Genomic DNA, 72,089 nt, shown 5'->3' with positions numbered 1-72,089 from the left:
ACCGCGCCCTTCACGAAACACCTTCCACGGGCACTTTCTGGTTTTCTCCCCTCTCTACATGCTCACTCTCGAATATATACGCACATACAATTGGCAGTTAGGATCTTACAAATAGAGTGTGCAGCATCTGTCCTTCTGAGCCTGGCTCACCTCACTCAGGACGATGCTTTCCAGCTCCATTGTTTTCTTTCGAATCTCACAGCTTCATTTTTTTTTAATGACTAAATTATGTTGTGTATGATCTGTACCACATATGAACATCCACTCTTTTGTTGATGGATACCTAGGCTGTTTTCCTTTCCTTGCTGTTATGAAAAGAATGGCAATACACACATGTGTGTGGATATCTCTGTGGTGGAGACAGAGTCCTTTCAGTAGATGCTCCTGGAGTGGTATATCTTTGTCTACGGAATTTTTAGTTTTAGTTTTTAAGAAAAGTCAGCACTGACTCTCACAGTGGCTGTAAAAGTTGTTTTATTTTTTTTATAATTGATTTAACTTTTATTTTATGTCCATTAGTGTGAAGGTGTCAGAAGTTGTGAGCTGCCATGTGGGTGCTGGGAACTGAACCTGGGTCCTTTGGAACAGCAGACAGTGCTCTTAACCACTGAGCCATCTCTCCAGCCCCCAGCTGTGAAAGTTTACATCCCCTTTCTCACATCCTTGCCAGGATTTTTCTATCATTTGTTTTTTTTTTGGTGACAGCCATTTTAACTGGGATGGAAGCAGTTTAATTTTCAGTTTTCTGGTCAGCCTCACTTCTTAAGGAGCCACTGCAGAAATCTCACATAATGCTGGTTAGTGATGGGACACCAAATGGAACTTGATTCCCATAAGGGAAGTTGGGCCATGTCCTCTTTTAGCGATGCCCATGATTGTATCAAGAGACTGGGATCTTCTTACTAATGCTAAAAAATGAGATATTCAGTTAGCAGACTCTGTCACAGGTATATTCAAACTATTTGAGGTCAAACAATCTTTTTTTTCTCATTCCCCCCCAAAATCCTCCTTGTAAATCCATGCATCTCCAATGCTTTGTTTCAACACTCCTCCTCTATCCCCATCCCCACTCTACCTTCCTCTCCATCCCAAGGTGCTAGGGAATGTGATTAGAATCCTAGGGGTTCCCAGAGTTTGAAAACCATTGGCTAGATAATCCCCAAGGGTCCTCACATTCAAAAAAGTGATTCTTTAAGTTTTCTGAGTGGCCAATAATAGCTAAAAGATCATATTTCCCAGTGGTTATAATATAATACTTTTTAAAATTATGAACCAAAATTGAAATGATGCCTCTGTGGAATTGTATCAATCTGAGATTCCATTCATGGGACAATGCATCAACTTCCTTCCTGGAGTTACCAAGGTCCAAACCAGTAAAGGTGGCCTAAACTGGGGCTGAATATATAGTTGAAATTTACTTGTTTTGTTTTGTTCCATTTTTTCTTCTCTAAACGTATGAAGCAAGTAGTACTGGGCAAAGCTAATTGTTCTAAATTTATTCAGTTGTTTTGATTCTGTTGTGTTTTCTGAGTGACTTGTAAGTACGTATTGTTCCTCACACAGCTCAGTTCAAAAATAAAAACAAAATCCCACATCCTCACTCTAACTTTAGAATTTAGAGAAAGAACATGGGTGTTTGGGAATGCACATCCTTGTCCTTAAATATCATTTCTGATACTTAGCTGTGAAAATGAAAGAAAATCAGGTCCTCCCTCCCCTTTAAAAACGTCTTTATTAACCTGCAAGGATATCTGTGTTGTTGACTTTTAGAGTGGAAAGAAATGGTGGAGTAGAGAAACTCCACAAATGGTAGTTTCCTTGGAGGAAGAATACAAGCTAGTCTTGTCAACAGGAAGTCGTTGATGGTGCAGGGTCAGAGAGAGGTAGATGTGTGGAAGGACTCAGGACACCAAGATGGCGGGTATGGTTGAGAAATCCATACAGAGGAAACATGGAGGCAGCCATCATGGGATACAGGGTAGAATTTTCAGCCTCCCTCTTAAGTACCTTCCATCTCTGTGTGTTCATGACTGTGTGCATGTACATACACCATGGTTAATACAAAACACAAAGAAACATCAGCAGAGATGTAAGAGCAAAAGAGAATTGGTGTTTTCCAGAACTGTACTGAGGTTGGCAGTCTAAAGTCCTTTCTTTTTTAAAAATTATATTTATTTTTATTTTTATTTTTTAAATTTACTCACTTTATATCCCAATTGCAGCCCCCTCCTTCATCCCCTCCAGGCCCACCCTCTCTTCCTCCCTCCCCCACTCCCCTTCCCTAGCCCACTGAAAGAGGGATTCCTCCTCCACTACCATCTGACCCTAGCCTATTAAGTCTCATCAGGACTGCCTGGGTCCTCTCTCTCTCTCTCTCTCTCTCTCTCTCTCTCTCTCTCTCTTTCTCGCCTGCTATTAAAAACAAGGAAATAATGATATTTGCAGGCAAATGGATGGAACTAGAAAAAATCATCCTGAGTCTAAATTTCTTGGCTTAGGGAAGTAGGATTTGTCTGATTCGGGGTTGTTCTTGGCTCTTACATGAAAACATGGGCTTAGCCAAAGGCTAATTTATGAAGCTTTCAAGTTTGACTCTGGCAAGCATCCTCCTTTCAGCACCTTCCTTACCCCAGAATGGTGAGGAGAAGGGGGAAAACATAGAGGTAATGACCAAAAAGTTGGAGTGCAAAGCTCTTGCTTTGAGAAATACCTCCTTGAGAAGAAGTGGCTACCTACGCTCTCCTCAGGAGCCTGCAGCTGATGGAAGCTGACGGTCAGTTGGCTGCCCAGACCCAACCCAGTCAGAGCCCACAACCAGTGTAGGAAATGTCAAGAGTGCTCTAGTGAGGAAGTCATAAGATGCACTTCCTGTCGGGGACAATGGATGACCTCACCCTCCAGCCTTGTCCGTTGTGGGCAGTCAGCTCTCCACGTGGTTCAGCCTGCTCCAATCTCCAGCTCAGCATCAGAGACTGGAAACCCTGGTTCCTGGTGCCTGGTATTTCGTGCTTGGTTTGATAACTCCGCCGTGCTTGGGTAACTGCCGTGGTCTCACAGTCTGCTTTGTAGTTCCCCTCAAGCATTGTCAGGAGCCTCAGGGAGTTGTGCCGGGGCATTGTCTCTGGGGACCAAGGAAGGATCCTTTTTCCTAGGGACATTTTCATCTTTCCCTCACCTGGGTATTTTACATTGCTTGTTTATTCCTTTACTTTTGTACACGTACACATATTTGTGGGTGTGCATTATGATGAATACATGTGGAGGTCAGAAGAGAGAGTTGGTTCTGTCTATTCTGCGAGTTCTGGGGATTGAACTCTAGGGTCAAGTTTGGTGCCAATTGCCTCACCCTTGGAGCCACCCCCTTGGCGTCTCCTCTGAGGATTCTAGCTGAATTTTACCTCAGATGCTTTCTTTTATTGGTAGCTTGTAGCTTTTGAGCACCTAATCAATCAGCTGTATGAGGTTCTTGTGCATATTAAGGTTGCTGTGGTCAGGAATGATGTGGGTGAGCCTTCTGAGCTCAGTTATATACATGCTGCTATAGTTTGGATGCACATGTTTTGCTAAAACCCATATATTGGAACTTAACTCAAGAGGGATGATACTAAGAAATGAAAGCTTCCGGGAAACAATTGTGTTAGGCTCCTTCATGGCCAGATTGGAGCTCTTACAAAGGGAGGTTACAGTGGTTTCTGCTGGGACATACATTTGTCCCTCTGGAGGAGGCAAAGATCAGGTATTATTTTGGAAGCAGGGATAAAGCCTCCATCAGACACCAAGGTGATGCCTCCTTTGAATTGTTTCAGGCTGAGATTCCAATCATGAGACAATAGAACAGCTTCCATCCCAGAGTCACCAAGATCTAAACCAATAAAGATGGCTTAAATCAGGGCCCAACTGTTTATTCTATTTGATACAGTGTCACTTGTGGCTTGATCTTGGAAAAACATATTTCTGTTATTTACAGATTGTATTTTGTTAGATTAGTAGCAGTGGATTGCCGCTTTGAAGACCAAGTATACAGAGGAACTCAGACTTTCTCAGATCAGCCAAGTCCACCATCCCAGGCCAATGGGAGCCTATTCCAGGGTGGAGCCCCTGAAGACCAGCACTGAGTGCATCTGGGCCAAATGACTGTGTGTTGAGAGGTTGACAAGAGGAATGTCAGAGAGCACTTCCTGTATTTTATCGTGTTTTGTAGAATCTCATTACATAGCCTCTTGCCTCTGCTCCTGAGTTCTGGAATCGTAGACAACCCCAGGGTGCTAATTTAAATCCCATCTCACACTCATAGTGGGCTAGCTCCACTATTTTCAAATTTTTCTTTATTTAATTGACCTTCAATACATCTTCCTCCTCTTCCTTCACCTTCTCTTCTTCCTCCTCCTCTTCTTTGGCTGTAACTTTCTATATAGATCAGTCTGGCCTGTGACTCCTGGGTGGTCTTCCTGCCCCTGGACTGCTGGGATTACAGGCCCCACACCTCTACTCCTGGATCCGTGAACCCTTTTCACACTATTACAATTATTGGGATTTTAAATATATGTTTGTGTGTATGATAAAGTAGCTTTCTGTTGCCTTTTTTCTTGATTGAGTAAATGGATTTAGTCTAGTTTAATTAACTTAGGAAATACCTTTAAAATCACTTTTACAGTTGTGGTATTGTTCTCTGCATACACGGAAAATCTCTCAAGCTGTATTGTTTATTCTATTTGATACAGTGTCAGTTGTGCCACGCTGGGTGTCTAACACTGTTTGAAAAGGAAGCATCCAGGATGTGAGAACATCCACGATGGAATAAAGAGAGATGGGAAAAAAACCCATCTTGCTATAAACAGATGAAAGGTCTCAGCGAGTAGGTTGGCAGGCTCCACTGTGAGAGAGTGGAGTCCGTGGGATTGTGATGAAAAGAGCTGTCGATAAGACTTTTCGCGTTGATAAGCTTGCTTAATATGAAAGTACAGGCGGTGAACACTTGTCCGCTGTACACACTGTAAATGAACAGTTGTGTACGTGGCATACGGTGGTAGCTGCGTTTCTCCTGTTGGGAATTGTAGATTCCGAAAGGAAGGATGACAGAATAATCCATGTGGTAATTGATTGGTTTTGTAAACACGGCACTGCCTTGTGACTTCCAGGGAGACATGGGCACAAGTGTCTAGCCGCCCCCGCAGAAACCACCTATGAAAGAGCAAAAGTGCAATCTTACCCAAGTGCAGCCTTGTCAACTGATGAGTTTAGTAGGGGCTACATGCAGGAGTATGGGTAAAGGGTCACTCACAGGAACACGGGTGACTCAAAGGCAGCTGCTTTGCCAAAAAGCTCACTCCGGCAGAGGTGACAATGCGCACCCAGGCAGGGCTGGCAGGCAGCACGACAAGAGATTCACTGCCCCCAGCATCTGTTTCCCACTGAAGTCACCTTGGGGAGGAGCCTGGGTGTCTTGTAACTTTCCTGAGCTTCCTGGGTCTAGTGAACTCCCTCCCTCCCTCTCTCACATCTTCCTTCCTTCCCTCCCTCCAGGAAGTGTTTCAACATTAAGGAATCAGCTATAGCCCAAGTGTTGACTCATGTTTAGCTTACTGCAGACACAGAAGAGCAGATACAGATTATAGACACACGTTACGTGCAAACCCAGTTTAGTATAGACACGTATCTTCTTGCAGGGTCAGCTGTGGGGACAAGAAACAATGGTACCCCTCTAAAAGTGAGCTCACCTTGCACCCACGTCTTTGTTTCAGTTCTTCAACCAAAGGAACAGAGGCTCTTTGGAGAAACAGTCACATTTTGTTTGTTTAAGATCTGCAACAATGGATATATGCCAAAAGAACGGAAAAATCTAGAACAATTTGAGAAACAAGACAAAACAAAATACAAAAGAAACAGGGCTAGACTTTAACCCAAAGATCAAAATAATATCCCTGAGTCCTGCTGGCCTAAATAGAGAATTGAAGTAAACAATTGAGTGTGTGGAAGGATATTCAAATTGCTCATGCAGAAATTCAAATAATGTGCATAGATAATCTGTTCTCTAAGGAGTGAGAACATAGCTCCTTCTCGTTAAGTGTGGGCTCTCCATCGTAAATTCCTTTTAAGGTGAGTATATGGTGTATGGATAGTGAAGAAAAGTTACTTTGCAGTAGAAACATCTATAACCACCACCTCCATGAATTTTGAGATCGTTAGTTATAAATCAAATTAACACTACAGTCTCCTGAACGAATGTGACCAAGCCTGAGTTTTGGTCTGTTCTTTAGAAGGGCTAACTAGCATTAATTAAAACTACCAAGGCCTTTAGAAGCAAGGAAGGTCATAGGAACTCAAAGTCAAGGACAGTCTAAGTCAGTGGTCCTCAACCTTCCTAATGTTCTCATGTTGTGGTGACCCCCCCACCAAAAAAATTACTTCTTTGTTACTTCATAACTAATTTTGCTACTGTTATGAATCATAATGCAAGTTTCTGATATGCAGGGTATCTGATATGTGGCCCCTGTGAAAGGGTTTGAGAACCACTGGTCTCAGGGTACAGGGCAGCTGAAACTCTTACATGATGCTGTGGCTGTGGGGATCCTGGAAAAGAAATTGGACTAGGTAAACCCTTAGCAGAAAGTGTGGGTATTAGTTAGGAAACCCTAAGCACAGGGGCACAGACTGTAGCAAATGCACCTCACTCTCACTAAATGCCAAAAAAAAATGGAAGCTGGGGGGGGGGTGGAGCAGCTGGAACATTCCACAACATCTTAGCATGTTCCTGTATATCTAGTCACTTCTCAAAAAGTTCATTTAGGATTTTCACATGTTATGTTCAACATCATTAGCTCTATCATCATTTGCCTCACTTTTTTTTTTGTTTTTCTTTCTTTGAACCAAGAATATTGTTTTATTTAATTTCTTTCTGAAAGGTACCAGATGATATTTAAAATTTTGTTCCATGTACTCTGTATTTTTTCAAGCATTTTATCCAGTGTCCACTTGGGGTCAAAAGGAGGGAACAGAAATTGAATGTGCCCTTCTGCTTGGGGAAAAAAAAAAAGTTCTCAAGACGGGAAAGGAAATTTATACCCAGCGATAGTTTCTAAGCGGGTGGACCTCAGGACAGTGGTTTCTAAGACATGGGAAACAACTGAGTATGCCTGTAGTGGCTGGAGCTCACTGCCCTGTGTGAGATTAGCTACCCAAAGACTAAGGTGATCGGCCAGGTTAAAACAAAACAAAACAACAACAAAAAAACAAAACAAAAAAACAGAAGAACAACCAGGGAGAGTCTGTAGGGCAAAGACAAGAAGAGAAATTAAAACAGATCTCTGGGGACTTCTAAAGCACCCCCACCCCACCCCAGCCCCTCACACTAGGATTCAGCTCTGTAATGAAAAGGGAAATATTTGACCTTGGAAGGAGAAAATTCAAAGAATTGGGGAAAGTGCGTGGTGCCCGCACTGGTCTGAACATTTGCCCATTGCCCAGGTCACAAGGGAGAACTTTGTAATAAGTAGGCAGAGAGGTGGAAGACCCACAAGGGTCTTGGTTCAGTAGTGACAACTTGGTGGCTCTCATTCGACAAGGTGCTTCTCTGAGAATCACGTTCAGTGTGGCAACCATCGGAGAAGACTGAACTGTGAGCTGGGGACTGTGTTCCAGAATAAAGCTCAAAAATCTTCCCAGGAACAGGGGTGAATTGAGCACACTCCAAGGTTAAGAGTCCCAGTGCCTGTCATCTGCACACAGAGGCAGGGAAGCACAACCTCTAAGAAGAAGGGAAATAGCTCCTCACAGCCAACTGGGAGCCGGACCCTACTCACGTTCACATGGTAGAACAGCAGGGACATCAAAACAAGCAACACCATTGAACGCTATGTGGCTAAAATATCAGAGGCCCAATGGTTACTCCGACAATCCTGTCAGAATTGTCACAGCTAAGTTCAGTCAGCTCTGGGATCTGTTTTACCTATTACATCCATTTTAAGTGTGTTTGCTTGTGGTGGGGTGGTGGGGAGTGGCCTGGGTGTGGGGGTGAGAGGACAACTTTAAGGAGCCCGTTCTCTCCTTCCACCTTTGTGGAGGCAAAGTTCCTCTTGTTTATGCCATGCTGCTGCCAGGCTAGCTGGTCCTAGAACTCCTGGGTAATTCTCTTGACTCTGTCTCCCATTCCCAGTGGGGATGCTCAGTGATCTAAACCCACAGAGAAGGGTCCTGAACGACAAGGTCTTGACGAGGAAGACCAGGGATGAGAAATAAAGAAGGCAGATAGTTCGAACAGGGAGGTCTTGCATAAGCTGATGACTTATGCCAAGTAGTTTTTAAAGAAGTACAGCATCCTATATACTATTTGAAGAGAGAGAGAGAGAGGCCCAAGGTCAGCGGAGAGCTAAGCCAGAAAATATTGGCTAAGAGAAAAAGAGATACTGCAGACACAGCTGCCTTAGGAATGATTAACCACAGTCCTTCAGGGAAGAAAGCTGGGTTCCTGGAAACAGGAGCCTTAACTTCAAGGCCTAGGCCCCAGCCCCAGACCAGACCTTACCAAGTCTGCCCCTGGGCAAGGACACAGATCTAGGTTCCCTTTGTCCTTTCCTCAAATCCCTGAAAAAGCCTTAGATCAGCCCGGCTCTCACCTGGGATTACAGATGTGCACCATTACATCTGGCTTTTTTTGATGTTGGATACAAAGGTGAAACTCAGGTCAACAGGTTTGTGTGGAAAGTGCTTTTGCCCCCTGAGCCATCTCCAAGGCCCCTCACATCCATTTGAAATGGACGCTTTTAGTATTCATCGATACCTATGCATCCATTAATAACCTTATTTCACTTTTAAAGAAACCCCTTTCCTCGTATTTCCTTCAGCCATATATTTCCCACATGCGTGGAAGCTGCCTTGTCTGCAAGTTTGTCTCCCTCCCATCACTGCCCTTTGGCTTCTCTTGGTTTTAGATACACAAATGAACGTGCTAAATGTTCGTTATTACCCTCATTTGTGTCTTGATCCTCTATTGTGTCTTGGTAGGTCAGAGCCCCAGTTCTGATAGATCTGCTTGTAATCTGGTAGCATAGCTTGTAATTACTTTCTCTAAGGACTTATGGGTAATATTTTACTCAGTGGGGACACTGGAAGATGACACAGGTTGTGGGAAGTAAGAGCTAACCACTTTCGTGTGTCTGGAACTTTGAGTCCATAAGTAATAAGTCAAAGTCTAACTTAAGTGTATATATATCTTATACACACATATGGATATGCTGCGGAGGGTAGCTGGCCCAGCAAGTAAGATCACTTGGAGCTCTTGCAGAGAACCTGGGCTTAGTTCTCAGCACCCATGTCTGGCAGCTCACAATCACATGTAACTCCAGTTTTAGGGGATATGGCACTCTCTTCTGGCCCTTCTGGATACTCATATGCATGTGAGCATTCATACACACATACATACATACATACATATATACATACATACATATAACATATACATATAAGAATATGTAACAAATAGTTGGGTTTCAGCCAATCACCAAGAACCACACATATGTCAACCACAGACAGCACTGATGAAACTATAAGGCAGATGCCTGAATGCAGCCAATCCCATGACCTCTGCCTCACTTCTCTTGGTAGCCTGTGGGAGTTCACTGCTTCAGCTGCAGGCCTGAGCTCTCACATTTACTCCTGTTCTCAGTCTGCCTGACTCATAAGTCATTCTTTGCTCAAACAAGCACCATTCAATTTAATTTGTCTGACACGGTTTTCTTTTAACCAGCTGTCTTAGGCCCTGCCTTAGTCAGTTTTCTGTCACCCTGACTAACACCCAAGAAAAACAAGTTGAAAGGAAGAAAAGACTTATCCTGTCATAGCATCAAAGAGTTCACGCTGTGGGTGGTGGACTCCATTGTTGAAGGCCTGGAATGAGACAGGGTGTCAGAGAGTGGAGTGCATAGCAGACCCACGCTGCTCACTTCATGGCAGCCGGGAAGTGAAGAGAGAGCACGCCATCACCCCAATATCTGTTTCAAAGGCACATTCCAAACAACCTACCTTTCTTCTACGAGACCCCACTTTATAGAGGTTCTACCACCTACCAACAGCGCTATGTGCTGTGGCCAACTGTTGAATACTTGAGCATTGGGAGGCATTTAAAGTCTAAGCCATAATAATCTGTGTTGTGTTGCTGTTAATCTTGGGTCACTAATATTGAACAGAAAAGTACTGGCTCATGAGTCTGAAGTCTAAGATCGAGGATTGGCATCTGACGAAGGCTTTCTTGCTTTATCATCCTATGGTAGAAGGTGAAAGGACAAACGAAGGCGAGAGGGACAAAGGATGAGATTCTCTTCTCTCTTTGTAGAAAACAGTCTCACAATGAACCCACGTCTGGGGTCATGGTATTTATCTGGTTAGGAGGGCAGAGCCCTCAGGGCTATTCCTTTCCTATGAGTCCCCATTTTCAACACTGTTGCACTGGGGACTATATATTTCCCGCATGTGTTATGGGGACTACCGATCACATTCCTTCCTGAAAGGCTTAGAAGTCTTAGTGAAAGGGAGAGCAGAAAGACTGTAAGAACCAGGATGGGGCATGACTTCAAGGAGACAGGATTTGCTGGATACAACAGGGCAAGTTGCACACAGCAGTTGCAACAGCATGCACGAGACCTGCACGGTCTCCAGCTAGACACAGGGATTGTCGCTGACATGAGCTCAGTGGCTGGCTCTTTGATCACCTCCCCCTGAGTGGGGTACAGCCTTACTAGGCCACAGAGGAAGACAATGTAGCAAGTCCTGATGAGAACTGATTAGACTAGAGTCAGATGGAAGGGGAGGAGGACCTCCCTTATCAGTGGACTTTGAGAAGGGGCATGGGAGGAGATGAAGGAGGGAAGGTGGGATTGGGAGGGGATGAGGAAAGGGGCTACAGCTGGGATACAAAGTGAATAAACTGCAATTAATAAAATAAATAAATAAAATTTTAAAAAAATCCCAGTATAAATGGTGGGGGAAGGTCCCACAGCTAGCTGAGGAGCTATTGGTATTTGATAATTCCTGGGGGAAGGGGAGTTGGTTATCTTTAATGATGCGTCCCCTGGTAAGCACACACACACTGAGGCAGGTCCCTCTCTGAAAACCAGCTGGGCAACACAAAGTGGACTCCATTGGGGGAAAAAAGGAGAAATATCAAAGTTGAGTAGGAAGGGAGAGAGGGTGGAAAAGGCAGTTATGGGAGAAACAAAGAGGTGGAGGTGAATGCGTTCAAAATCCATTGTATGAAACTCTCAAAGAACTAGTAAAATCCATTGTTAAAAACTCCAAACGTACACATTGCACCTTCTTTTCTGTCATCTTTTCAACCACTTTCTGTGTACTCTTTTTTTCCCTTTTGTCTTACTTTCAGCCCTTGTGTTTTTATTTTTTCTATATTATATTTTATTTGACTGCATTCCATTGAAAACTCTGACTTATGTCTATTTCTGAGTCAATGTGTTGCTTTTCCTTTCATCTGTGTTCTGATTTTGATTAGCTCTTGTTCCACATTTTTATTTTTGAGTCTTGGACATCTGTACTCTTAATTTTTGACTATAATGGCAAGGACTTAAAAATAATCTCTCTCAGTTATTTGATGGAGGCTATTCGTTCTTTCTGGGGTGATGTTTGACCTCTCTTCCCTATATTTGCTGTAATCTGATGGGGGAGTTTCATCTACTTTCTTCTCTCGCTCTCTGTACACAGGTAGGTCCTATCCCAGGCAGTGTGGAAGTTGTCATTCATGGAGGATGCCAGTGAAGTTGAAGAAAAGGGAAAGCAGTGGCTCTTTGTCTCTCTGGGATGGTCAAGCCCCTGGCCTCCCATCCTGCCCTCTACCTTGTCTTTCTTACCTTTCATTATCACACCTCTCCTGAAAGCCTTCTCTGGGGCCTTCTTTCCTGGGAGCAATGCTTCTCTGCCCTTATCTCGACTGCTAGTTCCCGTCGCTTGTTATCTGTGCATTTCTGTGTTGGGTTGGAGAGGGAGGTTTTGACTGTGTTCTTCCTTATCCTCCTGGCATGCTCTCCTAAGCTCTCTCCCCTTGCTCTGCTTGGGGCAGCTGCTACAGCTCCAGATCTCTGGAAGTTTGGGGTCTCCTAGCTGAGTTGTCCTTGATGGCAGCAACATCTGCTTGAGTGATGCTGAAGGCATGGGTTGCTTGTGGCATTTGTTTTCCAGTCCCCACTGATTTTAGGTATTTGAGGAATGTTGGGTGCAGAGATGCCTGGCTTCTAAGCCTTTGCATCTACTTTAGAAAACCAAGTTGCTAGTACTTCCCCCTCTGGTTCATTCACATCCCCACTTCCTCCTCCTTTCACTTAGCATCTGTGAGAGGACTCTGGTGGTCCTGGACTTTGTCTGTGGTCACATCAGGTCATTTCCTCAAGAGGAACATCTGCAGACAGGTCTTTACTCCTTCCCTACGTCACATTTCATATGCACCATATCTGTAATCAGCTCCTCAAAGCCTGGGCTGACTGGGCAACCCAGCTGAAGATCCGGCTTCCAGGCAGCTTCTGCTGGGCACTTACTGCCTCTCACTGTGAGGGAGAATTGGAAGGACTGTCTCTGCTGTCTGTTTCCAGAGCCTAAGCCAGTTGTCTGTGTGGCATGGTGGGGGTGGAGTTAATTGCCCACAGGTCTCCCAAGCACTTCTGTAGGCACTCTGAATGTCAGATCATTTAATACCCTAAACCACTCTGATACCACTCAGGAGCGTACTGCCGAGAGAAGGGCACGTCGCACCAAACCTGGCTTTGTTTATTCCAAATGCATCTTTCCCACCTGCACTTGATGATGAATGACCCTTTCAACACAGTGAAGGGTATTTTCTTTGGGTCTGAAAACTGACTGATCCTTTTGATACAGTATGTCCAAACACAAGCATGCTTTAGCCAATGATGGACCATGTGCACAACACTAGTCCTTTAAGATTATAGTCCCCACTGACATTGCAGCCATTTCAGAGGGTCAGCTTCCATTGTGTTTGTACAATGGTGAGATTTCTCAGGACATATCCCTATTATTAGGCAATATATAGATCTGTCTGTCTGTCTCTGTCTCTCTCTGTGTTTGTGTTTGTGTGTGTGTGTGTACTGACTTAAATGGACTGTATTTTCTAGAAATCTTTACCTCTTTCTTTTCTGGTCTATGTAGAGATAAAGAATTCATTTATATGATTTTTTTCTCTTCTGAACAAACAAACAAACAAACAAACAAAGAAGAAGCACAACCAAACCTCTTGTAAAACCCCAAGGGCTGAATTCTTTGCTTTCTTCATTGTGCTTGCAATCAGTTGAATTGGGAGAAAGCTGGCTTTTGGGGAAGAAGACAGCTTAGGTATTCTGAGTGAGCCAAGTGCTTCTGGAAGGACACTGAATGCTAGCTCACTGAATCCTGGGATTTATCTACGTACAGGTAGTGATGCTGTCTATCACAGTCACCTCGGGGCCACCTACAGTATGGACAGCGTCACCTCTATGTACATCCTTGTTTGCCACCATATTCAGCTCTGTGCTGATGAGTGTGAGCCTGTGTTTTGGATTCTATATGATGGAATACTTGGAATGAAGACGAATCTAAACCTTCATGAATCTGGATTGCAAGAAGATGCTGATGGGATTTCCTTGACAAGTATAACGATGCTAATTATCCATTGGTACAACTTGCCACCTAATGAGATGACAGTGGCCTGATGCAGCGGGCTTGGGAGACATTGTTAACCTCGGGCTCCTAAGATTTAGTTTTGCCTCCTGCTGAGTCACGTCCTCTTAATGGTATGATTCAGCTCTCATTGGAGCTCCTCTGCACTTTTCCTTACCTAATTTCCTTGCCGATTACTTCCTTTCTGCAACTTAAAGACTAAAGATTGGAGATTTTTTTAACTGGAGACTTGCTGAGTGACTCGGCAATTAATTGTTAAAGGGTGTGCCAAGAGGCATTGAAAATACAATTTCCCTCAGATTTGCGGGAAGGGACTCAGTGACACAGAGTGTCCTCTGCCGTGACTCTGGAGCTTATGTTTGCTAGATCTTTAAATAGGCACCCTATCTTCAAAACCTTGACTCAAAATCCAGGAGTCTGAACTTTATTGTATTAGGCCTGCCTTGAAATCCAGTTTCAGTTTGGTTGATTTATTGCCCAATTAAAAATATTGAAAACTGGCCACTTCTCCTTTCCTGTTTTATAGGAATCATGTTAGTGATGGCCGCAGACAGATAATATGCTCTAAATATTATTGCACTTCTGTATTTTAGAAGCATTGGCCATCTATCCTCTTGATATTAGAGTTGTCAGAAAAGAAAGCCAATGTTCCCTTCCAAAGCAAACAATTTTAGAGATAATAAAGCCTTAGAGATGTTAGCATCCCATCATGCTGATAAGGAAACGACCGTTGACTATATCAGTATTCAGGTCACAGATATTTTCAGTAACTTTTCCTAGTGTATCTTACATTGAAAATCAGATAATCTGTAAGAAGTGATAATTTTGTCTCTCTCCCCCCTCTATTTTTACTTTTAGTTGTCTTACACCCAGATGATATTTTAGGATCATGGTCCATGCATTATTCTCGATTTTTACTAGATAGATTCTCCATACTAAATAGGAGATTGGCCAAAGTTACAGTTTGAAAACTTCCTTCCTATGTATATACTGAAAATGTAATCCCAGATTGAACAGGGTTGATAGGTACCAGTAAAAGGTAAATGTTCCATGAGAGTAGAGACCTTCTGAATGGGCTGATGTTATATCATGGGAGATGGCTTGTTATAAAAGCAGTTCATTCTTGCGTTTCTCTCCTCCTTTCACCCCTCCCCCCCAGGACATGATATGGCAAGAAGTTGCCTGCTGAGCACCATGCTTACTCTTAGACTCCTCAGCCTCCAGAAATAGGAGCCACCTAAATTACAGTTAATAAATTCTCCAGGCTTGAGTATTCTTTTACAGCAATGCAAGACAGAAGATGGCAGCCGTCAATGCAAACTATTCTTTATCATGTTAAAAAAGAAATTTTATTCCAGTTTTATGAAGGACTTAGAAATGAGACTAGATACTGAATTTGTCCAGTGAGATTTTTTTAAATTTTTTCTTCACAATTTATTCATTATTTATACCAATTGAAGCCTCTTACCTCAACTCCTCCCAGTCCCACTCTCCCTCCTTCTTCCCCCATCCCCTTCCCCTAGTCCCCTGAAAGGGAGAGTTCTCCACCATTGCCATCTGCCCATAGCTTGTTAAATCTCATCAGGACTGCCTGGATCCTCTTCCTCCATGGCCTGACAAGGACACATCACCAGGGGCGAGTGATCAGAGAGCAGGCAACTGAGTTCATGACAGAGACAGCTCCTGCTCCCCTCACTCGGAGACTGGGCAGCTTTGTTCATAATAGCCAGAATTTGGAAACAATCTAGATGTCCCTCAGTGGAGGAATGGATACAGAAATTGTGGTACATCAATACAGTGGAATACTACTCAGCTATTATAAACAAGGAAATCATGAAGTTTGCAGGCAAATAGATGGAACTAGAAGACATCATTTTGAGTGAGGCAACCCAGAAAACAGAAAGATAGGCATGGTGTATACTCACTTATAAGAGAATATTAGCAGTATAACATAGGACAGCCATCTACAGACCTAAAGAAACTAACCATTAAGAAGGATCCTAGGGAGGATGCTTAAATCTCATTCAGAATGACAAACAGGATAGACACCCAGAGGCAGTGGAACTGAGGAAACAGGATGGGAGCCTATGACAGAGAGTCCTCTGAAAGGATCCACCCAACAGGGGATCTAAGCAGATGCTGAGACTCACAGCTGAACTTTGGGCAGAGGGCAGGGAGGCTTATGGAAAAAGAGAAGGGTAGGGATAGATGGACATGGAGGGGACAGGAGCCCCACAAGGAGACCAACAAAGCTAAAGGATCTGAGACTAGGGGATCCTGGAGAGACTGATGTACCAACAGAGGACCATGCTTGGAGAGGACCTAACTCAGTGATATTTTCTATAGCAGTAGAGGCTGTGGTTGGAATGGCTTATCCTCCAAAGGTTCATGCTCTGAGAGCTGTGAGGACACAGTGAGATTTTTAAGTGGCAGGATCTGTTGAAGGTAACTGGGTCATGGGGCCTTACTTTAATGATTAGGTTAAAGTTATGTAGGATCTAGGAATGGAATAGTACTCATGAGAATGGGTTGTTTTGAAAGGGGGAACATGGCACCTTTCTTACTCTTTGCCTTCTCTCTTTGCAAATGTTTCCCGTCTGCGCAGACTCTGTTTCTGCTTCCCAGATGTATTGTCAGGAATCCAAGATCCCTCACTAGGACACCAGCACTTTGCTCTTTGTACTTTCTGACTACAGAGAAGTAAGTCAGATAATCCCCTTTTATTTATAATTTATTCACTGTCAATACTTTTGTTATAACAACACAAAACAACGGATAAAACTTTTGTTTTCCGTTCTACTCCTTGACCAATGCTCAATAACTTAATCCATTATTTCATAGATCCTCGATAAATGTTATAGGCAATGGCAGGTGCTTGGCAGACTTTAGGCAGCTATTGTCAGACAATTGATATTCTACGGGTGTTCAGAGATTTAGAGAAACAGTTGTTGGTATTTTATGTTTGGCATTCAGAGGTTCAGTGGCTAATTTCGTGTAGGTGGGTTTTGAGGGAGGATGTGATCAGCCTTTTTTAGGGGCAGACTATACTTTGTCTCCTTCAGTCAGTTTGTACAGGGAGTGGGGTTTCCTGACCTACCATACCTGAACCAAGTGCACCTCTCTGAGGCCACAGGAAGGGGAGGTATTGGTAGTTTTGCTCCCCTCACCTCTGTCTTTTGTTTTCTAGGGTGAATTGTATTTTTACATTTTTCTTTACAGTTTGGGAAAAATGTTTCAATTTTATTCCACTAGAGAAGACATTTAGCTTTTTACTTGTTTGATCTACTTCCCCCTGTCTTACCAATGTTATAATTGATACATAGCTGTTATTTGACTCTTCCCATTAAGATGTAAGAATTCTTCTTACATTTCTTGTTGTTTTGAGAGAAAGATATGGTCTTGGATTTTAGATTCTGGATTATTACAATAAAAACATATAAAAATGTATTATTTTTTAAAATAGTATGCTCAACAACAATAAAAACCTAATTCAAATTCAGAAATGGGCAAGAGCATTGAATAAATGTTCTCTGAAGACATTATGTAAGTTGACAATAAACACGAAAATATGCTTGCGACATTACCCAGTAGGGAAATGCTAAACAAAACTGCAATGAGGTGTTTCACAAGCATTAAGATGGCTATTACAAAAAAAAAAAAGAACAAGAGGAGAATAGCAAGTGTTAGCAAGGGTGTGAAGAGATTGGTGCATTGCTGGTGGCGATCTAAAGTTGTGAGGCACATTTGAATATGATTAGGCAGTTCCCAAAAATGTTAAACATAGAATCAAGTAACTCAGAAACTCTGCTGAAGGTCTAATCTCAAAAGAGCTGAGAATGAGCACTCAGATACTCGTAGACTATGTTAGTAACAGTAGTATCTCTGAGGGTCCAAAGAGAAGCAGCCCAAGTGTCTACCACATGGATGGACAGCCAGCGGGGGAAAACTGCCTTTCTTCCAGTCAAGAAGAGAGACTCCGGAAGAAATCAGCACCAGCAAGATCTTGGCCTCTGACCCTTGGACTGACAAGAAAACTAATTTCTGTTGCTTTAGCCACACCGTGGTCACTTGGTTAGGGTAGCCCCCAGTGACTGATTCCCTTATACAAATCAGTCAGTGCCTCAGATGGTCACATTCTCCTGCACAAATGACCCCGTGTCTCTGTCACCAGTTAAGATGAGACCCCAATAACAGATGGAGTTGGATAACTAGAAACAGGAGAATGACCCTGAACTCCATACTCTCCCACTATTTGTAAACACAAAGTCCTCCATTTTTGTTTTGTTCTGTTTTAATGTACCAACATGAAGACCTAGAATCAGGAAGCTGAGAAGCTCTGGGCTTAGTCATGTTGCATTTCTGCCAGGCAGTGAATGAGGCATGAGGACCCACTGGAAGCTGAAAGACCCAGATCCTGCGAGTCTTGTTTTAGAACCGCTGTCAGAAGCTAGAGCTGTCCAAGCAGTTAGCTGATGTCTTAGATTTTGGTTTGAGAGTCTCCATTGGGATAACGACTCAGGCTCCAGGAGTAGCTCAGCGAAAGAGCGTGCTCCCAGCATGTGCAAAGCCCCGAGACTGTCCCACAGGACCTCGGAATTAAATCAGAATAAAGTGGCCTGAATACTTGTTGCAAGAAGTTTGATTCGGAGCAGACGAAGAATATTTCTTTTTCCTTTTTTATCTTTCATCAATTCTCCTCCCATCACACCCTCTAATTCTTTTTGTCGGCCATGTTAACTGTGGATGGGATAGAGTCAGAGAGGGATGGGGGAGCAGCAGAATGCTCACTTAGAGAGAGAGGAAAATGGCTGCAGGACGGAGCTCTGTGGAGCTCTGAGTTAGAGCACCCACTATGCTAGCCTGCCTCTGCACTAGAGCGCCCCTGCCCTGGAGCACCTGTCTTCATGAGAGCACCCCTGCTCTGGAGCACCCCTCTGCGTTAGAGTGCCCCTCTTGGCCAAGCAGGGACTGAAAAACGTTTCCTCTATTAGTTTGTCTATTGCAGTCCATGGTGAGACTGTTCTTAATTGAAAATGATTTTCAGGAAGGAAAACCAGGACTGGGGCCAGTGTGGGGATCCCTGAGATAATGGGAAGGTCGTGGGACTGTCTCTGGCCTCCTCACTGACCCCTGGCCTACCCAGTCATTTATGTCTTTTGTGTTGTCCCTGATGAGTATAGACAGTTCTTTAATAAGGCAGCATTTTCTTCCTGTCATATGCTAATCCTTTCCCTCTTATAGCCCTCTTTGCTGGTTCCTGGCTTCCTCCTTGCAAGCAAGGGGGTGTCTCAGGGAAGGCAGAGAGACCTTGCTTTTATTACAAGGAAAGCTCACCTTTCAGGGCCCAGCAGAAATGGTGGCCAGCACCACGCCTACAACTGCTATGACTTGGCGGTGTGAGATCCAGGAGGAATCTGAGGTCTGCAGGAAGGCTGAGACCCACCTTGTTTTTTTTTTTTTTTTCAGCATCTGAAGCAACAGAACAGGAAGGTTTTGCAGTCACGCCCAGGTCACATGGGGGCCGCAGCATCATCTGAGCTACTCAGTAGTGACCCTCAGACTCAAGACAGTTTCTTTGTTGTCCCTGTGTAAGGGTTTAGGGGACAGTGGAACATTTTAACGAAGGTGAAACATGGCATCATTTAACTGATTTGTGAATGAATTGGGAAGAAAACAGAGAAGAATCTTGAAAGAAAATAAAACGACAATTCATTTTCACCTAACAACATGGACAGACCCTCCTCGTTTCTTGGCCATTTTCCACGTCTGCGTAAGTCGCCAGTGTCAATGGTGTTTTTAATATTAGAGCTTATAGATGTGGTATGATTTTGTCAATTCAAAATTGTCAGGTATTCAGCTTGTTTCTAGTTTGGGGGCATTGTAAACAGCACTGCTATTAACATTTTTATAATGAACACGAGGTACCTTCCACGAGCATTCTTTTCATAATAAAACCTTAGTGGGACGAGGGTGCTGCTTGATGGAAGAGTACCTGCCAGGAGCACACACCACTCATCCTCTTGGCCAAGACAGACAGCTTTCCCACTGGCTACAAGAAAGAGCCAAAGGACAGAGGTGGTGCCCATCAGCATGCCCTCCCTTGAAGCAGACTGCCCTTGACTTTGTCAGAGGACTTGCATGCCGTTATTTGAATGGTTATGTTTAGAATTTTCTCCTCCCAGTGAAGGAGAGAAAGCATTTCTCTTCTCTGATAGGCTTAGGGATGCACAGCCTAATGATCTCGGGAAGGCGATGGGTATCTGACCCCAAGTGGGGATTTTATGTGGCCGCATCCAGAATGAAAGCTCTGACAGCTCCACAGCCCGAAGCAGGGATCTATCTACAGAAAGTGCTTTCTCATGCTAATTGTAAATTCAGGAGTCATACTCCCAAAATACAGAAGAGAGGAAAGACCTGCTTTTCAGGTTGCGTGAGTGCCGCCAGAGCCTCTATGCTGGGCACACAGGGTACCACCCTGGGAGTAAGACAAAACAAAACAAAAACAACATCCAAAACCTGTTTCTTTCTTCCTTTGAGTCACCTGGATGCTGAGTGTCCCTGAACGGATGAGAACCGATTGATTTTCTCTGTAACTGGAGAATTCACCGCTGTTCTGACTCCCAGGCTGGCTGCTTTTCAGCACTGTGGAAAACTCATCTGTCCATTTCACTATTCATGGAGGTCTTTAAGTCATAATGCACCTGCTCAGAGCTGAGGGAGATGGGAACTGGATGTTGCAAGCTGAGGGTAACCTTGCTAGAGGAAAAATAATGATGGGGAGCTGAGAGAAAAACACATTAGCTGTTTGGAGCCCAAGACAGAGGCTAAGGGGCAGGACTGCAGACAAAAGGGGCTGGGTTATCTACACAGGTGGCAAGGAGGTTGGCTCTTTTCATGTGGGCATATATATATATATTTTGTTTACATTTTCTCCAATCCTCTGCAGTGAGACTCCTAATTGAAGCATGTATTGAGGGGTGAGTATTGAGGGGTGAGGGGAAGAGGTTCCTAGCTGTCTCCCAGAACTGTAGGCAGAGGACAGTGGAAAGCTCACGTCTCCAGATAAGGCATCAGTTCACGGGGGCTGCAGAGCAAAGATTGGCTGAAGTTAGGTACCAGGTACCATTTGTCATTGCTCCCTTCTTAGAGACCCACAATGCACCTCTTCATGCTAGAGCTGACAAGCTCTAGCAGTGAGGGACAGCACTCCTCTTGGTTCACCCGCCGTTTCCATGAACTGGTAAGGAATTGGTATTCAGTGAGATTCCCGTCAGGAAGCACTGTTCTTTGGTTACTCTGCTTTGCTGAGCAGAAGACTGGAGCTCTCCTTAGCATCTCCTTGGCCAGGCCCACTGCAAAACTGCTGCCGTGAGCGCCTTCACGCTGAAATCTGAAACTACCACGGAAAACATTCCCTCTATTTTGACCCATTTTGTTGATTTTATGCCTGTAAGGCAGTCTCATCACAATTTTTTTTCTATATATTTTTACAGCCTGATCACAGCCCCCTCCCTCTTCTCCTAGTCCTATCCTCACGCCTCACTCCCCCAAACCCTCTCCTCTTCTCCTCACAGAGGGGAAGTCCCCCACATGGGTACCACCCACCCACCCTGATGCAGCAAGTCTCAGTGGGTCCAAGCACATCCTCTCCCACTGAGGCCAGACATGGCACCCAGTTAAAGGAGAGGGATCCAACAGCAGAGAACAGTGTCAGAGGCAGCCCCTAATCTCCTTGTTAGAGGACCATGCTTCACATCTGCTACATATGTGGAGGGGGTCGACGTCTGGACCATGCATGGCCTTTGGTTGGTGGTTCAGTCTCCGTGAGGCCCCATGAACTCAGGCCTGTAGGTCTTCTTGTGGTGTCCTCTCAAACCTTCCTCCCACTCTTCTACAAATCTCTCTGAACTCGGCCTATTGTTTGGCTGTGGGTCTGTCTCTGCATCTGTTTCTACCAACTGCTGGATGAAGCCTCTCAGAAGACAGTTATGCTAGTCTCCTGTCTACAAGCGGAGCAGGGTATCACTAAGGCTAATGTCCATTTGTAAGTGAGTAAATGCTGTGCTTGTCTCTCTGGGTCTCTTATCACAATTCTTAAACTCCTACCACACACCCGACATGCTTTCCTGCCTTGGTGGATTTTGTTAATGCTGGGACCTGCTCTTGGAAAAGAATATTTGGGGATTCACAGCCTTTAAGTGAATTCAGGATATGGAATCTGTTTTCAGGAGAGGATAAAAATACTTTCCAACCCAGTGTGAGACCACAGACCTTTGCATCATGTCCTCAGTGTGGTCTGGTGATCTCAGGGCCAGGGCTTTGGGAGGCCACCTATTCCTAATGATGGTGGGGTCCTCAGGCCTGTTCAAATCTCACCTCACTCATGCTTCTCCTATCTGTAGGTTTAGTCTTGTGCCACGAGACACCCCCCATCTGTGCTGCTCATCTGAACTCCTTGAGAAATGAAAACAAAATAAAGTTAAAATCAAGCAAAGTGGTGACAAAGCCAGAGAGCACTATCTAGCTGCTACTCTCTAAACTACCCCCTCTCGGAGGTGGGGGATTAATATTATATTTTTAAATTTGAAAGTTCTCTCGGTGGTTTTCATGGGAGGGTGACTTTTTAGCGCAGAGGGCCACTGACTGAGAAGATGCTGCTGCCATCTTTCCAGCAGATAACTAACAGGCTCCTGAGAGTGAGGTGGATGTTTGTTCTGCATTGAGATTCTTGGACCTTAAGCTCTACAGACTGCCCATAGCACAGCTGGTGAGACAGAACACACACACACACACACACACACACACACACACAGAAAGAGAGAGCGCGCACAAGTTGAGGGAAGCAACTGTACTTTTCACAGATGGGTGTAAAGGGATATTAGAAGCCTGGGACACTGGATGGCCTGGGCCTTGAAGGCTCAGGTGCACAATGATTTCTGTGTATTTCTTGCACTGTTTCACTTGGGATACAGCTGGTGCCCCTGGGTTCACAGTGGGTTATGCCTGGTAGGCGACTGAATTCATTGGGGTAGGCATGGCAGGGCACCATGCTTTTGGGGAAAATGTTGCTCTGCTCCGCTCTGCTCTACTGTGCTCCGGCTTGCCTTAGAATGCTACATCAGCAGCAGGCTCCATGGTTGTTTTGAGAAACACAAGCAAGAAAAAGGAAATGAGCTGAGTCACCAAGGCCACCTGGGGACAGTGCTAGTGGACAGTGACTTACGGAATCAATATCCAGTCCATCTACCTTTGCCCTATTCTTATGTTCAGATCTATCGCTCTTCTGCCCTTTAACCATTCAGCTTGCCCTCTCTATCCCTCAACTCAATAACCCTTGATACCTCCTTACAAAGACAGTCTCCCCAGTCATGACCTCTCCTCACCTGGGTTATTGTCTTGTTCCTCAGTTTCCCTGGGTAGCAGATGTGTGTGCAGTATTAGTGCTGTGAGTTGGATGTGGATTAGAAATTCTCTACACCGTGTTGGGAGCGAGGTCCCAGTGAGAGCATGTTGGGAGGTGGTACCTTTAAGGAGTGTGGTCTCGTTGTTGGGAAGGGCAGACACTTAGGTCAAGGGAGTAACTGGCAGGGGTTGTAGAGCCTGTATCTCTTCCTGTCTTCCTGTCTGAAGGTGTGATCTCTTCCACCTCACACAAGTTCCCATCATCCACCCCGGGGCCATTGACAGACATGTGCCCTGCTGATTGGTCTTTCAAGCTACAGAACTATGCAGCAAATAAAGCTCCTTAACAAATAAAGTCAGTCTATCTTAGTTGTTCTGTTATGATCAGGTAAAAATGAACTAACTAACATGATTCATTCGACATGCCCTGCTTCTCCTGCAGAGAGCCCTGCTGATGTGGGAAGGAAAGGGGGTCTTCCTTAGGTTTTCTACTGAGCTGGGCCTACTCAGTATGTGCCAAGTCACTGTCACATTAGTGTCCCCTCAGTAACTGCGACACTTGCACATTTCTGATCATTACAAATGGGTCCGAATGACCTTGAATGAACAAGGGATTTGAGATCATCCTGCATTTAAGAGGGAGCTGCAAAATAAATGAAAAAAAAATGCTACTAAAATTAAGGACAGAGGACCAGGAGGCTAATTCTGACATCACAACTAGCTAAGATCTCTGAAAATGGATTACCTTGAGCTCTGTGCTAAATGAGCTAGCTGTTGTTGAAAACTGCGAATACCCTGGGTGTGGGAGGGGATTTTTCTCAGCATTATCTTTGTCCCTCCATGTGCCTTTGCCTCTTATGTGAGTCGCAAGCTGTCATAGCATCAAAATCTCTAAATCCAGAGAAAGGATGGTGGCCACCATGTGGAAGCTGCAGACATGACAGCTCCAGATGAAGCTCTGAAGGAGAACTACTCTGCCACCTTTCTGCATTAGCTCTACTAATGTCCAGTGTCCTTTTCCACGAACCAATCAGACTTCACTCTCTCAAGAGGAGGTCATGTGAAAATTTTACTTAAAGCAAGTTCCAAGAGACCTGATACTATGAGGAGTACCAGAGTCAGCTGGAACCATCACAGGGGACATTTCAGCTGTCAGTAAGATCTTGATGAGGACTGGGAAAACTGCCAGTTCTGGACGTAGACATCTCTTTTTAAGCAGAGGCGCGCTGAGGTTTGGATTGACACCTACACTTTATAGGTGAAGGAATAAGTTCACTGACGAGGATTCAGTGATTCAACGATTATAAATCCAAAGGACTCAGGTTTGACACCTTTGTGACTCAGAATTTATTCTCTTTTCCTCTATCTCATATCATCTCACAACTCAGACAGTAAAAGAAGCAAATGAACTTCCAATTCTTCCTTCTTTCATGGGATTTGAGTTGTTAAGAAATTGGGTCATACTAGAGCCATAAAAGTTCCAATAAAGACTTTTGGAAGGCATTGGGATAGAGCAGAGTGAGTGAGTGATTATGAGCCAGGGATCTGGAAGGGCTTGCTTCTAATGTAGTTTTCCTTTTTTTTTTTTTTTGACACTAACCTTTGTCTTTAGAGAGTTAGCCCAACTTCCATGAGTCTATTTCCTCATCTACAAAATGGAGATCAACATAGTACATAGGATCTTTCAACTCTGTGTCAGAATTATGAATTCCAAGCTTTAACATGGTACCAATTAATTATCATAATTGCCTTGCAAATGGGTATTTGACTTAACGTTATTGATATATTAGGAGATGATCTGAGCATCCATTGAATTCTGCATTGACTTTTGCATAATTGGGTCTATGAGAAATGCTGTATGAACAGGAAACTACATTTATCTGGATGGAATTAGATGCTCTCTCTTTCTCTCTCTCTCTCTCTCTCTTTCTCACACGCATACACACAAACTGTGAAATAGCTTCTGTCTCCTGCAGTCCATCTTGTGTCAAAGAAGATCTTTAATGTTGGAATTCCCCTTCTTATTTCAGATAACTCTCTCTCCACCTCTTTATAAACTGCTGCCTTCTGAAACCTGAAAGCTTCAGGGCATGTTAAAAGTGAAGGGGCAGGTCATTTTATTACCCACCTAATGCGTGTGTGTTACTGGGCTTATTAGTTTCCTGTTTGTTGTTGATGTCTTCTTGCTGATGAAGCTTTTGAATACTGTGTCCTAATACTATGTTTTCCATTAAGGTTTTAATTTCATGGCTTTGCAAAGTGAAAGTTTTTTTTTTTTAAACTATACAAATATCATGAGCTAACAGAACTGGCTGTACTGTGAGGACTGTGCTGTGTGTGCAATAAAACTCTCAATCAATTATAGCTATTATTGTGCTTACCAGAATCCTTTGAGGCAGGTATTTCATCTCTTGCCTTTCCTGTGGAAGTAGGAAGAATGTCAGTATAATGTAGAACACAAAGAATTTGATTGTTTAATCCTCATCAAACCTTTATTACTGGATGTCCTTGTTCATTTTTATTGTCGGCTTGACCCAGCCCCAACTTACCCGAGAAGAGGGAACTTTAATTGTGAAGTTGTCTCATCCAGGTAGACTTGCCGACATATCTGTGAGAAAGTGCCTTGATTGATGATTGATATGGGAACGCTTGGCCTGCTGGGAAGGTGAGCCTGTATTAAGAAAGCTGGCTGGCCATGTGCCACTGAGCAAGACAGTAATTTGCATTTCTCCACGATTCTGCACCAGTTTGACTTCCCTCAATGATAGAGAACAAATTAGAAGTAGAAGTCAAATAAACCCTTTCCTTCCCCAAGCTGTTCTTGGTCGTGAATTTTATCACAGTAATGGAAAGCAAACTGAGGTGTCTGGCATTGGATTAGCTGGACACAAAATTAGGTGAGAGGGCACAGGTCGTGTCCTTAGAGAACTGAAGGTCCACGTAAGTGGACAGCATTAAAGACAGTGGCTGACTTGGCATTTGCTGGTGTGCTCCGGAGCCAGGGCACTGCAGTGATAACCCAGCATGGAAAGTTTCCTGGAGCGCATGGTATCAAGTCTAAGTTCTAAAGGGTGAGGGGTTTTACCAGAGAAAATTTGGTGTTGAGACACATTACAAAGAGTGGGAGCTGCTGAAGCAAAGGCAGAGGACAGAACTCTCACTGGAGCTCCTGCCCTTGCTTAGGGTGAGAGAGAACGCTGAAGCCAGCTGGGAAGCACCAGGCCACAGCTGCTCAGGACTTGCTTTTTGTTCGGAAGACATTTGCGGGTGTTCGGGAGCTTCTGGGATGGAGAGTCAAGTGGCCACCATTCCTTTAAAAGCTCCTTCTGACTTGAAGTAAATGGGAAGGAAGGAAGAGGCCAACAGCTTTCAGGAGGTCACTGTACTTGTGAGGACAAGAAATGAGGCTGCACAGGCCGAGAGAAGGATAGTGTGAAAAGGATGTCTGGAGAGCGGAATGAACAGAATGCTAGCAGGTTGGGGAATGTAAAGGAGAGATCAGAGATGCCTCCCAAGTGTGGCCTGGAGGAAGGGGAGAAAGGGAACCGGAAAGAGAAAGCCATGCTGGGAGAGGAAACAAAGCGTGAGCACAGTGTGTTGCTTACACAATGTTACAATAACGGTGGAGTGAAATCCACGTGCAACGTGAGTCACAGGCTCCGTGTATCCCTGGTGCTCGGCCGGCTCAACTAACTTCGGATGGAGTGAAAGCTCGGTGGACTTTTTAATTCCGTTACTCTTGGGAAGTCCACGTGGCCTCTAAGATAACATCTACTAGACTCACAAGCAAGACTCTGGAATCTAGCATGGTCTGGTTTTGCCTAGCCCATCCAAAGCCCGGCTGAGAAAATTCTTGATAAGTGTCAATAACACTGAAAGCAAGGTAAATGTTTACATAACCCCTTAAAAGAAAAAGAAAGAATGTTCAGGCCAAAGGACATTTTGGGCCAAATATTTTTACCGAGGGTATAGACTAGATGAAAACAGCCAGAGTTTGTTTTTTTATTTGGAGGTTTCAAGTGTGCGGAAAGCATCTAGATCCTTCAGCCAGAGTGAGGCCTATCCAAGCTTAATTATAACCAGGGTAATTTTGAAAGGAACCAAAGCTAGAGCCATGCTGGCTTCCTTGGATGCTAATAAAGCCATTGGAGTGGGGGAGAAAACTCCCATTTTTGTACTTTTTATCTTAATGAGCATCAAAGTCTAAGGAGCTGAGGAACATCGTTTCATCACTCCTTACAGGCGTTGCTGTCCTGTAATATTCCTAACTGGGATTAATTTATGAGACAAACTGAGTTCTGGCTCTATAGTTGGTGGTTTTCATCCAAGCTTACTAATGGAGAGTGAACTGCAGCATTCCTGTGCATGGTTTTGGATATACCTACTGCGTATGTGAAGCTGAAAAGAAAAGCTGGATTTCTGGGCAGGGTATTCACCAAGCAGCCATGTAATTACTTGCCACCAAGCTACTTGCCACTTAACTGGTTTTACCGGTGGAACATGCCTTGGCATCTATGGCCACAGGCTACTTTTCTATCTAAAGATCCTTCAGGAATAAGATTTGCTTTTTTTTTTTTTTTAAATAAAAAGTACTAGATAATTTGTTGCCAGAAGAGCATGGCCTGAAGGAATTTGTTTGTTTGTGTGTGTGTGTTTTTAAACTATTGTCGTCTGGTGAGTGGATAGATACCATGCATGACATGAGGATGTTTTAGTAAGCAATGGGTCTAGTAAAGCCCAAGTGTGCAACATAAGAAACTATGTGGGTTTGTCTACGGACATGCTAGGAAGTTTGCATCTCAATAAAATTGCCAGCAGCCCGTTTGCCCACAGATATCCCTATTGTTAACCAATGTGTAATAGTATAAAGAGATATCGTCACGGGGGTTTGTTTTTTATTTGGAGTTTTCAAGTATGAGGAAGGCATCTAACTTCTTTCACTTGGTTGCAAGCAAACAAGGCAAAGGCTGCACATGGTCAATTGCAGGAAGACGGAACAAGAGACAGGGAACCAGGCTGCAGAGGAAGAGCAGATCTGGGCTCCTCAGCCCCTGAACTCTGGAACATCAGGCAGGAAACAGACCACGGGCAAAGTGAATGATGGAGGGCTGGGCTGTGAACTTCCCAAAATTTGAATGTTCAGAGACCCAGGGATTCATTCCTCTATCATCAGAAGTCCAGCCTAGGAGAGAAAAAGATCAGAATTCCTTGTTCACAGAAGAAGCTCAAACAGGTGTGAGTGTGTGGGAACACAGATGTGGATGTGGGTGTGTAGCTTGCATGTGGTTTAAGGCATGTAAGTGGTAGGAGGATCAAAGAGTGGGAGAAAAGAAGTGACTAAATTTAAATGTCAAAAGATACACGGATAGGAAGTGCGTATAAGGGTAGTGAGATGTTTTCTAGAATTTGACCTGTTAGCTTCTGGATGAAGAAGACTGTCTAGTGCTATAGTGATCAAGATCTTGGAGTCAGCAGTCACAATTCCCATAGCAAAATCATACATTAAAAGGGGTGGGGTGGGAATTTTCCTAGTGATGGTAGGGCATGCCTTTAATACCAGCACTCTGGAAACAGGCAGGTGGATCTCTGTGAGTTTGAGGCCAACCTGGTCTACAGAGCGAGTTCAGGACAGCCAAGGCTACACACAAAAACCCTCTCTAGAAAAACAAAACAACACAACTCCCTGAAACAAACAAACAAACAAAAAAACCAAAACAAAACCCCCCAAGAATTTAACAAGCAGGATGTGTTTCATCAATGTTGGTGACCATAATGCCAGTTTCTATTGGTATTATTATTTAAATTGCCTTATTTCTATATAAAATTATTTTCTGGAGATAGAGAAATGGCTCAGTGATTAAGAGCTCAGCCTGTGCTTGCAGAGGACCATGGAATAGTTCCCAATGACCAAATCAGGTGTTCACAACTACCTATGATTCCAGCTCCAGGGACTTCAGCCCCACTGGAATCTGAAGGCAGAGGCCAGCAGTGCCCTGGAGGGCAGCCAGTGCAGAGCTGAAGAAGCTAGGGTCTGATGTTCTGATTTAATACAATTACTGTTGCTGTGGTTAAACACCATGACGAAAACCAACTTGGGTGGGGAAAGAGTTGATTTCGCTCACCGTCCCATATAAGAGTTCATCAAGAAAAGCGGTTAGGGTAGGAACTCAAGCAGGGCAAGAACCTGGAGGCAGGAGCTAATTCGGAGGCCATGGGAGGATGCTGCTTATTGGCTTGATTCCCATGGCTTGCTCAGCCTGCTCTCTTACAGAACTCGGAACTCGGGACCATAGCTCAGGGGTGGCGCCACCCACAATGGGCTGAGCCCTCCTACATCAATCACTAATTAAGAAAGTGCTCTACAAGCTTACCCACTGCCCGAGTTTAGGGAGGCATTTTCTCAGTTGAGGTTTCCTCCTCTCTGATGACGACAGCTTGTGTCAAGCTGACGTAGAACTAGCCAGTTCATGTTCTTATTCAGGGGCGGCAGCAGAAGCAGCGCCTGCTCTGGAAAGATAAAGCTGCATCTACCGCAGGCCTCTTCCCCCTTCCTCTTGTTGCTCCATCCTTGCTCCCAGCTTATTAAATAATACCATCCACGTTAATGACAGGTCTTTTTCCCTAGGGCACTGATCATAAGTCCTCAGTCCTTAGCTTCCTGAACTGGCCAACTTTTTTCTTTGGTCACCCAACTCCAAAGTGGCCAATGTGCACCTATTCAACCTCTAGTGGAGTAAGCCGACTCCTTTCTTAATTATATTCGTTCTTCTTATTCTGTATCAGTGGGAGATGTATATTAAAACACGGGGAAGATGGTATATTAAAATAGAAATACAGTATGACACTTAACAAATGCTCAAACAAAAGTCACACAAGAACAAGCTGTAGTCTCTAGGAATGGCCTATAATACAAGGGCAATGTTCACTTTAGAGAAGATAAGAAGATTGGGATGGAGATGGGCCATGTCTCTATCTAGCTGTCCTTAATTTTTTTAAGCTATGTATTTGTTCGTCTGGGCTTTCTGTTTGCCTTACAATAAAAGTGTTTTTAAAAGTCAGCATTATTTGTTAAAACATGTGAGATGTCTTAGAACACAAGATCTCTGAGTGTCTGCCCAAATTTTCCCTTTTGTATGTCATTTGCACTCATAGACTGTGCTCTTGCTGCTTTCAAGGCAATCTTTGTAAATTACCCCGTGGTTAATAAGAAAGCTGCACAGAGAAACACTGTCCTAGATCTAAGAAATGTCTGGGTATCACTCGCCTCTTCAGCAGGATTTGTAGTCTTCTTTGTTAGCGTTATTGCCAATCACGCTGAAAATGCTCAGACATGGAATTATTCGGGTTGTATAGCAAGGAGGCAGTTAATGGAAAACAGCCCAGGAGTTTCAGCAGGGCCTCTGACAGTCTGAGCTTTGTGCCTGCAACAGAAAGCATCCCACAGCCCCTACCATTAGACGCATAGAGGATTCTCTGAAGGTGCGATGAATCTGCTCTTACCAAAGACCCAGTGGTATGTCTCTTTTCCAGGTGCACCTGCATCCCCACTCTTATGCACTTAGCATTTTAGGATAACAACGCTGAAAGAGCTCACTTGCACACATGCCCAGAAAAAAAAAAATCTGAAAGTCTCTATGCAGAAAAAGCAGATCATTTACAAAGAGGCAGCAATCTTCCTGTTTTCCTGTTTTCTCAGAAAGACACCAGGAAGGAACAAAATAATTGCACAAGATTTCAAGGGACAGAGATGTGACCCAGGAACTTCACAGCAATCACGGGTCTTTCATGCCTGGAATTAGCAGAGGATCCTCAGAAATGCAGGCTCTTAGGAAATGCAACCATGAAGCAAACGCATAGTTCGTACGGCGTTTCCAGCAACGATGCAAAGGGTGAGGGATCTGTTATACACCAGGGATGAATAAGGAACACAAAGGCCCTTTTAAAATCAGTTGAATCCAAATTATGACGAGTCTGACTGTCTCACTCAGCGCAAATGTCAAAAACATTTTCAGCCATTGTCGGGAAAACGCAATGACGTAAAGGGTGACAGCACACCTCTGCAGTTTCCGCACGTCGGGTTACGGTGCCTGCACGCGATGTTCTTTCTCGGGTGTCTGTGCCGCCAGCCTGAATTCCACGGATGCAGAACCTCTGTCCTGTCTCTGCACAGCACAGTCCAAATCAGGGCTAACCAGCAGCAGTCTGTTATTTCATGAAAGACTGAGAGGGGTATGTAGGGATTTGGGGGTCAGGTTTTAAAAGCGCACTCACATTTCAAACTCTCCTAATTAGACCAAATAGATTAAAGAATATTTTTCTTAAAAAGAAAGCACTTAAAAGAGATAAAAAAAATAATAGTTTCATACGTGCTGGAGAAAAACAAGACAGCAATAAATCAGCAATATATCTTCAATTTTAAGTAGCATGAACACCAATGGCAAATTTTAAAAGAAATAAAGATTTCCTTTTTTGACAGGGTTTCTCTGTGTAACCCTAGCTGTCCTAGAGCTCACTCTGTTGACCAGGCTGGCTTTGAACTCACAGAGATGTGCCTGCCTCTTCCTGTCAAGTGCTGGGATTAAAGGCAAGCAGCACCACCTCCTGAAATAAAGAAATCAAAACACTGCTAAAGTATAATAAAATTGAATCAAAAGTAAATTCAAATATGTGTTTTGTGTTTGTGTGTGCATTTTTTTTCTTTAGAAATTTACATTAAAAAAACTGATAAAAAGTGGCTTTGGTGAGTTTCTTTTTTTTTCTTTTTTTTTTAATTTGATTTTGTTTTGTTCTCGATAGAGTCTTCACTGGAATAGGTAGACCTCCTGCCTCAACTTCTCAAGTGATGGGATTACATGCACACGTAGAGACCATGTGTTACCCACGGTCAACAGTCTGACAGCACTCTCTTTAAAATATGCGAACAAGATAGATCTTGGAATAAATTTTCCTACTACGAAAACAAGCCAACAACAACAACAACAAAACCAGAACAGAAACAAAACCTATTTTTTTTAAAAGGGATAAAGTTTTCAGACTTATAAAGTGCATATGTCGTGGCTTTTAAACGTACATGTTAGATATGTGCAACTGAGAAAAAGAAGCGGGGGACTGCAATGTTCCTTCTCCTTACACTAATCTCCAATACAATGGGGAATGATAAGAAAAAGTAGAACAACTGAGAGATGGGTCCGAGCGACATAGGTACTACTAAAGTGGGAAGCATAAATTAAAAATCAAATGTCAATAACAGACATGAAGTAGAAAGTGAATTTGGCCTTAAATTTGAAAGAAGTTGTAAAGACACATACAGTTTGAAAGGAATTAAAGAAGCACCACCTCAGTTGGAGCAGTGGCACACATCTGTAACCCCAGCACTCAGGGAGGCAGAGGCAGGCAGATCTCTATGAATTCGAGGCCAGCCTGGCCTCCAGAGTGGGTCTAGGACACAGTCTCACTGGGACCAAGGTAAAAGGAAAGGTACAGCCAATCCAGAGAGACATCATAAGCCCACCAAGACAATGAAAAACTGAGCAGGTAGAGTTAAGAAAAGAAACGCCGAGAGAAACAAAACATTATATGCAATAAACCACATTTTAAGGGGTAAAATCAAAGACCGAAAGGATTTTTTTTAAATTGCCTAACCCAAGCCTCAATACTGAAGGGATCTGCTGTGTCCTGTGGGAAATGCAAACAGAAGAAGTATGAACTGATCTCTGTGTTGGTCACGCTTCTGGGTCTCAAGGATGAGGGAGAGAGTCTTCCACACGTCTGGTGGGAAAGGGAAAGTCATGCTTAGGATATGAAAACAAATCAAGGCTGAGCGACAGACCATACTGAAGGCAGGGTCCCCTGGGACAGCTGACAGGTTTCGGGAGAGTACTGCCCTTACACATCACACCGGGCTCAGCAGCCCTTCAGGACCCTGATATCCGCTGAAGAAGATTTATGAAGCCGAGTGCTTAGAACTCTGACAGAACCGAAGATCACAGGAAGATACTAACAGTTAGGCACTCAGAAATATGAATGTTGGGGGCGCACGGTGATTTAATGCAATGCTTTTAGAGTCACAGCTAAACTTCTGTGGAAGAATTGTGATTACCAAGGAGAACCATAAAGGTCATCTACAAAGATTATGTGCATTTTGCTAATTCGAAGGGGAAATGGCTTGATGAGGGTGTCTTTACTCTTGACTTCTTCCAAAGGACCATTGTCACCATTTTACTACTTGTTATCCGTCACACCTTGTATATTTTCTTTCATCTCACTAGCTAGAATTTGCCTGTTTGTTTACAATCTGACATCCCCCACCACCACAACACGGCCATTTAATTGTAAGTTCTATGACACAGAGGATCCTTCTCTCTTTGTCATGGCTGTTTCTTCAAAGTTCCGGCAGATCTGGCATGTATCAGGGGCTTACCTTAACTACTTTACTTTTTGCTGTGGCCCGCACATATTGTTGAACTTTGAAATCTTCCCTATAAGATATAGAACTACGTGAGGCTTTCTGTCAAATGGCTTTGAAATGAAGGTACTGACTTAAAACAGCTTCAATCACCGTCACGCTTATGTCAGAGAAATGGTAGTCACATAGGTGGCTCTGGTCTCAAATCAAAAGAAAAACACATGGATGTGGAAAGGAGGCTTGCAATGAAGAGAGGGGGTTAATAAAAGAGAGGAAGGTGGGAAAGCAGAGCACGAGGAATCAGAATGCATTCTGTACATGGATGGAAATGCCAGGGACCAAATCTGATATAGAAAAAGAAATAATCCCAGCACCCTAACCCACAGTTCACCAACATGGGCATTTTTTCCCTAACCCAATCAATATTGTATAGCTCTTTGTTTCTGCCAACCTAACTAATGGAGACTGTCACAGTATTCTCATTTATTAGGGAGGCTGGACATCTCTTTATATACTGCCTGAAGTTATTTGGATTTCCTTGTCTGTGAATTGGCTTCTGCCTTGTCACACAGTCTGTAATCAACACTGTGATGATTCATCTCCATTGTCAACTTGACCGGGTTTGGAGCCATCTAGGAGACACAACTCTGGGTGCATTGATAAGGGAGTTTCCAGAAAAGCTTAACTGAAAAATGAAGGGCCTGCCTCAGACAGCACGAGGCCCTCAGATGGTGTCTTGGAATGAACCAAAAAGCAAAAGAAAAAAGCCAGCGAAGCAGCAGCAGACATCTCTCTGCGTGACCAGCGCCTCCCACTCCTGCCGTTAGGCCTTCCTCCCCATGATGGACTGGACCCTCCTATCCTGAACTAAGCTCAGCCTCTCTTTCCTTCAATTGGTTTTTGTCAAGCAGCAGGAAAAAAGTAATTAATTGAGTGTAGTATGTCTTGAAATACCCAAGACTAATAATAAGTAAATGCTGTGGATGGAATAATTAGTCTTAATAATCAACACTGGAAGGAAGATGAAGGGAAACGCTTTCATCAATGTTACTATAAACATACCTTAATGAAAGTTAAGAGAACCATCAAATCCTGAGGAGTGTGAATTCTTGAACACGGCAATTCTTCCTAAGGAGATGTGTTTTATAAAACGCTTTCAGGAGACTGTGTGATTCTCACTACTCATCACATAGATGCAGTGGTAAAAATTATAAGATGAACAATATTCATCATGTTTTGATGCTTTTATTTTAATTTTAAAGTGACCAACTATATTAATCTTTTCCATTTGCTTTTTGTGCCTTAGCAGAGAAATCTTATGCTTTGACTTCATAAAAAAAAAATAGACGTTTTATTAGACTACTTTTATAGATTTAAAGTTTAGCCTTTAAAAGTGAGGTGCAATCTTTGTTACAATCTTTTCTACAGGAAAGGGGGTGGCCCTCACCAAGTCGGCCCTGGCAAGCCCTTTGAGTTTATAGCCCACTTTGGAGCCACCAGCCATTAATTTTGTGCTTGGGTCAGCATTTTAATTTTCTCTTTTCACACTGCCTTTTTGTGTGACATTCTTAGAAAAGAATGAGTGGCCCAGAAGATGAGTTTGTAATGCTTCCTCGAGAAGATGCATTCGACAAAGATTTCAGCCCTGTCAATACCATGACATGGGAGGCTTATTATTCCTCTGACTTCAAATGTTCACTTGAAGATTGGGTCAATGGATGGTTGTTGATCCAATAGCCGGAAACAATTGGAAGAACTCTTTCTCTTTGTAAAATGGCCATGCTTTTCAGCTCTGTGGCCAGGAGTCTGTATGCTGGAGCACAGGGCTTGCAAGGCCACTGTGCTTTGAATGTGCCTGAACTGAAGAGATCACCATCTCCCTGCTCATCATGATGTGGAGAGTTCTAAAGCAAAGGGAAACACCCGTGATGTTTTAGTAGCTCAAAGACAATTTTGGTAAACTTTATGATCTTTTTAATAATAGATAAAATATAGAACTTTGGGACAACACATAAAAACACCAAAGAAGGAATGGAAAAAGACTCTTTTTTTTTTTTAATGAAGTTTTGTCATTTTCAGAAAGACAGATGCAACTGTCTTAGTGAGGTTGGACATCTCTTTCTATTACCTGGAGTTATTTGGGTTTCCTTGTCTATGAACTGACTTCCTGTGGTTTTGACTGCTCCAATTTGACACACAGTATGTAGTCAACATTGTGATGATTCATTGCCATTGTCATTGATCATCCTAAGTGAATTAAGCAGTCTCGGGAAGATGAATGTCCTGTTTTTTCTCATTTGTGGGACCTCAACTTTACAAATCCATAAAATCATATATGAATAGGTGACATGAAAATAGAAGAAAGTGGTATAAAGGAAAGAGAAAACTAATGGGAGGGGAATGGATGAGACAGGAGGATGGAGGGGGAAGGATAACAAGAGAGGGTGGCAGGGAGATGAAGGGATAGAGGGAAGGTAACAGAGAGGAAAGAATATGCTCAAGGTACACTGTATACTTGTATGAAAAATGATCTTATATAACCCTATATGATAAGTCTTTTTTTTTGATACAGCGTTTCTCTGTGTAGCCTTGGCTATCCTGGACTCACTTTTGTAGACAGAGACCCACCTGCTTTTGCCTTCCTGAGTGCTGGGATTACAGGCATCCACCACCATGCCCAGTTGATACAATAACATTCAAACATAGTTTCTTCCCATTTTAATCTCTTGTACCCATCACATCCTCAGGCCAATTAGGGTAAAAGGTTGTCCAGTTGATTGACAGGTCTTCTGTGCACAGGGGCATAATCACGAGCTCAACTCTTTGCATTAATGTCAACCCTTTTGGAAATTACTCATATTGGTGGGTTTTAGCCATAACTGAGCTTAACTCCCTCAACTAGGAAAATTTATGTGCAGAGTCAGCATCACCTTCAAATCATCTACAGCCATTAAAAGTCACATGAGATGGAATAACTTCTAATTCTTCCCAATTTCCGAACATGCATGCTTGAACTGGACAGCAAGAGCTTAAAAAAATCTAGAAAATGCCTTCAAAGAATTAAAAACAAAACAAAACAAAAAACAACTTTTAAACCAAAAGGAACATTCTTAGCTAATTTTGCATAAATTTCAAAGAAAAAAATATCTCTCCTGAAGCATTGTAAAAAGCCTTTATTTGGTTGAGGGAAACAAAGCAAGAAAATTCTATCTTTAGCAATTGATGGAGATACTGGCTAAAGACTGCAGAATCGAACTAGAATCTTTATTTATGTGCTCTTCAAAAATAGAAAATGACAGAATTTTACTTGTGATGAATGGGATAAGCTTACACAATGAATGAGGGTAGATGAGGAGACCATTAGGACAGCATTTTAGAAGCTGGAAAGCTGCAAAAGAAATGATGATTGACTAATTAGACTTGACAACACTGAATGCCAAGTTAACAAGAAACGTGGGGAACCAATCCAGTGCACTGCAAAGTCCCTTACTCTCAGGACACCGTGTTCTCTGGAGTGTGAGCAGTATTCCAAATTAGGAGAAATGTTTGCAAATCTATTTAAGGATCACTTAGAACCTTCTACGCTCCATCAGAAAATGGGAGATTTATTCTCCAAAAAGAGCATTCTGGGAGACAGTGCAATAGGCAGCTAGAGGCAGAAACAGAGCGCATCTGGGTGTTGGTGGATGAGTTCTAGATCTCCTCCTCAACTGAGTTCTCAGGGCGATGGAAGTTAAGGCTGTACCACCAGGTAGGTTGTTATTAGATTGTCTTCTGGGAAATCCGGCCCAGGATCTGGCAGAAAAAAAACCAAAAACTAAACAAAAGGAAATGTAAAGAGAGCAACAGCGAGAATCCCACAGTGAAAGTTGGAGCCAGGCCTCTTCACATAGAAACACTCACATCTCCTTCATGCAGTAAAGTTTTGTCATTTTTTTTCTTTTAATAAATATCTACATTTCATTACTAAGCCTTTGGGGAAAGACTCTGGTAACAATGTTAGGAATAAAAATATGTCAGAAAAAAATCCATTTGGAATTACTAAGTATGAAAGTAAATGAAACTTCAAATTAACCAATATATTCTGGGACAAAAGAAATGACCCTGAAGCCATAAAACAAATATTAGATACTGTAAGTAGATGATGGCTGGGTGGACAGATAAATAGATGCATGAGGTAAATGATGGATGATTGACTGATTATGTATAATCAGTAGATATATGATAGATGGTAGATAGATGATAGATAATTTATAGATAGATGATAAATGATACTAAATGATAGATATATAGAGTAAATTATAATTGATTGATAGATAATAGATAGTAGATAGATAAATGATAGGTAATTTATAGATAGATGACAGAAAGATGGACAGATAGATAAAGTTAGATAAGGTAAATGCTAGATGATTGAGTGATAGGTGATAGATAGATGATAGATACAGACGACAGAGAGACAGACTGATAGACTGATATTCAGAAGGAAAGCTTTTCCATGAGCCTGAAAAGACAGTTTGGAAGAAGATTTAAAGAGACATGGCTATAAGCAGAAGAAAGATGAAGAGATGGAAAAGCAGATAGGAAAATTTAAGACAGAATGTTAGAGTAGAAGGTCTTACCTAATATCTGAATAGTGAATATTTTAGAATGAAAGAATAGAGGAAAAATAATTCAGAAGATGTGAAGAGGGCAATATTTCCTGGAGGGAAATGCCTGACTTCACTAATTGTAATACAGTGAGTATTTGGAACAGTCATCAAAACTCAGAAGCTGTATCCCTGTGGAATATCAAAGATGAGATCCATAAGCTCAGAGAGACAATGGTAAAATAAACAAAATGGGTCGGTTTGAAGATCTCAGACCCTCCACTGCTTCCTCAGTCAGGGGTTCTGTGCCTTGGCCAGGTCCCAGCAAGAAAAGAGTTCCTTCCCTGCCTCGCAAACCACAGGTAGGTCAGAGTTCCTGGAAGAGTCTGTTTCTCAGAAGGAGTCTGTTTCCATGAGTAGCTTTGACAACTGTTGTGAAAGAAGCCAGGGGTGGTACCAGAAGGATTCAGTACGTTGTCAGAAGGAAAGGGACAGGTGCGAGCAAATAGAAGGTTAAGCAAAATATAGGAGATGTGAAAAAGCCATATGGGAACCCACTACTTTGTAAGCAAATTAAAAAAAAAAATCATACTTTTATTTAAAAAAGCAGTAGAACCTAAGACACTTAATTTTTGGTATCCAGAATGGCTTTGACCTTCTTTCAAAGTTGTCAAGTGATCTAAAGGTTGCAAATGGGTAGCCTCCCCTCTGTGTGTGTGAGAGAAAGAGAAAGAGAAAGAGAGAGGACCGAGACAGATACAAAGAGACACACACAGAGGTTCTATCTACCTATAAAATTTTATTTATTTATTTATTTAAATTGATATATAATCATATCATATCTCCTCTCATACCCCCTCTCAAATTCATTTTTAGTTATTACATTATATAAATAACTAATTAAATACATAATACACAAACAACCTTTTAAGTCCTCTTAGTACTGCTTGTATGTATATGAGTTCAGCACTGACCGTTTGGCATTGGATAACCAATTGAGGAGCTCACCCCTGGGGAAGACTAATTCTCCCTCTCTCAGCTGTCACTTTTTTTAAATCAGGATCTCTCGCTGATGAAGCTCACTGAGACCCAGGGACCCCCTGTCACCACCTCCCTACCCTGGGATCACCAGTGTGTGCCACCTACACATTTCTGGGGATTGAATCCAACTCCTCACGCCTGCACAGGAAGCACTTTGCAAGTGAGTTAGCTCCCCAGTCCCACAAACTCCTTGCAGGAGCAAGCAAGAGTCAGAGGCTCAGCTGTGGATAAATTCTAGTGGCTACAGCTAACTCTAGAGCCTAACAGCGTTGTGTCACCCCTGGACAGTCATGCCCTTTCCAAGGAATCAATATAGCCACCAGCTCTCTGTGTTCAGTCTCTCCCTCCACATCTTTCCACTAAGGTTTCAGATTTACTATTAACTGTTTGTGGCCAAAGAATTATGGTCTGTTCTAACCATGTTCATGACCTAATGGCCACCTATAACATTTCTTTGGGTGATACTGGAAGAGTGCTGACATGTCTGTGCTTGGCCAAGATGTACTCAGCTTCTCTTTCAAGTTTTCTTTCTGCTTTCTTTCCTTCTTTTTCGTTTTGTTTTGTTTCTCAAGACAGGGTTTGTCTGTGTAGCTTTGGCTGTCCTGGAACTCACTCTGTAGACCAGTCTATCCTCGAAATCAGAGATCTGCCTGCCTGTGCCTCCTGAGTGCTGGGATTAAAGGCATGTGCCACCATGGCTGCCCCTTTCTAACTTTTCAAAGGAACAAAACTGCTAGCTGCCCTCCAAACTTCACTGGACCCATCTGCACGGTGTATGAAGCTGTCTTTCAGTGAAAGCTGCTTGGGGGGAAAAAGGCTATATATTAAAAAAAAAAATTATTCCCAGAACATTGCCAATCTTTGTCATTTCAAAAGGAGTTCACAAAATAAGAGTTCTTACTTTGATGGCATTAGCATGTAAATAGTAGCTTTTAAGAAAAGGGGATGGTTACATAAAAAGTTTTCTGCATTTTCAACCACTTACACATTGAAAGAAACTCAAGAGGCTGTCAACGGTTTGACGACTTGCTTCAGAATGTCACATACAGTCTTGACTATTCCAGAGCACGTCATTAGACAAGACAATAGTTTCTAGGTTGTCCTTAATTGTATGCCATAAACTAGCTCAACTGTTTGCAGCACATGGCTATGCTTAAGTCTCTTCAATAGGATGAAGTCTGTAGTCAGCAACTTTGAAGAATGTGTCAAGAATGCCAGGAAACTCAAGGTCTGGGAAGCTTCCAACTCTGGGGTTGATACTTGCTCGCTCCACCCCAAATGTCTCGTTTGGAAGCATTTTGAGCATGGGTAAATCGAAAGTGCTCCACGAGCTTGCTGTCTCCACGCTTCAGATGATGAGACCTTCTGTTTGGGAAAATGTTGTGGCTTTTGTCTTCTTTCGTTCTGTCACATGAGCAATACAAGTGTAGGGCTCGAGAAACAACGTGGAAGAGGAGGCGGAAAGAATGCAAGCAGGGCCAGAGGTGGGGAGGAGTGCTGTGAGATTCCACCTGACAGACATGACACGGCCATTGCGCTCATGAGCTCACTGCAGCTGCAGTTCCCTGAAGGAGACTTGCACAAAGTCAAGCCATTAAGATCAACTAACATTCAACATGCCAGCAAGCAGTATGAATAAGACTAGGGCAATACAAGTTGGACTCAGTAGGGTTTCCCCCCGAAAAGGAGAATACATGAGAGGAGAAGCAGGACCAGTTGGGGTTGTCTGTTGGGGTGTTGGTGGGGGGAGAAGAATTTGAGGTGAATAAAGGTACATTATATACGTGTATGAAATTGTCAAGAAATAAAAGATATTCTAAAAAGTCCATACAAATGTGAACACACCTTTAGGACTCGTTAAACTTCTTCGTTGTTGATGTTCCAACTTGAATTAAGCCTGTAAATATAAATCCTAAAGATTCAGTTTGAAAGTCTGGAGTTTTAAGCTGCTTGATGTGCACAGAAACAAATATTATGTAGGGGTTGTTGATGAGTACAACGAAGGTACTTTAGACTGAAAAGTCCCTATCAGCTTGAGATGTCTAAGTGGCTTCCCTTTGTGACACAGCACATCACTCATGTTGGTGACAATGGTGGCATGAACATGCTCACTGTTTTGTCGGTCATATCAAACATAAAGCAATGTGATTATGGACAGTATGGTAGAGGAATCATGACAATAAACGAGCCTGTTATTGGTTTATGACTTTGCTGTGTTACAGGCTTTATGGCTAGTGTGAGCACTTATTTTAGGGTTTACTGTAAAAGAGTATGTCTCTATGGCAGATGCAGCCACGTGTCTCCTGTTTGCTAGGTCTCTTGGCTGCATCCAAAGGCCTTATCCTGTGTTTGCGCTGGGTTCTCTAAGCTCCCACAGCACTCTGTGATGGTCCCCATAATAATGAAATAGCTTGACAATGCATTTCTAAGACCATTTCCCCATTGTTCGGTGACAGTATTATCACAAACTGTACGTTAACTGGATGTAGGATATTAAAGACATTGATACACCGAGCAAATAAAATATGGGAGACTTTGAAGTATATCTGAAATCATAATTGAGTGCACATGCAGGTTTCAGAAGTAGCTGAGAATCCAAGTCATTCCTAAAATTCAGCTGCTATCATTTTAGGTAGCTTTCATGGTTATCTTTAAAAGGTGTTTTAGTGTACATAATTGTGTGTGTGTGTGTGTGTGTGTGTGTGTGTGTGTGTCTGCCTATCAGTATGTACAGTGTTTGTGGGCAGGTTCCTACAGAAGCCAGGAGACAGTGTGAGCTGCCCAGAATTAGAGCTACAGGTGGCTGTGAACCATGAAGTGTGAGTGTGTTGGGAAACGATCCCAGTTCTCTGCAAGAGCCTCTCTCCAGCCCTTGAAAAAGCTGCTTTTTTTTCCAGTTGTGACTTTTTATTACTTATTATTATTTTTTTTCAATGCAGTTTATTCAGGAACCTTGAACAATCATCTGACCCTGGGGGAAGCCAGCCCACAGCTTAAATAACCTCTGGGTAGCCAACCCCAGCGTGCCACGTGGGCAATGCAGATAGGTCCACATACATGGAAGCAAGCCAGATCCTCAGCCTTAGCCAAATGTGGAATTGTTCGTGACAGAGAGCACTCACCCTCGGGAAGGTGGAAGGCGGAAACCAGCTCCATCTTTAAGGCATAGCATTCCGCAGCTCTCTACAGTTCCCCAATGCATGGTATTTGCACAGAATAGCAACACATGGACGGCGTTTTTGCCATACACCACACATGCACGTCACTGCTTCTTAATCCAGAAAGCCCATGAGAAAGGCATGCAAGGGGAACGAAAATGTGAAACCACTCTTCGTTTTCATTACATGGCAGTACACTGGGCATGCTCCATACGCTTGGAGCAATCTTTCAGCAATCGTGCGTTACTTCCAGGAAGGCACTTCAACAAATTATCTCAGCCATGAGATATTTAACTTTGTTTGGTCTGTGCTTTTTGTGGATTTAGTGACATATCTGTCAACAAATAATCGTAATTAGGAAAAAGTCAAAGTCAGCATAAGTGGCTGAGTCTCCAATCAGGAAACCAGATAGCTTCTTATGTCTTTGGCCAGCTGGCTGGTAGATACAATGTCTCTAGAGAGCTGCGGGACTGGTCACACGAGTATGCCTGGAGAGGCGGGACCACGTGTTCAATGAACAAGCATAGTTGCTCATGTAATTTTTGGAACAGTGATAGAATAACTGTGTTTGGAAATTCGTGCCATGGCTGCAGTGCCAGATGAAAGTACTTATGCTCGCAGTGGTTGGAAATGTTTGCTGGTGTACAAGTATGAGTCTTAGAGGGTGTGCGTGGACTGAAAGTAGAAGGTTTGTGCTTGTGAAAGTAAAGAAATCATATTTCCCAAGAACTCCAAAATAAGAGATTCTTATAGTACGCTATTTACCTGGCAGAGAGAAGTGCATACGTGAGGTTAGTTTTTAACCAGGGTTCAACAATTGCTTTGATAGATGCATCTTGGAAATGACAAACTTTCTTGGTTATCTGCCGACATGGAAGAAGAGAGTACAGTTTCCATGTACACAGTTCAATATAGAAGTAAAAGTTTTTCCAACTTGAAATTGAAGTGGAGACTTCTGCTGATGTATTTGAGCAGAGAAATCCTAAATACAAGAAAACACTTCAGAGCCTCTCAAAGCCCGCCCCCAACCTTGATGACATCAGATTTAATCATAGACGTACATTATTTTCTTCCCGGTATAACTGCTTTTCTAAATTACTTACTTATTTTGTTTTATGGTATGGCCATTTTGACGACAGGTATGTGTACACACTGTGTGTGTGTGTGTGCAGTTCCCACAGAGGTCAGACGGGGGCATGTGATACCTTGAAACAGGAATCATGTATGGTTTTGAGCCATTATGTGTGTGCTGGGAACCGAAACTGGGTCCTCTGCAAGAGCACCCAGTCCTTTTAACTGATGAGCTACTTCTCTAGTTTCTGCTGTTACTGACTTAAAATACACTGACCTTGTCGATCTGAGGGCAAAAGTACTCTCCCGTAATGGCAGTGATGACAGCTCTGGCCTTCTGCTAGGATCCTCTCCTGGCCTCACCAAACAGCCAGCGCTGAAATGCACTTTCCTCTGCCATGAGGACCCTTTGAAAACTGGGATTTTCATTTTCTTCATTGAGAATTTCATAAATGCAGTGGTGTGTTTTTTGATAAAATCTGCTCCCATTTCCACCCCTTCAATCAATTCCTTCTCTACTGCTACTGCCCACTTGTTCATCCTAGCTTCATGGGTTCTTAATCCACTGAGTAATAATCCACCATGAGCTACATGCGTGGGTGTGGGACCATCTGCAGGAGCATGGGCGGCCCCTCAAGGGCCACAACCCTGAAAACAACAAACTATCTATCCTTCCTCCAGCAGCCATCAGTTGCCAATAACCCAGCAGCTAGGGATGGGACTTCATAAGATTGGGATGTTAAGCACTAATAAACAAGGTCAAAATGGGCTGAGTGTCACAGACTCTCTGCTTTCTTACCAAAGTCTGCTCAACAGTGACTTTTTTTTTTATATTAGCTTAGCAGTAAAGCCTTCAGTCTAATGCATCTTTTAAGGGATAAAAATAACTTTAATTAGCTTCTGTTTAAAATATGTTTTTGCTTTAATGCATTACTAAGGCGTTCATATCACTGTAATATATATTCATGTTTAATATTTTAATACCTATTTCCGTAGACTTAGTTTCCTGTATAATCCTTCTGTTTATTTTTACTCCTTTAAAAAAAATCATTCTGAACCTTACACATTAAAATTTAAAAATTAAAATTACCGTATGATTCAGAAATTCCCACTTACAAAAATGATGTAATAAAATACCCATGAGAAACAAGAACAGTTTTTCAAATAGGTATCTGTGCACACCTGTATTTAGCAGTGTTGTTTGCCCTTGCCAAAAGGGGGAGATGAACCAAGTTTTATTGTAAGGTGGACAGAGAAATAAAATATATCGTATATCTACATCGGAATGCCATTTGCTCTCAGAAAGAGATGAACCTTGACTTCTGTCACAAGGTGAGTAAACCCTGAGAACTTTGTGAGTTAAAATAATGAACCAGTCACAAAAAAGATGAAGCTTGTGGGAGTCCACGGACATCGTCGACTTCGTAAAAGTACTACAGCTTCAGATCAGTGTTTGTCAGCTAAAAATGAAATGAAAAGATAGTAGAGTAGTGACTTTTCCAGGCCAAGAGTTATGGAGGAGAGCACAGCGTGTTCGCTGCTCACAGATTTTCAGAAGACTTAAAAGGGCTTCATGGGTGCCTATGGGGGGTGGCCCTCTGATCAAGTGAGTGGCACTGCCCTGCAAGGGCGATAATTTCAAATGAAAATGCTTTTAAGTTTTTGAGAACTTTATATGTTAGTACTGTGTTTCTATCATTTCTATCAATTCTACTAAGTGTGTTTACTGTTGCTCCTATGCTCATGTGTTTAGGGCGGCTGACCTCTTGGGGATTGGATAATCCACCAGCGAGCCCATCCCTAGAGAAAAGTGATCCTCCCTTTCTCAGTAGCCATCAACTGCTGATAACTATCTCTTCATCTAGGGGTAGGACCTTGTGTGATTTCCCACGGCCACTTGGCGTGTCAGCTGGTATTTTTGCGTTGAAGCACCCATGATGTGATTTCATGAGTGTAGCAATCGTGCTCACTACTTTCACACCTACAAACTTCCTCTTCCTGTGTAAATTAGGGAATCTGCAGCTACTTCTTTATCTGGGCTGCTCTGTCCACCTGCGATCCAGAAGTTTGGACAGAGAGAGTTCGCCTGGCCTTCTATGATCTCCTCCATCATCTCCAGGTCTCAGTCTTGTGGTCTCTCTTGCTTGGTTCACAAGACACAAAGGACATAGTTTCCAGAAGGAGCCTCTGCCTTTGCCGTGTACGTGTGCAGATGGGGCTGAGTCCTGAGCTAAGGGCCTCGGGGAGGGGGACTGACTCAGGCTTCTTGTACTCCCCTCCTTCCACTGCTTCTCCATTTCATCTCTGTTTCCTCTCCAGGAACCTCAGGAAAGCAGCTCAAGCCTTAGTTCATTCTGAGCATGTAATTCACTTACTTTCAGGGAGAAGTTTCATATGGGTACCCCTCCCCCGCCCAGATTCAGGATACTTGTTAAATGCTTGTCTGCTGCTCTGTAGGAGAGACTGAGGAGAGCGACTCTGGTCTTTTCCTTTACAAACATGGGGTTCGTAGACAGGGAGTTTCGAAAGCATCGCAGCATGACAAGAGTTTACTTCTCATCACACCAACAATCTGCGCATGAGTTCAGCTAAGTTAGTTGGTTACCCAGACATTGGTGCTGAGAAGATAGGATGGATCCCCGCTGAGCTGGTCTTCCGGGCTCAGGCCTGATGAGCAGCGCAGATGGAGTCTTGCTTTGTGTGTGTTTCTCCACACCAGAGGACCTGAGGAAAACAAACCTGCTTTGGGTTTTACCTCCTGGATACAGTTTGACTTACTGAGCTCTCGCATGTCAGAGCATCCTGTTGGGGGACAAGCGAAGGCACAGCTCGGCTTGTGCTGGACATTTCCTCATTATTCAGGAGGCTTTGTCTTCTGCACATTCTGCTTGAGACTTGTGAGCAAGGTAGGGATAAAACAGACTTCGTCAAGGCCACTGAGAACCTGTCTTCCTGAAACAGAGCCTAAGGTTTTGAAGTTGTGTAAAGAGAATTTTCATGAACATTTCAATGCCGTTTTTCTTTTTGGTACTTTACTGTCTCTTAAAAGTGTATGGGAAACATTTCAAAGTTGCTTTTAATATAAAAAGGTGATTATGTAAACTGTTAATTTATAAACTGACATTTCTTAGGTGTGGCGGAATGGGTACCCAGGGCCTACTCTACCTAGCTTGGGGATAACGATGCCGGAAGCCCAAGGAGTCCTGGAGGGCCTTTGTGGAAGCAGCTGTGTTGGCTGGAGACAGTGCTCAGCAAGGTGGCTCAGAAGAGGGGTGCTGTCCATGGTTGGGCATTCCTCAGACCTCTGGAGAACTAGCGCATGAAAACTTCAACTCCTCCTGCTTCTCCTCATTCCCACGCCAAAGCTCCTGCTCATTAGTCATCCACCGATAAAATCAGGCACTTCTGTGTGCTCAGCTGATTCTGAATTCTGGCAAGCCTCCAGCTGAAGCCTTGACTTTGATTGTTGGCTATGTCAGCTGTGTGTCTGCAGTAAAGATAAACGGCTCTTTCACCACAGTCGCAGGAGTTAAAGAAAGTCTCATGTTCTGAATATACCCTGGGCTGACAAATTAAAACCGTGAATTTCCTTTTGTCAGGAGCAGCCAGGGTACTCCACAGTCCTCACATAGGATTGCGCTGAAGACATGCTGACTGTGGACAGCCTCCAAATATTTATTCCGCTCATGAGCCACAAAGAATGGAGCATCCCACCGCTAGATCAAGGAGGATGGTAAGTTATCCAATGGTACCAGAGCTCCTGGGATCTGAAGGTGCATCAGAGAGCAGTTTGAAGGCTGTTACAGATGAAACTCCCTACTAATATTTGGAAGAGCCACCATAGAGCACAGCACCTCAGGCTTCATATCGATATTGAGCGAAGGGTGCTCCCATCAGGTCCCCTTTCCTGTTGTTTTTCAACCAAGACACACCACACTTTCAGGCATGCTTGTCTTTGGAACTTAAGTGAGAATAAGAAGTTTTTTGTTTGTTTGTTTTTTTGGTTTTTTTTTTGTTTGTTTTGTTTTGTTTTGTATTTTAAAGCAAAGAGGAGAAGGAAGCAAGAAGAAGCCTGCTAACTCCTTTTACTGACAACCCCTTTCCTTACATCAGGGTTCTGCACACCAAAGCTTCTACTTCCCAGCTCTAGGCTGTGTGTTTTCTCCTTAACTGGATCCCGCCTGTTGGCTTCCAAACACTGTCATTCTTGGCACATTCTCTGACTCCACTCCTGGATCCCACACCAGGAAGCTGATGAGAAACCTCAGGATAGATTCCAGCAGGAGAAAAGGGTTGGTAGAGAGGAGGAATAGAGGGGGTGGACAGGCGGGTGAGGGAGGGAAACATCTACTCATTTCTGACAAGATTATTCATATAATCACACCCTTTGGAGAATTAGAACTTGGGAAAAGTATTTTTAAGTACATCAACTATTCCCCGCTCAAGGGGAGGGACACAAACAGTAATCTGAAGATGGGCACGTCTGACTTCTGGCCTCAGTCATTGAACCTGAAACATTTTTGTTATTTTGGCTTTTTTTTTAACAACCAGTAATTAAAGATTCTTAGCAGAATATATACTTACTTTGAAAAAGGCAGAAGTAAATCATTGTTAAGCCTTGCACCTGTGAGTTTTGTTGAGGATGGTTTTCCAAGGACATTGATCTGAATGATTTTACTCTCCTGGCTTTCCGTGTCACCTCTGAATTTTGGCCATGTTCTAGTCTAGCCCCATCAGGTCTTCACTGTGCTTTGTGCTCACCTCTTTTCCTCTCACTGACCATGCGAAGGCAGATAGCGTCTGTCCCAGAAAAATCCAGAATGCTCAGGAGACATGGAGACACTAACATCTTCATTTGCAGCAGGCATCTTGCTGTCCACCTCAAGTCCTTGGTAGAACTAACCTCTTCTGCCCTGCATAGGTTCCACTCTTCCTTCAGATACCTGGAATCCACAAAACACTGACTTCCCAAGAGAGGCTGTCTAAAGGGCTCAGCCCTGGGTTTGCTATAAATATTCAGCCCTGGTTCCTTGCGCACTACAATCATCTCTGCAGACTTACTACATACAAAAGAATAGAAGAAGCACAAGCAAAGGTCTGGTCTGTGATTTTCAGTGTTTCAGTCAGATGAGACTATTATATCAAAATATCACAGGCATGCACTTTCTTACATTTCTAGAGTATAGAATTACAAGGCCAGGTATTGACAAATTCATTGTCTGTGGAAGGCTCTCTCCTGGGGTTGCAAATGGCCGTATTCTTTCTGTGTCCTCCAGGGAGGAAGTGAGCTTCCCAAATACCTCTTCAATGCAATCACATTGGAGATTTGGACTTGAACTTGAACTTAGAGGAGACACAAACATTTAGTCTATAATGTTCAATAAAGACACTCACCCCATCAAGAGCAGTGTGGGAAATTGTAGTTTTGGTTGTCATGGAGATTGGAATAATACTGACATTTACTAGAGATGTCAGACATTCTGTAATATACAACCCAATGACATTTCCCACACATACATGCTCTCTCTCTCTCTCTCTCTCTCTCTCTCTCTCTCTCTCTCTGTGTGTGTGTGTGTGTGTGTGTGTGTGTGTGTAAGTTAGATTTCCATGCTGTAATTAAATATCTGAGATATTTGTATTACAAAGAGACAGTGTTGGCTTTAGCTCACATACTCAGAGGCTTCAGTCTAATGTTGGGCTGTCCCATTGCTTTGGGCCCCAGGTAGACAGGCAGATGGCAATGAGAGAGAACGTGCATTAGAGCAAAACCATTGTGGGCCAGCAAGAAAGGAAACAAAGGGGATGAGGTCAATGGTCCATCTCCAGTGTCCTGAGACCTCACATCTAAAAGACCGAGACCGAGTCTTGAACTTGGATTCTGGGTGAATGTTCAAGACCCAAGGGTATGAAGACTTTCCAAATGGATAGGCACAGGGTCGTGTACCATCATCTGAGCCCACGATTACTGTCAGACTGCCTCAACATGCCAGCTTCTGAGTAATGACACAGAGACTTACACTTATTTATCATATCTTAGGCCTCATTGTTTAGGCTTGCTCCCAACTAGCTCACATAACTTAAATAACCCTGTCTACCTAATCCACATTTCCATCGAGGCTCATCTCCATTCCTCAGTCCTCATTTCCCACAACCTCTTTCCCTTAGTTCCCACCTCTCCTTGGATGTCCTGCCTTTCCTCTCCTGCCCTGTCATCTCTTTATTAAACCAATCAAAAGGTGAGGGGGTGAGTGTTTACAAAATATGCAGGTGCTGAGCAATTAGAATAATAATATCAAAGTCGGGACAGTACTCAGCTCTCTGCTGATACAGAAATCAACATTTGAATAATACAAAGGCAACCTTTACCAAGTGCGCAGAAAGATTACCCCGACATATGACATGATTCTGCTGTGCTTAGACAGGAAAGGTGTATCTCATGCATGCATTTTTCAGATTATGGAAATGGAAACATGTGTGCTTTTATCACAGCTTATTGAATTTAACATGTTCCATCTGTATTTCTCATTTGCATTCTTGGAGTTTCCAAGAGCCTGTGAGTCATGCTATGTAGAGTGCTTGGTTTGAAATACATGTTCTATAGCTAATTATAAATTATGCTATTTTCATTTTAGGGCTGAGATATTTTATTTCTATTTTAGAATTATGTCTTGACATCAATTATCTTATTTATGAATTTCGTGGTTAGTAGTCACTACAAAATATATGTTAATAAAGGATTTTGATATATTAAAATCTATAGTACTAAAGAGGCTAAACAACAGGGAGGACCCTAGGGGAGAGGCTTAATTCTCATTCAGAAGAACAAACAGGATAGACATCGGAAGTAGGAGAAGACAGGGAACGGAACAGAAGCCTTCCACAGAGGGCCTCTGAAAGACTCTCCATCAGGATACCAAAGCAGATACTGAGACTCATAGTCAAACTTTGGGCAGAGTGCAGGGAATTTTATGTAAGAAGAGAGAGATAGAAAGACCTGGAGGAGTCAGGAGCCCCACAAGGAGATCAACAGAGCCAAAAAATCTGGGCCCAGGGGGTCCTGCAGAGACTAATGAATCAGCCAAGGACCATGCATGAAGAGGACCCAGCCCCCTGCTCAGATGTAGCCCACAGGTAGCTCAGTCTCTATGTGGGGTCCCTAGTAAGGGGAACAGGGGCAGTCACTGGCATGAACTTGGTTGCCTGCTCTTTGATTACCTCCCCCTGTCTAGGTGGCCTTACTAGGCCACAGAGGAAGACAATGCAACCAGTCCTGATGAGACCTGATAGGCTAGGGTCAAATAGTAAGGGAGGAAGACCTTCCCTCTCAGTAGACTAGGGGAGGGGCATAGAGGGATGAGGCTGGGAGGAGATGAGGGAAGGATACAAAGTGAAGAAATAGTAGTAGTAGTAGTAGTAATAATAATAATAATAATAAAGGGTTTTGATTTATGGATGGTCCATTATTTATTTGACCCATCTTAACTAATCCCTGATTGATGAATGCTGGATACATTTCAACGTTTAATAAATATATAAATAATTTATATTTATGTTGTAAATAATGTCAAGATGAATCACTTTACAGATACTGCCTCATATCTTCACAGTGCTTGTATTTTTATTAATAACATTAAAACCCAGGGATTTTACGTGTATGTGTGTGTGTGTGTGTGTGTGTGTGTATGTGTAAAAACGTATCTTCTAACAACAATGGAATACCTAGTGGTCTTGAGTTCATGTTCCTGGCTGACAGTAACCTGGGCTCAGGAGTGGTTGCCTACTCTGGACAATGCATGTGATTTTTCTTGGGTTGCCCTTAGAAAGGTTAGACAACCCAATTACCATCCTTCAAGAGGCTTAAAGTCCAATCGTCAGCACAGATAGTTTCACGAGAAGCCTTTTCTCTTGGCTTATAAGTGCTGCACCTTCTCCATGTGCTCAAGCCCCCTTGTGCATTGCTGTGGTGTGGGTGTGGGGTGGGAGGACAATGTGTAAGGATGACACTGTGTTATTCCAGAGCTCATGAAACCATTTAACCTTAACTGCCTCCTATCGGCCCTATCTCAGGCTCTAATCACATTGGGGGTAGTGTTTTGGTATATGAGTCTTAGGATAGACACAGTTCACGCCATGGTACAGGTGTATCTTTTATGGTGGGTCATCATTACTCATTGTGTAACACTGACCGGTGTTCCTTGCCATTCCTTATCACTTAGGGTTGCTCTATTTCTTATACCAAAACTAAAAGGAGGCTGAGAGTGTGGCTCAGTCAGTAGAGTGGCTGCCTAGCATGCGCAAGGCCCTTGGATCAATTTCCAGGAGCACATTTGTAACTCCAGCACTTAGAGAGTGGACGGATATCAGAACTTCAAGGTCATCTGTGGCTGTGTAGGGAATTTGAAGCCAGTCCGGAACACAGCAAACCTTGTCTCAAAAATAAATAAGCAAAGGAAATGTAATTATTCTCATGTTTGTGTGTGCTAGTTTGGATCAACAGTGTTCCCTGAAGGTATCTGTGTTCGGGGCTTTGTCTTCAGCGTGGCAGTACTGGGAGATGACAAGACCTTTGAGAGGTGGAGCCTAGCGAGGAAGGTCTGGTCAGGGCTCCTGCCCTTAGAAGGAGTGTGGGACCTCCGTCTCTTTCTCTCCTGGTTGTTTCTGGGCATGAGGTGACAGGGTTTGCTCCACCACACTTTCCCAGCCAAGAAAGCACCAGGTCAAGTGGACTAACACTTCTAAAACCTGTGTGCCAAAATTAACCTTTTTTTCTTCATAACTCAGCTGCCATAGGTATTAGCTATAGCCATGGAAAAGTGACCAGTACACTACCTCTTAAAAAAAATAAAAAGAGATTTATTTATTGTATTTATTGTTATTGCAAGGATGTGTGTGTGAAGACATGAGTGCATGTGCTTACAGAGGTCAAAAGAGGGGGTCAGACTGCCTGGAGTTACAGGTTCCTAAAGATGGTGTTGGGAAGTAAACTCAGTCCTCTGAAAGAGCAGCCGGTGTTCTGAACTGCTGAGTCACCTCTCCAGCCCCGCAGTACGTTAGCTCTATAAAATGGGATAGCAAAATTAGGAGACAACTGGGGGAACCATGAGTTCCCAGCACAGTGCGAGATCGTACACGCTTTTACATGAAAGCAGAGAAAACTCTTAGGTGTTCATATGCCAACAGAATGAAACTGGAGATCCACGACAAAGCTAGGAGAGTTGTCCCCAGTCTGGATTGCATAACTGAGTCACCCACTTGGCCCTGACTGTACTCAGACCTGGACTGCTCCCCCACTTCCCTTTGGCTCCTGGTGTGTCTGCCACCACTGAAGTGACACTGCTTTTCCTTGCGAGCCTCGTGAATATGGACAGGAAGAAGGCAACCCGCAGACCCCCCACCAACCACAGGGCATGCTTTAGTTTTAGTTTTTTTCTCCTGCTCCCAGGAACACCTTCAGGGCTGGGAGATTGCCACCCCTCAGGAACTAGACTGCTACACTCTCTTTCCTTGGACACTGCAGACACCACTTGATCTGTTTTCCAGCCGCAGAAAGGCACTGCAGTGGGAGGGATGGAGGCCAAGTCCCTGAGCTGCAGAGAGCTGAACCCAGAGAGCTCAGCTGGCTGCCCCGTCCAGCTCTTGGGCTCAGAAGGGAGCCAGGATGCTTGTGTATGCCTGTTTCCTTTCCGAAGCTCCAGCTTCTCGCTGCTTCCTGGGGTAACAGGCAATGAATTCGCAATGGAATCAAGGAATGCTAAGGGCTCCTGTCTTGATCAGCGGCCACAGGTTCTGTAAAGACCGTAGCTAGACAGAGGAAGAGGGCAGCACTCGGCATTCAGCTTCCTGTGGAACTGCAGATATTTCTGGGCCCAGGAGAGTTGGAAATTTCCAGTGACCTCCACCTTTTTTTTCCTTAAGAGAAACAAAAAGGTTGTAGCCATGCAACACACTCAGTGACAGGTTAAAGAACAGGAACAAACCAGTTGCCTGTTTTCCAAGTCCTGGATTTCTTTTTTATTCTTGACAGGAAGCACATAACAAACACCCTTTGGTCCCTAGGCCAGGCTTTCTTCTGAGGGAGACATTTTCCTTTGCTGGTGTCAGTTAACTTTGATAACTGTCTCTAGACCACACCCCTCGAGGGTGAGAACATTTGTCACAACAACAGAGCAAAGCTCCAGGCAGGGACAGAGCAGTGGCTTCCTGACTGCAGGGCAGAGTCCCTGCTTTTTCTTAGCATGTTTGTAAAGCCTTTGGGATATGTGATCATCACCTCAAGTTGAAGCAATTGTCCTGGCGCTTACAAAAAACTTGGTTAGGCACTTTAGCTCACTTTACAACCCAATGAAAACAGAAGCTATGTGAGCTAAGGAAGGATGCGAGAAGATTTCACCCCAGTGTGTTCTCTCTTCATCCTTTACCTTGAAAAGCCACTGAGGAGTCAATGGCTAGCTGCCACCCAAAACCTATGCTCTTGCAGTCCATCTCTTTAAATACATTAGGGAGCTGAGTTATGTCAAACAGCACTTTACTTTGACATGGTTGGCTGACAACCATCACTGGGGCAAAGATCAGCCACTATGAAACAATCTCAATGGGTCAGGCAAGGAAAACCATTTAACCCAGACCTTTAGCCCATTTTTTGAGAGCAGAAGATATGTTCATTTGCACAGATCATGTATAAATTCTTTCTTTGCATTTTTACTCTTTCTTTTGGTTAGCATGTGTGAATCATGTAACACAGGAGGTTTCACAATGGCATTCTCATATCTGTGCATAAGATACTTTGGTCTTATTTACCACCCCATTCCTCTTAAGTATTTCCCTCTCCCATCTTTCCATTCCCTTATTTCCTAGTAATATTAATCCTACTTGCATGCGTATAGATATTTGTTTTTCTTGGTGGATAACTTTCATGACTTGCTTCAAGAGAGTCAAGTTAAAATTTAATCCTATACAATATGTAAGAGCAGGTCATCTTAGAAGAAGAAAAGCTGGTGAGATCCTGTCAAGTAGGTACTCACGCTTTACCCTGAGAGTGGCAACTGCAGAGAACATGAACCATCCAGATTCTACTTACGTTGCCCGGTGACAAGAAATGCATAAAAGAACAGTCACTTTCCTATTGGGATGAAACAATACTCTTAGATTCTAACATCAAGAGTGTGTGTCCCAGAGGACGCTTCTGAGATCATTCTTTTTTTAAATTTTCTAGCAAGTTTTATATTTAAATGGTCATTTAGTCCGGTGGCCACATTGTATTCCAGGTAATGTCATCAATGGCAAGCCAAGTTCTGGATTGTGTTTGCTTTATTTTATTTGCATTCATGTGTATGTTGTATGTGCATGTGTGTACAGGTGCACACATCCATGCATGCATGTGGAAAGACCAGAGGGGGGTACCAGGTGCCCTCCCACCTCACTTTCCATCTCACTCCCTTGAGACAGGGTCTCTCACTGAACTTGGATGTGCTGGCAGCCAGCAAAGCCCAGGTTCTCCTCTCTCAGCCCCTCACAGCACACACAGCCATGCCTGGCTTTGTACTTGGGTGCTAGGGATCTCTTTCAAGGCTTCTTGTTTGTGGAGCTTGTGTTCTTGCCCACAGAGCCATCTCTCCAGATCCATGAGTTCTGATGGTCAAGAAGAGCAGTCTACAGTCATCACGGATGTTATTACACATTGGGATGGAGAAGACAAATAGAATCTCTGCTAGCAAAAAGGTTCATCCTCACCGCACCACATTTGGAAGAGTAGCAAGTGGTGGAGAGACAGTCAAAATGAGATGAGAAGATGAAATATTTTGAAAATAGAGGGGAATACAAAGATAAAGGTTACCAAAAATTCACCTCACAATGGCAGCTACACTGTCCCTGGGCAGGCTTCCTTGCCTCTGGGCATTTTGGTTTTTGCTTTCTGAAATCCTTTGTGTTTTTATAGATTTCCATAAAATTACTTTTGTTTTGTGGTTATTTCAAAAGCAATATGTAAGGCGCGGAAAGAAAAAAAAAACACTGCAATGAAAACAATCCATTTTCCAAACACACAAAAAAATACCCACGTTTAACATTTGAAGTTTATATTGATTTTCTGTCCAATGTATTAAGTGACATTTGGAGCAAAAAGAAAATGAAGTTCAAAAAGTTCAGACTGGGAAATGAGCACAGCCGATGTATGAGATCAGGGAAACGATTTTTCTTCTCACCTCTCCACACTCGGCACAGGACATCTCTGTGATGAGACTCTGGAGGCGCTCCTCACAGGGTGGTGCTCCTTACAGGGTGCTCCTTACAGGTAGGGAGTGTCAGGCCCCACAATTAATGGCTTAATCAGGGAAGACCATCTCTAAACTCAGGGGTCAGTTGTAAGCAGCAAGTTACCAACAATGGGTCTGACTCGGCTGTATATTGGAGGCAGCTACGACCTTCCCCCTCAGGTTCAGAGCAGCTCATAAAACGCAGGGAAGCACTTTACCACAATTTTTTTTTTTTTTTTTTGGCTACCGGATTAACAAGGGTTGTTACAGACAGCACAGGTAAACAGCTGGATGAAAAAGTCCAGGGAGTGAGGTCTAGAAAGGTCCCAAGAGCAGGAGTTCTCACACCATGGGATTAGGGTACATAATCCACCCGTAGCCACAAACCATATTCTTCAGGGATTGTCACGGAGGGTTCTTCATGACTGATTATTAATTCAATCTCCAGTCCTCTCCTTCCCAAAGAGGGGCGAGGGGATCTGAAGTTTCCAAGCTGCTAGTCACATGGTCTTTTTGTGACTGTTCCTTTTCTGGGAGCCCTTGGGGATCACCTATTGAAACAAAGGTCACCTCTGGAACTCCCGTAGCTTAAGAAGCGACCAGGTTTCAGGCACTCCATCCGGAAGCACGTGTATACGACACGCCACAGTGTCACAGTCATTCACAGAAAAAGCCTTGACCTTTCCTGGCAATATGGTAAACCTTTCTGTACTGTAAAAATGCTCATTTGTTTTCATGTTGCGTGTACGGGTGTCTTACTTGCATGTGTGTGCACAATATGAGTGCGGTACCCGCAGAGGCCAGAAGAAAACGTCAGAATCCCCGAAACTAGACTTCCGTATGATTACAAGCAGCCATGTGGGAGCTGGGTATCAAACCTAGATCTTTTGCAAGAGCAGCAAGTGCTCTTAGCTGCCAAGCTGTTTCTCCAGCACCTCAACCCTTTTTTTAAAATTAAATTTGTTTATTTTTTTATTCATTTTACATCCTAGTTATAACCCCATCCCACCTTGTCTGCCAGTCCCACCCTTCCTCCATCTTCCTCCTGTTGTTTCTAATTAATATATGATGAGGCTCACAACAGATCTTCTATGAAAGAGGTTTGTTAGGTGGATATGAAGAGAGGGAGGGAAGGAAGAGCAGGACATGATGGGGAGAAAGTGAGAGGGGGGAAAGAGAGAGGAGGGGGGAAGAGAACGGGGCACCTCGATAGAGAGGAAGGACCAAGAGAGCAAGAGAAGAGAGGACCAAGAGAGAGACCATATGGCTGGCTGGTACCTTTAAGGGGCAAAGTAACCACGCCTTCCAGATGTGGCCGCCTGGCTGTGACACATGATGACATCATAAGTTGCTAGGCAACCCAGAAGCAGGTTTTGTTCCAAAATCCTAACACCTCCCCCTCCACTATTCTTCAGAAAAGGGGAGACCCTCTTCCCTTCAGCCCCAGCTCCTCAAGTCATCAAGTCCCAATAGGGACTGACTGTGCCCTTTTCCCCTGTGGCCTGACAAGGGAGTCCCATCAGGGGACTGAAAAGCTGGCAGGAATTGACACCACTTCCCTCAACTCTTCTTAAATCATAGGAAAAATACAGTATTTGAAGAAATGAAATTCCTTTGTATTATTATTTGTAACTTTTGTTTGAATTTTAAAAACATGGTGGTTACTTTGTGTTACTATTCCGTTAAAATTAATTTTTAATGGCATACTTTGATCTGCTTAGTGATTCCCTGTCACTGGGCATTAAACTGACTTCATTTGTGTTCTCTAACAAAAATTTTAATACTAGAGAATAATATTTGTGATAAATGTGTGGTAATTTTCTTCTATAGCTTACAGACCTGTAACTTGCAGAAATGAAGCGTCAGCAGAAAAGTATAGATTATACTATCTAATCTACCTGTGTGTGGGATTATCTTTCAGATGATGAAAATGCCAAGACTACAGAGTATATCTCTGGAGTATTTTTTCAAAAGCCTTGGGTTAAATGCCTAGAACCACAGAAAATATGTAAAACAAAATAACAACAACAAACCCAACCAACCAAACAATCAAAAATCCCACAAACCTAAAGTGACTATAAAAACATAAATTATATGTCATTGGCAGATTTGCTGTCCTTGACTTAATATGGGTTAAGTGAGGGACATTGTTCTCATGGCTTTATGTGTGCCTCAGTGTCCTAATGAGTTAAGAAGTGGTTGTAAATCCAACTGGATTGATTGATTTGTGTGTGCGTGTGACAGAGAGAGAGCTCATGCCTCTAAGCTTCTGTCCGCATGTGGAGTCAGAGGACAACTTGCTGATGTGAGTTCTGTCCTTCCACCATGTGAGTTCCAATGAGTAAACTCAAATTGTCAGGCCTGGAAGCAAGTGCCTTTTTCTATGAACCATCTCACTAGCCCTACCATGAGCTTTCTATAAGGCCAACCCTACTTGGATGTTGGGACGGAGCTCGTTCCTGGTATCTACATCTACTCTTGTGAGTTTTGCCTAATGAAGCTCAATGATTGCCTCAGTATTTTTCCCACCCACAGCTTCCCAGTCCTGCTGTGGTGGTGTCTCTGCTGTAGTAATTTCCATGGACAAGTCAAACCAGGCGATCAGAGTGGTAATGTTTTTGCGGGGTCTCAATGATCGGTGTATTCAAAGACCGCTCTCATTCTCAAATTAGTTCTTTATAATGGTCCAAATCTCTTCTAAGACCAGCACAAATAACAGGCTGTTCATGTTATTGAATCCTTTGTGTCTTAGATAATCAATGTTTATAGAAAAGAGTTCTCTGAGCTGATGGAAATACAGGTAGAAAAGTGCTGGATTTTTCTACTTTTTTTTCTTTATGGTTCTATTCAATGCTATGTTCCCTGCTTGCAGTTTATTATCATAAAAGGTCTTTTTTTTTTTTTTTGCTAGAGTCACATCTTGCTTTGATCTGTTACCATAACAGGAACAGCTAGCTGCCTTTAAACTGTTAGAGTTAATCCACCGTCTCTGAAGAAAGATGAGTGATAAGGGTCAGAATTCACACTGTGAAATGAAAATATAGGACTCAGAAATGAGGGCTTGAGAAGTGGCTCAGTTGTCAAAGCTTGCCGTGTATGTACCTGTTATCCCAGCACTGGGGTGACAGAGACAAGAGGTTCCTAGGAGCTTGCTGGCCAGGCAGCCTAGCTGAATATATATGCTCTGAGTTCGAGCAGAGACTGTCTCAGAAATTAAAAGGAAAGACACTGAAGACACCAACATTGCCCTCTGGCCTCCATTTGTACACATACACATGTATTCATGAACATTCACACACACACACACACACACATACACACACACACACACACACACACAGAGAAAGAGAGAGAGAGAGAGAGAGAGAGAGAGAGAGATCCCAGGCACAGCCTTGTTACGGTTTCTGTATTTTTAATCACTTACTTGTTTTAATTCTGTGCTATTGATGCAATCTCTTCCAAGCCTTGAAGTTGTAGTCCATAAAAAATAAGATTTATGTTACCTGTGTGATGTAGAAAATCAGTTTCTGTCCCTTCATTTTGCTGCAGTTAGCTGCAGACTTGAAATTAGTCAGTATCTGTGACCGGTCAGCTCTACGAGAGTGAACAAACCTCTAAGCAAATGTCTAGCATGATGTTCTCATCTATTCATCTTAATCTTGACAGTGAAGTTACTAGACGAACATTGCTGCAGTTATTTGAAGTTAAGAACATTGGGGTTTGCAAAGAAAGGTTTGCCAAACAGCCAGACTGAACGGTATCCAGCTAGCACAAAGCTGCAAACCAAGCTCGAGGCTTTTCGATGAAAAGCTTTTCCTTGATCTCCTCCCTCCGCTTGATAACATCTGAATAAGTGAGAGCGTCGTGGATGTTAGATATAGCAGTATAGCAGTGGGGATGAGTCTCAAAAGACATACATTAAGCAAAAGAAGCCATGCACGAAAGGGTGCATTCTGTCAGAGCTCATGCTTATGAATTCAAACGCTACAGGCAAAGGCAATCCATGAGGTTGGCAGGCTGTGGCTGGCAGCTGTGAGAAGGCATGTCTGACAGCATAAGAAATCTCTAGAAGGCCCGTGAAGGGATTTTCCATGGGGGTGGAGTGGGATATTCTTCATCTTGTTACATGGTTGCACTCAACTGACAAAACCCTTGAAAGCTTAAGCTGTGCTCTTTACCTTGTATTGACACGTCTCAGTTTGAAGGCAGAAGAGTATTATATTTAAATGGCTTGAAGTGTAGTTTTCATTAACTGCTCTCCTGAACTGCCAACACTGTCTTTAAACTACAACATGGCCTCTGGTTTAGGTGAAGAGAGTCAAGAGAAATCGGAGTTAGTAGGTGCCATGTCCCAGGGTCTCTAGTTTCATCAAGAGAATGTACTATTTATCTATTTTCTTTTTCTGTGACAAGGCCTTGTTATGTAGCCCTGGCTGGCCTGGAACTTGCTGTGAGGCCAGGTTGGCCTCGAACTCAGAGATCCTCCTGCCTCTACTAGGATTAAAGGTGTGCACATTTACAGAGTGCTTTCTAAGCACCAGTCACAGGGTTTAAGACGTCACTTTCTTTTCTGTTCATGCTCATAGCGGTGCCAGGAGAAGAGAGCTGTAATCACACACCCGGACAGATAATGCCCCTGTGATGGTGAATCTCGGTTGGACCTGGAATCAGTTAAGACACAAGATTCTAGGCAAGTCTGTGCCGACACATCTCAGAAGGGTGAAGTGAGAGGTAAGACTCGATGGTGCCCTTTGGTGGCATCTTCTGGCAGTGGCCCAGATCCGAAGAAGCCAAATCAAAAGCTTCTTAGGTGAGTGTGTCTCCACTGGTCCCCCTGCCACTGACATCAAAGCCCAGCTTCTTCACCACCACCACCCAACCTGGACATCAGCTCCTGGCTGGGACTGTTGAGACATCTTACCTTGGACTGACTGCTTACTGAATTCTCAGCCTCTCCAGGGTGCGGACAGCCATTGCTAGACTATCTGGTCTATACCACATAGTCCAATCCAACAAGATCCCGTGTGTGTGTGTGTGTGTGTGTGTGTGTGTGTGTGTATGTATTTATGTGTGTATGCATATAGGTATATTCATTGTGTCAGTTCTGTTCTTCTATAGATGGCTGGTTAACATATATTGCACGCTCCAAGGTATAGAGAAGTCAGTGACATGTTCCAGGCCCAAGTCTACATGCCGGGGTGGAAAGAACAACTATTTGTAAATTATGTACTACTGCATATTGCTCTAAGGGACAGGATTAATAAAAATACTGAAGGGAAACAAAACAGCCGCATGGATAGCAGTAAATTTTGCTTCTTCTAGTTTTGCATTTTCAAAGTTTTCTGTCTGGAACATGAGTTTTCTTTCTTTCTTCCTTCCTTCCTTCCTTCCTTTCTTTCTTTCTTTCTTTCTTTCTTTCTTTCTTTCTTTCTTTCTTTCTTTCTTTCTTTCTTTCTTTCTTTCTTTTTTTCCTTCCTTCCTTCCTTGCTTCCTTCCTTCCTTCCTCCCTCCCTCCCTTCCTCCTTCCCTCCTTTCTTTCTTTCTTTCTTTCTTTCTTTCTTTCTTTCTTTCCTTCCTTCCTTCCTTGCTTCCTTCCTCCCTCCCTCCCTCCCTTCCTCCTTCCCTCCTTTCTTTCTTTCTTTCTTTCTTTCTTTCTTTCTTTCTTTCTTTCTTTCTTTCTTTCTTCCTGTAACAAGATGTTCTAAAATGCCAGCTAACAAAATATAAGTTTTGGTTGAATGTCAAAGAGAAAAAGTATGGACTAGATAATGTTAATGTTCTGCCTCAGTTTGCACACCAGGAGTATACTTTGTATTTCTGTGTGGCCTCAGAAAACTACTAAAATATGTAGCATAAATGTGCTAAATTTTGGCATCCCTGTCTTGTAAACATGCAGGCTGTGATGAAGTCATGTTTGAGGGCACATACCTATTTGGCTTTTCCATTTGCCACAAGCCCTGATGCTCTGTGTTTGAAACCTCAATAAAACTATTAACAGTGTTATAGTTTGATCTCTGTAGTTGTGGAAAAGCACTATGACCAAAAGCAACTTGGGAGGAAAGTGTATTTCAGCTTACACTTCCAGGCCACAAGACATCATTGGGGGAAGTGAGGGCAGGAACTCAAGGCAGGAGTTCCTGGGCTGATATTTCTACTCGACATTACATCCAACCATGGAACTCACTTGTAGCTAAGGAAGTACAACATGGTGCTTGTTGGCTGGCTTGCTCGTGGCTCATGCTCACTTAGCTTTCTTACACAGCCCAGACTACCTGCCCAGGGAATGGTGCCACCTACATCAATCAACACCAAGACAACCTCCTACAGACATGCTTACAGACCATTATGATTTTGGGAATTCTCTACCTAAAGCTTTCCTCTCAGGTGACTCTGGATTGTGTCATGTTGAGAATTAAGGCTAACTAGGACAAGTAAAAAAAAAAAATTGGAATAATAACCATGGTGATAATTTACACTGTTCACTGAAGATGAGGCTCAAGAAGGAAATGGAAAGCTCTTTAGTGACAAACCGTTAGTTTACACTAATGGTTAAGATTCAATATGGGGAGAGTTCCTTTAGCACATACTATGCTCAGAATTCAAACAAAGAAGAAAATCAGTCAGACATTCTCAGTATATATAAATTATGACTAAATTATGAATAAAGTCCTTCCACGGTTATGTCAGCATGAGGTTATTTCCTAAATCTGAAAACTTACCCATTGTGCTCATCAGCTTTGGGCTACTCTAACAGAATGCCTGTGACAATGAACTTAAAAAGGAGGAAAAGTTTGTGTTGGTGCACAGTTTCAGAGGCATCGTCCCACATCCTGTTGCTTTGGGTCTGTGGCAACACAGTACATCACAGGAGAGCGTAGAATAGGACGGCTCTTGCTCAAAGAAAGACAGAGGAAGGGGCTAAGATCTCAACGGACTTTTCAAGGGCACACCCTTCAATGAGCTAGCATCCTGCCATAAGGCCTCACCTCTAAAAGGTCCCACCACTTGGCAAATGTCCTGAATATTAAATAACCAAGCCCTTAACACATAAGCCCTAAGGGATGTGTACCTAAACCACAACACAAACTATGAATATACTACACATTTTAAAACCGAATCACAGCCATCTGCTTGACCCCCTCAACGTTCAGTGTCCAGGATCCTCGATAGTTCCGTGTCAGAAAGTGTAAATCTAGTCTGGAAATCCAATATTTCTGAGTTCCATTACTCTAGTTACTGTCAGTCCTCATCCAAATTGTTCCACTTTGCTCTTCACTGGCCTTTCAGTGTTCACCTACAAAACTGCCATATTCAGTTATCTTGCTGAAGTTTTTGTACAGGTTTATGCCTGTGTATAACTCTGTGTTTTCTTCACGTAGTCTATTCACAGAGACACTTCCTCCAGGAGCGCTCCCAATGAGAGTCTGTAAGCTACTCCACCAAGGAGCTGCTTGCTTGAGATGATGTCATTAACCTTGACAAAAGCTCAGCTTTCTTGTTCACAAAAAGTGTTGTAAGCTCAAGCTTATTTATTTATTTTACTACAGCAAAAGAAAAGAAGAAGAGAAGGAGAATGAGAAGGAAGGAGGAAAGAAGGAAGGAAGGAAGGAAGGAAGGAAGAGTTTTAGTGTAAACCAAAGATTACTGCTAAAACCTCTAGCAAAAAATTTATCAACTTGGTGTTAATTCTTTTTTTTTTTTTTTTCAATGCAGTTTATTCAGGAACATTGAACAATCCTCGGACCCCGGGGAAAGCCAGCCCACAGCTTAAATAGCCTCTGGGTAGCCAACCCAGGCGTGCCACGGGGGCAATGCAGATAGGTCCACATACATGGAAGCAAGCCAGATCCTCGGCCTTAGCCAAATGTGGAGTTGTTCGTGACAGAGAGCACTCACCATCGGGAAGGTGGAAGGCGGAAACCAGCTCCATCTTTAAGGCATAGCATTCCGCAGCTCTCTACAGTTCCTTATGTTATCTTTTTGTCTACAGAATCTTCTTATTTTGATGTTCTTAAATGTCTTTATTATTCTAGAAAAGTATGCTTTTTTTAAACCTTTTCTGTTCACATTTTCTTAGCTCCCTTACCTTGTAGTTTTTTTCTTTTCTCTAATTATAGGACGTTTATAATCATTAGTTCTCTTGATAATTTCTTCCCTCCATTCATTGTATTTTTTCTAAAGCTTTCTCTATCCTTCCTTTGCTGTAATGTTTCTTTCATATCTTGATTTTTTTTTAAATGTAGGTTTGATGTATGTTTTGGAGAATTCATTGAGGATTTCCCAACTTTTCAGCTCATCTTTGGCTATATTTGGCTATTGTTCGGAGCTTCTCATTTAAGTGATAATTTGCAATTGCTGCTTCTCCATAATTCTGTGTTCCTGCTCTAAATTACCAGTATTCTCTAGTAGAGTGTATCCCTTTAAACCAATTAGGTTTGATGTAGTAATAGTGAAGGCAGCTTTCACCTTGTGTTGAATCTCCAGCTAAGTGTTAGACATCCATGGTGTTCCCCCAAGGTGTGAGCTCTTTCAGGAAGAGTCTGTTGCACTCTGTTCTCCATCACAACTAAGAAATTTTACCTTTTTACCCCGTCTCCCTTGATGTGGCTCCTGGCCTTCATCTGGCCTCCAATCTCCACACCTCTACCCTTTTCCTGTGTCCCCAGGCATTTTCCGACATCCATCTAAACCCAATTTTCTTTCACCTCTGGAAATCTTCCGAGTCAGATCTGGAAAGGAGTTACATCCTATCTTTGATTGCCATTTAGGCAATTTTATTTTCTACAGTGTTAGAATATTGCACTTTTAAAAAGATAAATCAGAACTGCCAGACCATCTATTCTTTTCTTCTTTTTAAAATTTTATTTTATTTTAATTTTACGTGTGTGCGCCTAAGTGTACGTCCATGCATCACGTTCGTGCAGGAACCTATGGAGAAAAAAAAAAGGCAGAAGGCCCCTGGAACTGGAGTTATGAACGGTTGTGAAGGGTCGTCTGAGTGCTGGGAATTGAACCCAGCAGCCAGTGCTCTTAACCATCGAACCATCTCTCCAGCTGCTCTTCCCCACCCCCCTTCCCAGGCCATCTCCACTATGTTGAAACTGATGCACTGTGTCTAGCCACCCACTGGCCGGTACCCTTATCTCACATGCATATATCTAAAAGTGTAATTTATTTGTATTTTAAGTTTTCACTTACAGTAGTATACCATAAAGCTATAAAAAGATGTTTTGTACATTTGTTACATTTAAATCCTTTCTAAACTAAAACAGAAAACAGAACACAGTGAAGTCTTTTTTTTTTTTTAAATCCAAAGAAACATTTAATAAAAGAAAAGTTATAGAATAAAAATGAAAGAAAATAGAGAATGCAGACGGGTTAGAACAAAGGTTCTCGTGTAGTGAATTAATCATTGCGATAGCTACAAGGTCATTAAACCTATTTATTTCTGGAAAAAGATCAGAGTCTTCAGAAGAATCAGACTTGACTCATGGGTCACTAGAGGCATTATCTACTTAGATGCAAAGGAAACCAACCGCCTTCGCTTCTGTTCCAGTTGGCATGAGGAAGAGGCCTGCATTTTGACCAAAGGGTTTTGGAATACGTGAGCCTGTGAGCTGGGGCCTTTTAAGGCTTGGAATAGCAGCCGGGGGCAAAACAAAGCAAAAGGTATCCGGGAGCTGATCTAATATGCTTTGTTTTGATGATTAGTTTAAGGAGCCTTGTGTTGCTATAGGCATGTGTCTGCAGAGAAACTTGGCCGTCCACACACCGTGAAATGATTTTAAAAGGCGCAGACTTGGTTTTAAAAAGGAACAGGCAAGGTTTGCCTGTTTATTGGACAGAGCAGCTGATGTTTAGGCTGACCCGAATACTTAAACAACTAGTGGAACCGTTGCTAATGTTTGGGGGAACCTTAGAAGTAACCAGTGTCTGGTTGGGACTACTGAGTAAGACCACCCTGCAGGGAGGCATGGCTTTCTGGTACTGGTGTCTGCAGCTATGCTGCCTTTTTGTCATCGGGAAAATTTTGCATGCAGGTAGTCCTCCTCTGTCCCAGGGATTCCACATCATTGGATTCAATCAAACACAGGCGGAGAACAATTTTAATGGCAAATGTGCTAAATACAGACGTTTCAGTGAAAACCTTTTTTTCTGTATGTGAATGTTCTGTTTGCATGCATGGATGTGCTCTGTGTACATGCTTGGTGTCCTCAGAGGCCAGAGAGGACGTGAGCTCACCCGAAGCTGGAGTTGCTGGTGGTTGCGAACCACCGTGTGGGTGCCGGCAACCGAACTCTCCCGGTTCCTCTCCACGATCAGCAAGAGCTACCTCTCCGGACCCAAAACAGACATTTTTTCCTGTCATCATTCCTGAAACAGTACCTTCTGACACCTATGACACAGCGTGTAAATGCCATATCCTCAGAGTTGTTCCAGAATTATTTTTAAATCTGCAAGAGCATCTGAATATCTACACGTAGGTACTGTACAACTTTGGTCAAGGAAGTTTTGAGTCTGGTCTTCGGGGGGCATTGCAATTGGTATGTTGTGGAGAGCAAAAGACAATGCTACTTATGGGAAGTTACATTTTAAAATCCTCCTCTACATTGCTGAGGAAGAAGGTATACTGAAAGAAAATTCAATTTCAAATATAGTGCAAAATGCTTAAAACCATCCAAATCATGTTCCAGTTTAAAAGAAAGCCTCTACTGTCCTTATGTTGGTGTCCTTACATTCATGCCATGGGTAAATCCAGAATAAGTAGGATTTTTTTCTCTGTGTTTTCAGTGTGAGTGGTTTTGTTCTTCCATTCTTCCAGCTATAGGTTCTCGGCTGATTAATGTGCTTTGCATGTATTAACTGATCACGTACTGTGTGCCAGATGAAACTGGAAAATTGTGGGACTTGGACTGGACAAGTCCTGGAGCATGTGGTGCTTATGATTGAGAGTAAGCAACGACACGAGGAGTCAATGCCCACAAGGGGATCAGCCTTGAACTCATTGGCACAGGAGACAAATTCCTGAACAGAACACCAACAGCTCAGGCTCTAAGATGAAAAATTAATAGATGGGACCTCATGAAATTGAAGAGTTTCTGTAAGACAAAGGACACGGTCAATAGAACAAAACTGTAGCCTACAGACTGGGAAACGATCTTCAATAACCCTATATCCTACAAAAGACTAATATCAAACATATATTTTTAAAAAAGCTCAAGAAATTAAACACCAACAAACCAGTCTAATTAAAAAGTGAGGTACAGAACTAAATAGAGAATTCTCAACAGAGAATCTTGAATGGCCAAGAATCACTTAAAGAAATGCTCAACATCATTAGTCATCAGGGAAATGTAAATCAAAAGGACTCTGAGATTTAATTTTTCACAGCCATCAGAATGGCTAAGATCAAAAACTCAAGTGACAGCACATGCTGATACAGATGTGGAGAAAGAGGGACACTCTCCATTGCTGGTGGGAGTGCAAATTCATACAAATACTTTGGAAATTATTCTGGCACTATCTCAGATAATTGGGCATAGCTCTACCAAGACCCAGCTATACCACTCCTGGGCAGACACCCAAAAGATTCTCCAGTGTACAACAAGGACATTTGTTCAAATCTGTTCATAGCAGATTTATTCATAATAGTCAGAATCTAGAAACAGTCCAGATGTCCCTCAACCATAGAGTGGATTAAAAAAATGTTGTGCAATGGAATACTACTCAGCTATTAAAAACAAGGAAATCATGAAAGTTGCAGGCAAGTGGATGAAACTAGAAAAGACCATCCTGGGTGAGGTAACCCAGACCCAGAAAGACACACATGGTATATACTCACTTATAAGCAGACATTAGCCATATGATAGTTTAACCATACTATAATTCTCAGACAAAACAACAACAACAAAACCCTAAGTAACAAAAAGGACCCAAGGAATGATGCTTGAATCTCACTCAGAAGTGGAAATAGAATAGACAGTGGAAGTAGCTGAAGAGAAGAAACAGGGTAGGAAAGGAAGGTGGAGGGAAATGAGGGTGAAAATCAGAAGTGAGGAGAGCGGGAGATGAAGGACAGAGGACCTGCAGAGAAAGAGAGAAAAAAATAGGCAGGGGCACCTATAAGACAAGCAGGAGTCCTGGGTCAGTGTAGGCTCCTGGGAGAATATGGGGGCAGCTCTAGCTGAGACTCCTATTAGTAGAAGCCATAGAGACTGAAGAGGACACCTTCTAACTAGACTAGTCTCCTAGTAGAGGGAGGGGAACACCAACCTACCCACAAAAATTCTGACCCAAAGTTCACCTTGCCTACAAGATGTACAGGGACAAAGGTAAAGTAGAGATTGAGGGAATGTTCAACCAATGCCTGGCCCAACCTGAGACACACCTCATGGGAGACAGCCAAGCCCTGACACCATTAACAATACTCTGCTATGATTGCACACAGGAATTTAGCATGGTTGTCCTCTGAGAGGCTCTACCCAGCAGGGGATCAAACCAGATGCTAAGACTCACAGTCAAACATTGGGTGGAGCGCTGAGAGCCTTGTGAAAGAGTGGGGTGAACGACGGAAGGTCTCAGAGGGGACAGGAGCTCCACAAGAACACCAACAGAATCAACTAACCTGGGCCCAGGGGGGATTACAGAGAATGAAGCACCGACCGAGGACCATGAATGGATTGGACATAGGCCCCATACACGTATGTAATGGATGGACAGTTTGATCTTCATGTAGGTCCCCTACTGCATGAAACAGGGGCTGTCTCTGATATAAACTCTGTTGCCCTCATTTAGATAACTTCCACCTGGTGGGGCTGCCTGGCCTGGCCTCAGTGGAAGAGGATGCACTCAGTGCCGATGAGATTTAGTGTGCTGGAGTCGGTTGGTAGCAGGGAGCTCCCCTTCTCTGAGGAGTAGGGAAGGGGAGGAAGGGGCTGGGAGGAAAGGAGGGAGGGGGCTGTGATCATGATGTAAGTTGAAAAAAAAAAGCATGAGATGCCAAGATGCCACCTCAGAGGCAGTGGTTTAAGATTTACGGTGCAGGGAGAGGGGAAGTCAGTAAGAGAGGGCTGACAAAGTGTATTTAAAATAGAAGGTACAAACAGGTGGTCTCTGAGGTGGGTGCCACACGGAAATACTTGAGAGATAAAACCAACCAATCAACGTTAAACTAATAATAATAATAATAATAATAATAATAATAAACCAAAATGGCTGAAAGGAATGTGAGTCCTATAAGGCTATGGAGGTAGATGAAAAAGACAGAGCAGTTGTGGGTCACAGAATGACCTTTGAATTCTATGGTAAGGGGTACAGATGAATGATGGCATGAGACCGAAGCCCTGCCATCCATGGGCTAGGCAGCACAGCTGGATGCCTCATGAGTAATGGGCAGCCAGGCTCTGCAAGCCAGAGTGAAAGTGGGTGGCTTTACCTTGAGTCAGAGCTGGTACTGTCTGATGAGCCAATGGGGGTTCTTCTAGCACCTGTCACAGGGATGGCTGTGAACACCTGCCATAGAGACAGCTGCTAAGAGCTGTGCAGACTCCTTTGTCAAAACTCAAGTGTGTGGGGGCTTATTTCTGCGTCTTCCATTAGATTCCATTGACCCACCAGTCTTTTTCTATGCGAGTACCATGCAGTTTTTATTACTGTTGCTCTGTAGTGCAGCTTGAAATCAGGGATCGAGATACCTCCTAAAGATCTTTTATCGTACAGAATTGTTTTAGCTATTCTGGGTTTTCTTGTTTTCCATATGAAGTTGAGAATTGTTTTCAAGGTCTGTAAAAAGTTGTGTTGATATCTTGTTGGGAATTGCATTGAATCTGTAAACTGCTTTTGGTAAGATAACCGTTTTTACTATGTTTATCCTAAAGATCCATGAGCATGAGAGATCTTTCCATTTTCTAATATCTTCTTCAATTTTTTTCTTCAAAGACTTGAAGGTTTTTCATATAAGTCTTTCACTTGCTTGGTTAGGGTAACACCAAGATACTTAATGTTTTTTTTGTAGCTATTGTGAAGATGTTTCCCTAATTTCTTTCTCAGCCCATTTGTCTGTAAAAAAAGATAGCATCTTTAATAAATGGTGCTGGTCCAACTGGATGTCTACATGTAGAATAAAGCAAATAAATCCACATTTATTACCCTACACCAAATTGAAGTCCAAGTGGATCAAAGACCTCAACATAAAACCAGACACACTAAGTCTATTAGAAGAAAAAGTGAGGAAAAGCCTTGATCTCAATGACACCGGAGATAACTTCCTGAACAGAACATCAACATCTCAGGCTCTAAGGTCAACAATTAATAAATAGGACCTCATAAAACTGAAAAGCTTCTGTAAAGCAATGGACACTGTCAACAGAACAAAACGACAGCCTACAGACTTGGAAAAGATCTTCCCCAACCCTACATCCGAAGTATATAAAGAACTCAAGAAATTAAACTCCAACAAACCAAATAATTCAATTAAAAAATGGGGTACAAAACTAATTCTGTACTAAATTCTCAACAAAGGAATATAGAATGGTGGAGAAACATTTAAAGAAATGCCCACTATCCTTAGTTATCAGTAAATGCAAATCAAAATGCCTCTGAGATTCCATCTTACATCCATCAGAATGGTTAAGATAAAAAACTCAAGTAACAGCACATGCTGGCAAGGATATGCTGGTGGGAGTGCAAACTTGTACAGCCACTCTGGGATTAGAAGAACCTAGAGGGGACAGGAGCTCTACAAGAAGACCAGCGCAGCCAACGAATCTGGGCCCAACGTGAATTCAACATCAATAGACACTATTGGTTGGGTGACTGGGAGGAAGCACGCTGAACCTCTGAACAACCAGCCATGCACAATAAAAGGTGCAAATAGAGGTGCCTCCTCTGTTTCTTGAGTGTTTCCATTATTGAAAAAGACTAGGACATGCAGATCTTCCAAAGGAGTGGTGGTTTAAACCATTTCTCTCCCTCCATCATAGGGAAGTCTGCCATCCACATAACACACACAGAATATGCACACACTGTCATGGCAAATTTTGCGTTGCCAAAACAAAACGCCTGACACTGGGTCATGGGTGAGGAGGGGAGGTTGATTTAGTTCGCCATTCTGGTGTGCTGAGAAGTTGCATTGGGTGAGCTCCTTGTCGGGAGCATCACAAAGCTGAAGTGAATGCTAGGGAACTGAGTGTGTGAGAGAGCAATAGCCAACTGTGAGAGGGAAGCGGTTGAGTGGGGATGGGCTAGGTTTGCAGCTCTGTCTAACAACTTGGCTATCATCAACCTCTTCCCAGGGTGGCGCTTCCGTTATGAGGTCATGTCTTAAAGCAGTGGTTCTCAGCCTTCCTAATGCTGTGACCCTTTAATGTAATTCCTCATGTTGTGGTGACCCCCAACCATGAAAAAATTTTCTTGCTACTTCATGGCTGTGATTCATGGCTACTGTTATAAATTTTAATGTAGACATCTGATATGCAGAATATCTCATGTGATCTCCAAAGGGGTCACGACCCACAGATTGAGAACCAATCTCGTAAAGGCTCTATAACCCCAGTACCAATACCCCAGGGACGAAATCTTCCATATAAGAACATGCCAAAACCATGTGCATACCTGTAAATATGTATAAAAGTGGGTTGGCCAGTATATGTCAGGATGACATTGCAAATCTAGTTTTTCTGGCATTGGTATTAAAATGTGTTTGTCTCTCTAGCACAGCTCTGCTGTATACTAAAACACTGCATCCCATTAAAATACTCACTCTTGTCTTTCAGGAATAAAAGGTGTGTGGGGGGGGAGCTGTCCAGATGACTTTGTTCTTTAGTGAGTGTCTTGCCTGAGCCTTAGGTCTGCTCTCTTGTTCTGCTGAACCAGACATGTCAGCGTAAAAGCCTCAGTTGTTAAGATTCTCTTGAGACAAGGAAAGTGAAGACAAGTGTCTGGGCTCAGCCTGCTTTCTCTTTATTCTCACCACAGATGGTGGCCCTTGAGAAAAACCAGCAAGAGAGCCCTTGAACAGAGAGCATGAAAGGCATCGCCCTCAAAAGGTGGCACTTTGTTATGGTTAATCTCAAATTTCAACTTGAGGAGAGCTAGAACCTAGAAGACCATGCTAGATTAAGCTTAGCTTCTGTGGATGTCTGTGAGAACTTATTTTGATGGGGTTCATTGCTGTGGGAGTGTGTACCTTAACTGTGACTGAGACCATGAATTTGCCTGGGATCCTAGGTTGTATATTCAAGGTGAGCACTAGAATTCTTCTCTCCTACTCACTTCAGGGCCCATCCTAGAGAATGGCGCTTCCCACAGTGGACTGGGTCTCCCTACCTCAATTAACAGTCACTTACAGATATGCCCACAAATCAATCTAGCAGAGACAATTTCTCATTAATACTCTCTTTCCGGGTGTGTCACATTGACAACTAAAATTAACTAGCTTTCTTAGTTTGGATTTTATTTCTGCGAAGAGATAGAGTGACCAAGGCAATTCTTATAAAGGAAAATACTT

This window comes from Meriones unguiculatus, chromosome 9 (genome assembly GCF_030254825.1).
Source record: "Meriones unguiculatus strain TT.TT164.6M chromosome 9, Bangor_MerUng_6.1, whole genome shotgun sequence".
NCBI classification, from domain to species: domain Eukaryota; kingdom Metazoa; phylum Chordata; class Mammalia; order Rodentia; family Muridae; genus Meriones; species Meriones unguiculatus.
Note: the sequence above shows the minus strand (reverse complement) of the source record.